The 50,605-nt window shown below is 42.5% G+C and overlaps 4 protein-coding genes and 1 pseudogene across 11 annotated transcripts in view; 2 read left to right on the forward strand and 3 right to left on the reverse strand.

The window, feature by feature from the left end:
* The first annotated feature begins 1,420 nt into the window (after positions 1 to 1,420).
* On the forward strand, positions 1,421 to 2,079 carry LOC135563148 (platelet glycoprotein IX-like; annotated as a pseudogene).
* Positions 2,080 to 4,396: 2,317 nt separating this feature from the next.
* Positions 4,397 to 13,048, reverse strand: LOC115102092 (haloacid dehalogenase-like hydrolase domain-containing 5). The gene is made up of 8 exons (XM_029621666.2): positions 12,482 to 13,048; positions 8,883 to 9,086; positions 8,436 to 8,548; positions 7,414 to 7,507; positions 7,286 to 7,319; positions 6,994 to 7,168; positions 6,574 to 6,762; positions 4,397 to 6,034 (listed from the first exon to the last, which is right to left on the reverse strand). The coding sequence occupies exons 1-8, from the start codon at positions 12,599 to 12,601 to the stop codon at positions 5,635 to 5,637; spliced, it is 1,329 nt and encodes a 442-aa protein (XP_029477526.1). The 5' UTR covers positions 12,602 to 13,048; the 3' UTR covers positions 4,397 to 5,634.
* Positions 13,049 to 13,628: 580 nt separating this feature from the next.
* LOC115102093 (CCHC-type zinc finger nucleic acid binding protein-like) lies at positions 13,629 to 17,736 on the reverse strand. Of its 2 annotated transcripts, none has more exons than XM_029621668.2 (5): positions 17,633 to 17,736; positions 16,011 to 16,133; positions 15,589 to 15,654; positions 14,990 to 15,188; positions 13,629 to 14,641 (listed from the first exon to the last, which is right to left on the reverse strand). In XM_029621668.2, exons 2-5 carry the CDS (start codon positions 16,129 to 16,131, stop codon positions 14,524 to 14,526), a joined length of 504 nt encoding a protein of 167 aa, XP_029477528.1. In that variant the 5' UTR covers positions 16,132 to 16,133; positions 17,633 to 17,736; the 3' UTR covers positions 13,629 to 14,523. The 2 variants fall into 2 exon arrangements, with proteins under 2 accessions (XP_029477528.1, XP_029477527.1); XM_029621667.2 differs by having other exon boundaries at positions 17,628 to 17,735.
* A 1,314-nt stretch (positions 17,737 to 19,050) lies between these two features.
* Positions 19,051 to 45,707, forward strand: LOC115102095 (RAF proto-oncogene serine/threonine-protein kinase-like). 4 transcript variants are annotated; one of them, XM_065005323.1, is made up of 18 exons: positions 19,910 to 20,139; positions 20,359 to 20,392; positions 26,926 to 27,152; positions 27,558 to 27,670; positions 28,030 to 28,132; positions 29,961 to 30,118; positions 33,382 to 33,474; positions 35,327 to 35,480; positions 36,214 to 36,328; positions 36,469 to 36,584; positions 36,953 to 37,070; positions 37,280 to 37,364; positions 37,854 to 38,030; positions 38,227 to 38,273; positions 38,438 to 38,556; positions 40,099 to 40,230; positions 43,102 to 43,236; positions 43,425 to 45,707. In XM_065005323.1, exons 3-18 carry the CDS (start codon positions 26,952 to 26,954, stop codon positions 43,563 to 43,565), a joined length of 2,007 nt encoding a protein of 668 aa, XP_064861395.1. In that variant the 5' UTR covers positions 19,910 to 20,139; positions 20,359 to 20,392; positions 26,926 to 26,951; the 3' UTR covers positions 43,566 to 45,707. The 4 variants fall into 4 exon arrangements, with proteins under 4 accessions (XP_064861398.1, XP_064861395.1, XP_064861396.1 ...); XM_065005326.1 differs by lacking the exons at positions 19,910 to 20,139; positions 20,359 to 20,392 and adding an exon at positions 19,051 to 19,072; XM_065005324.1 differs by lacking the exon at positions 20,359 to 20,392.
* Positions 45,708 to 47,451: 1,744 nt separating this feature from the next.
* The window catches only part of LOC115102096 (GATA zinc finger domain-containing protein 14-like), a 15,855-nt gene continuing 12,701 nt past the window's right edge, over positions 47,452 to 50,605 (reverse strand). For all 4 annotated transcript variants that reach the window (XM_065005329.1, XM_065005328.1, XM_029621669.2 and 1 more), the window contains one exon: positions 47,452 to 49,426. In XM_065005329.1, the coding sequence (XP_064861401.1) occupies positions 49,179 to 49,426 (248 nt within the window). In that variant the 3' untranslated portion in view covers positions 47,452 to 49,178. The remainder of the gene's footprint in view (positions 49,427 to 50,605) is intronic.

The following is a 50,605-nucleotide window of genomic DNA, read 5'->3' on the forward strand; positions in this document are numbered from 1 at the left end:
TTATATTCGGAAAAGAATAACTTTGTAATCTGAAGATTTTCCGTGGTGCCCCGACTTCCTAGTTAATTAAATGTACATGATTAGTTTAATCACGTAATAATTATTACAGAGAATTGATTTGATAAAAAAACAGTATTCACCTTCAATGATACTAAAGACACGACACTGTACATAAGACAACTGTTGGGACCGCCCCAGCTGAGTTTTCTGATAGACCTGTACAGTGTGCAGAGTTTGTTGTTGTAACCTATCCACTTCAGGTGTCCCTGGTGGTGAATTTCCACCACAGTAGGCCTCACTCTAGCCTTGTTGTCAACAACTTCACACTTAAAGGTAAGGCCTCACTTTAACATTTATGGCTATGGCTATGATAAGCCTGTTCAGCCCATAGGATACTGTATATGACATGACAGACATGTTTTCCCACCCAATGTGGGATAGATCCAAAATGTACCCACATCACTATTATATAAATAGATAGATAAATGTTACAGACACCTCTATGCTGTCAAAACATAATATTCCTTTGACAGGTATGCATATTATGAATTATATTTTGGGTACCACATGAGCAAAAGTATGTGGACACCTGCTCATTAAACATCTCATTCCAAAATCATGGGCATTATTATGGAGTTGGTCCCCCCTTTGCTCTATAACAGCCCCCACTCTTCTGGGAATTCTTTCCGCTAGATGTTGGAACATTGCTCCAGGAACTTTCTTCCATTCAGCCACAAGAGCATTAGTGAGGTTGGGCACTGATGCTGGGCGATTAGGCTTGGCTCGCAGTCTGCGTTCCAATTCATCCCAAAGGTGTTCGATGGGGTTGAGGTCAGGGCTCTGTGTTGGCCAGTCAAGTTCTTCCACACCGATCTCGACAAGCCATTTCTGTATGGACCTCGCTTTGTGCACGGAGGCATTGTAATGCTGAAACAGGAAAGGGTCTTCCCCAAACTGTAGCCACAAAGTTGGAAGCACAGAATCGTCTACCATGTCATTGTATGCTGTAGCGTTAAGATGTCCCTTTTACTGGAACTAAGGGGCCTAGCCCGAACCATGGAAAACAGTCCCATACCATTATTTCTCCTCCACCAAACTTTACAGTTGGCATTATGCATTCGGGTAGGTTCGCAAAACCCAAGTTCGTACGTCAGACTGCCAAATGGTAAAACGAGATTCATCACTCCAAAGAACGTGTTTTTACTGCTCCAGAGTCCACTGGCGGCGAGCTTTACACCACTCCAGCCAACACTTGGCATTGTGCATGGTGACCTTAGGCTTGTATGTAGCTGCTCGGCCATGAAAACCCATTTCATGAAGCTCCTGACGAACAGTTCTTGTGCTGACGTTGCTTCCAGAGGCCGTTTTGTTTGTATAGTGTATGTATACATCAGATATGGTATGTTTTTCTTCCTGTAGGATGCTCTTTGGTTCAGGGCTAGCCATCCTCTTCCTCATGGCCACATCCAGTGCACAGACCAGCCCACAGCCCTGTCAGTGTTCAGCCCTACACCCTGCAGGACTACCGATCAACTGCAGCTCCCTGAGCCTCAGAGAAGTCCCACCTCTCTTTCCAGACACCACTAGCTCCACCTCCAGAACAACCAGCTTTCCACAGTACCTCCAGGACACTTCGACAGGCTGCAATGCCTGAGAAGGGTCACCCTGTCTGGGAACCCTTTCCACTGTAACTGTGAAATCCAGTACCTAAGTACCTGGCTGAAGGGGAACGGGGCTGTCGTGTCTGGTGGGGGGCCCACCTGTGCCAGCCCAAGTAGTGTGGCACACACAGCAATCACTGTGCTCAGTGATGCCTACTGGATCAGAGACACGCATGGTTTGAGGCTGACTCTCTGAAGTCGCTGGAGCCCAAACACAGGAGGACACTCCAGAGGCTCTCTGTTGTCTGAGGAATGTGAGAACTCTGCCTCTCTCACCGGGTGATGCGAGCATGGACGAGGGAGTGTGACCAAAGTTAGGGAAAGCTGAACTTTATGCAAATACTCTGTGACATCACGCCATTTTTTTTGTTGTTGAATTTTACCCCCTTTTTCTCCCCAATTTCGGGGTATCCAATTGTTTAGTAGCTACTATCTTGTCTCATCGCTACAACTCCCGTACGGGCACGGGCTCGGGAAAGACGAAGGTTGAAAGTCATGCATCCTCCGATACACAACCCAACCAAGCCGCACTGCTTCTTAACACAGCGCGATCCAACCCGGAAGCCAGCCACACCAATGTGTCAGAGGAAACACTGTGCACCTGGCAACCTTGGTTAACACGCACTGCGCCCGGCCCGCCACAGGAGTCGCTGGTGCGCGATGAGACAAAGATTTCCCTACCGGCCAAACCCTCCCTAACCAGGACGACGCTAGGCCAATTGTGCGCCGCCCCACGGACCTCCCGGTCGCGGCCGGTTACGACAGAGCCTGGGCGCGAAGCCAGAGTCTCTGGTGGCGCAGCTGGCGCTGCAGTACAGAGCCCTTAACTATTGCGCCACCCGGGAGGCCGACATCGCGTAATTTTTTACCAATCGAAGCTCACTATAGCTTCCAGCCCCTACTGGATTGGCTGTTGATACCTAGCACAACCCATCTTGCTTGCTAGCACCCACATGAGGGTGAAGCTTCTTTTTTTTTTACCTTTATTTAACTAGGCAAGTCAGTTAAGAACAGATTCTTATTTACAATGACGGCCTACACCGGCCAAACCCGGACAACACTCAGCTAATTGTGCACCGCCCTATGGAGTTGTGCTCCGCCCTATGGGACTTCCAATTATGGCCGGTTGATTTGATATGATTAGGATCTCTTTTAGTCCCCATTTGGACTAATCTTCCAAGAGTCCTTAACATTAAAATAAAATGTATAATACAAACACACTTTCACATATAACACACTAGTACAAACATACATAATACACTAGCATAATGACCCAATAAATACTCAATCTAAAAAAAGATTGATTCTTCATCTACTATAGTCCCACAACATTTCTATATACTATATTTAAATTGTTTTTAAATAATGTTTAAACTTATATATTGAAAGGTTTCTAGTTTGCTCAGTTAATTTATTCCATGTATTTATTGCTCTAAATCGAAATGTTCTTTTGCCCATTTCTTTTTTCTGTCTGGATAACGCATAGATGGTGGACAATCTATTCCTAGTATTTATGGAATGTCTGTCTCTTACCAACTGAATACCGTTGTGAATAGAACTTGGACGTTTTAAATTATGTATATTATAAAATAAAATAAGCATGTTTTTTTCAATTATCTTGTTGATTGATGACCAACCAAGAACACTGCGCATGACTGCAACAGAAGAACCATATCTCTGCCTTAAAACAATCCTTGCTGCGTTATTCTGTGCATTCTGCAGCCTCCTAACTTCACTAGATGATGCATTTCCACAGACCACCGAACAATAGTTCACTTGACTCTCAACCAATGCCTGTGTTATTTGCTGAATGATTTCCCCTGGTAAATATTTAGCTATCCTTCTGATTATGCATGCTGTTTTAATATTTTTTTTTTTACATAGATTAGTTATTTGAGACGACCATGATAAGCAGTTGTCTAGCTGCACTCCCAGTAGTTTGGTTTCTGCCACTTCTTCAATTTGTACTCCTCCCATACTTAATTGTATCCCATGCTGTTTTGGCCTTTTCCTAGTTGAACAGACCAACATAACTTTGGTTTTCTTAGTGTTTAAAGCAAGTTTGTAGTATCATCTGCAAATATAGTAGCTTGAGTTTCAACCAAGGCATAGGGAAGGTCGTTGGTGTATATTAAGTAGAGAAGTGGCCCAAGGCAGCTGCCCTGCGGTATTCCACAGTTTAACACATTAGGGGAAGAAAATGAACCATTGATATAGGTAGACTGTTTCCTGTCAGTTAGATATGACTGCACCCAATTCAATGCTACCTCCTTAAAACCATAATGCATTAATGTTGTCAAGATTATTTAATGATCCACTAAATCAAATGCTGCACTGAAATCTAAAAATAGTACACCTACAAACCTGCCATTATCCATAGCATTGAGCCACTGGTCAGTGATGTCAACCAATGCAGTGGCAGTGGAATGGTTTTTGCGATAAGCATGCTGATTGGCTGTAATCAGATCATTCTTTTCCATATAATCCCACATTTGTCTACTCACAATACCCTTGTATTACAGCAATACCCTTGATACAGCCTGGATTCGAACCAGGGTGTCTGTAGTGACGCCTCAAGCACTGAGATGCAATGCCTTATACAGCTGTGCAATTCGGGAGACATTTAGGTGTTGTACAATTTGCAAATATTGTTAACACTAGATAAGTGAGAATATTTATTTCTGAAACTGAAGATGTGTGCATGAGGACAGTAAGAAGAAAACCAGTAGGATATATGACAAGAAGATAAGCATGTTTTATTTTCTATGGAGTCGTTTGTTTTCATGTTAACAAACCCATGCTATATCATCAGCACTGAAGAACAGGTAGCCAGCTTTTTTCTTTTTTTAAGGCTACGCTATTTTCATATCTTATAAAATATGTAATGCATCAACAGAAATGCATGGTTAATACACCTATGATAAAATAGCTTCTCTTATATTCCTATATTTTATATAAATATAAGTGGCTAGATACAGTCTTTGCATCTGTGGTCAAAGTTTAAACACATACGACAGATGGTACATTTACAACAAAGGGCAGGTTTACTAGCTCGGCAAGATATGGTAACATTAAATGAGAATGAATCGTTTTGTTCTGTGCAAATACAGGTTACATGGTTTACATTGCTAGAAATAATGTAGACAGCACAGTTGAAGGACGGCATTGCACCCTAAATATCAAATAGGTATTCTTACAGTACAGGGCCCAGTTTCCCAAAAGCATCTTAAGGATAAATTAATATTAGAACCATCTATGGTTCTAACGATAAAATTGCATTAATATGCTTTTGGGAAACCGGGCCAAGTACAGTATAATGCATTAAATCTACCTTAATGAAATGCATGCATAGATGTAACAGACAAAACGTATGGTAGACAGTAATATGGTCAGTTTGAGAAGGAATTGAAAACATATGAATTACATAGAATTCATAAAAATATTTATAACTTATTGTAGTCATTAAGATACATAAGACCACTTAAATCAAATTAACAATTTGAAAGATTGTCATAATCTTTGTACATAATCACAACTAAGAAAATACTTATTCATAATACTATTAAATAAGGCTTTCATTAAAATCAATTGCCATTACTTAAAAGCGGGTACAATACAATACAACAGAATGAATAACAGTTAAATCTCACTACAGTACTTTACACCGTTATGAGTTTGAATATGACCTATTAAGTTCCTTCAATGCACTGCCAAGTTGTAAACACTGTCCAACGTAACTCAGTAAGTGGGGTTTCCCAGTTAAGACTAATCTTATCCATCGTTATCATACAAAACAAATCTGCACAACACTGGATATTGATCAGGTCTGCTCTGTATCAATTTTTAGGAACCCCCTCCTTTTTAACCCAGAACCATATAATTTGAATATAATCAATTCTAATTCTATGGCCGGCACAGGCAAACCTGAGACCTCTACTAAGGAGGTCTCCATGACGACACCAATCTGAAAACATTACTGAGGCACAAACTTCTCCTGCTCAAAGATAAGCTCCACGGCGTCAGCCACGTCCTGCACGATGTGCCCGGGCTCTACCAACGCCGGGTCAAAGCGGAAGTCGCGATGCCCATGAAACACAGTCTCCTTGATGCACTTGTTGGCATAAGTGGGCACCTCCGTGTGGGGGTTGTACACCCCAGTACACACCAGGATGGACTTGCAGGAGGTGGCGGAGGGGGGTGCCAGCTCGCTCTCCCAGGCGTTCTCTACGTGGTCATTGTTCTGGGGAAGGGGTGCATTAGAGCCAGTGCCAGTGGCCATCTTGGCGACAGCTTTGGAGTTCTTCCTCCTGTTCCTCTCCTTCAGGTAACAACTGTAGAGGTTGGCCCCATAGATGTCAGTCATCAGGTTATCCCTGAGGGAGTAGAGAGGCAAAGGAAAGGAAATCAAGGAGAGGAATCAGGTAGTACAGAAATTACATCCCACATCATGGACATCAGCACATCCAGGTGCAGAATCTTAATTTGACCAGTATTGTCGCATCAATATAATCCTGTAACAACAAGATTTGAACATTCAAATTTTTCCACCAATGTAATGTTTAATCTGTGGTTAGGCTATAATTAGGCTATATGAAAATTGCAATACTGTTAATATAACTGTAGTGCGGGTTTCAGTGAATGTATCTAAATCTCAAAGCTCATCTGCATTTCCTGCGGTGCAGGAAAATTCTCAGCCACAACAGCGATCAAATTAAGAGCCCACACTTATAACAACTACTTTAGCTTCAAGATGAAATCTAGCTGTGATTTGAATCCCCAAAAAACAAACATGTAATTATAATGATATGTTATCATTCTGCAATTACCCATTTTTTACCTAGTAGTATATTTGTTCACGTAAAATAAATGGCCACCATTTTTGCTGTCAACAGTGAGATAACAGGGGTCTTACCCAATAGCATAGAGGGAGGTGATGGGCTGTGTCCAGTTTCTCTCCACAGCCTGGCCTCTGATGAGGTACTCAGCAAAGTGGTAGGTCAGTTCACTGGGCTTCCCCATCAGAGCTTTGTACTTCACCTCTTTACCTGTTATCTTCTTGTAGATGTTCTCCAGGCACACCAGGAATGTCCCATGACCAAACCTGGAGTTGAGATCATATAAAGAAGCAAACATGTAATGAAAACATGATCAATTAAACTAATCACACTCATTGAACCATTTTCTTGAAGGCCAGACTTCAATGAGCTTAGTCCCGTTTTGCATCCAGGACATTAATAGATTCTATGGGAAAAAAACAAATGTCTTTCTTCCTATTCATATCTGCCTGTCTTTTCACCACATTTCAATAACAGCTCTGATTCACTGTGGTTACCGTGGAGACTGGGCCTCAGCCATCCACATGAGATCCATGTTGCAGGCCAGCAGGGGGAGATGGGGAAGCTTTTGGGTCTGATGGGCTCCGCTCAGGTTCCCATTGGTCAGAAGGATATCAATTATCAGCTGGAGGTTGGTCTCCCATCGGATGGGCTCCCCAAACAGAATAACAGCTGGACCGGGAAGAGAAAAGATGTGGAATATGATGGATATGATATAGAATTGCGATTACGGTGACAGTTCAACAACAAGATCAATCAGAAGAAGAGAATCCATTTACAAGCCCTCACCTTCTACTGTGGGAAGGTTGGCAATAGGACTGGACTGAAAATAAAATAAGAAATGGAAGGTGCTTAGGAAAGCCTCTGAAATATAGCCTGTCTATGGTTCTTGATGTATACATCGGCTCGAGTCTCACCGGCAGTTTGGGCCGTCTGTTGTGGTCCACCATGTCCAGCAGAGGAAAGGATTCTCTCAACATGTCGATACTGACCACATTCTGGAAGCCCAAGCTTATAATTTTAAGGATTACACCACCACTGATCTGTTTGTGCTTATCTCCACCCCCCTCTAGGTGTCGCCCATCTTCCCCACTTATCCCCTGGCTATTTATACCTATGTTTTCTGTCTGTCTGTGCCAGTTTGTCTTGTTTGTTCAAGTCAACCAGAGTTCTCAGCTCCTGTTTATCCCCAGTCTCTCTTTTTCTCGTCCTCCTGGTTTTGACCCTTGCCTTTCCTGACTCTGAGCCCACCTGACCACTCTGCCTATCCCTGACTCTGAGCCCGCCTGACCACTCTGCCTATCCCTGACTCTGAGCCCGCCTGACCACTCTGCCTATCCCTGAGCCCGCCTGACCACTCTGCCTATCCCTGACTCTGAGCCCGCCTGACCACTCTGGCTATCCCTGACTCTGAGCCCGCCTGACCACTCTGCCTATCCCTGACTCTGAGCCCGCCTGACCACTCTGCCTATCCCTGACTCTGAGCCCGCCTGACCACTCTGCCTATCCCTGACTCTGAGCCCGCCTGCCTGACCACTCTACCTGCCTTGACCTTTTGTTTGTCTGCCCCTGTTGTTGCAATAAACATTGTAACTTCAACACAGTTTGCACTTGGGTCTGATATACCTGATATAATCAGCTTGTTAATTCATTTCTAGGTAATTTTTATTTTTTATTTACCTAGGCAAGTCAGTTAAGAACAAATTCTTATTTACAATGACGGTCTAGGAACAGTGTTAACAGGTTAACAGCCTTGTTCAGGGGCAGAATGACAGAATTTGATCTTGTCAGCTCGGGGATTCGATCTAGCAACCTTTCGGTTACTGGTCCAAAGCTCTAACCACTAGGCTACCTGCCGCCCCGATATTCTCTTATCAAGCTACGTCAAGTAGATTCTTTGATAATGTCTGCCAATACATATTGTATTTCAAAAGGATACTTTTTGGCAATATCCAGGACGGGCCCTTGTCCTGACACCAGAACACACTTGTCATGGTATTTCTTGAACATCCTCAGTGGACTGTGTGACATCATCACCTGGTCCATGGTGATCTGGTAACAAAAACACCAGTCAGATAGGCTGAGCCAGACCTACAGCAAGCAATATCTTCAAGAGGACCTAATTGGTTTGATTTTCTGTGCAACGAGAGACACACATACAGTTGAATTTCATGTCAAAAGGCTGTGTATAATGCAGGTCATTGTCTACCTCTGCTGGTCCTAATATTTAGCCATCATATGGCTGAGAACTCGTTTAAAGTCAAAAGACAATGCACCACATTAACATGTACAGCATGAGTGGCTAACTGCCCACACAGGGACTAGAATTAAAGTATGTCTTAATCATTACAGATTGTGTGGCAGAAGAGAGCAGTGAGACACTTACAGGCACTCCCAGGATGTGCGAGAGCTGGTCTGCTTTCATCTGCCGCATACAATTCCCTGCGTTGGTGACAAAAACAACTGGTACCACAAATTGTCCCTGGGAGTTGACCAGTTTTTGGAAGGCCTTTTTTGCAGCAGGGATGGGTATCTTTCCCCGGACAAGCACGCCATCGATGTCAAACAGCAGGCCAAAGCATGGCTGTGGCTGGGATAGGAAGAGAGAATGATTCATATGTCACATTCTAGATCGCTACATTATGACATAAAACTGTAATGTTGACATCATGCATCATTAGAAATATTCCACTCAACAATATAAGACCCATCCCCAAAGCATGGGTCTGAGTTGACACACAAGACAGGATGCAGGACCATGCGTGTGGTTGTTTTAAATATGAATCTAGACTAGTAATGATTTAGTTTCTGTATGTTACAACACACAACTATTTCCAGGGTATTGCTCAACAGTCTTAACCTCATACGACCATCCTGAAGTCCCGTAAGTTTACAATCTGTTTCGCTATTGGTGTGGATCAGGCTACAACAGTCTAGCCTCTAGGTAGATGTGGAAGGAAATGTGAATTGTGGAGGCAGCTCACATAAAGAGAAAATAAACATAATATGTGATGTGAGGGTAGAAATTCATAGGCCCTGTGCTTATTGGGACTTTCCTCTTATCAAAGCCACTTTACTGACAGGCCCAATATGCCATATGGATACATATGCACCTCTGAGGCCTATTATTTAGAGAGAAAGAACAGAACAGGGCTCCGGGCAGCCGAGCGGAAATGGAGGAAAACTCGCCTCCCTGCGGACCTGGCATCCTTTCACTCCCTCCTCTGTACATTTTCCTCTTCTCTCTCTGCTGCTAAAGCCACTTTCTACCACTCTAAATTCCAAGCATCTGCCTCTAACCCTAGGAAGCTCTTTGCCACCTTCTCCTCCCTCCTGAATCCTCCTCCCCCCCCCCTCCTCCCTCTCTGCAGATGACTTCGTCAACCATTTTGAAAAGAAATCCTCGTTTGCTAAGTCAAACGACACCGCTGGTTCTGCTCACACTGCCCTACCCTGTGCTCTGACCTCTTTCTCCCCTCTCTCCAGATGAAATCTCGCGTCTTGTGACGGCCGGCCGCCCAACAACCTGCCCGCTTGACCCTATCCCCTCCTCTCTTCTCCAGACCATTTCCGGAGACCTTCTCCCTTACCTCACCTCGCTCATCAACTCATCCCTGACCGCTGGCTACGTCCCTTCCGTCTTCAAGAGAGCGAGAGTTGCACCCCTTCTGAAAAAACCTACACTCGATCCCTCCGATGTCAACAACTACAGACCAGTATCCCTTCTTTCTTTTCTCTCCAAAACTCTTGAACGTGCCGTCCTTGGCCAGCTCTCCCGCTATCTCTCTCAGAATGACCTTCTTGATCCATATCAGTCAGGTTTCAAGACTAGTCATTCAACTGAGACTGCTCTTCTCTGTATCACGGAGGCGCTCCGCACTGCTAAAGCTAACTCTCTCTCCTCTGCTCTCATCCTTCTAGACCTATCGGCTGCCTTCGATACTGTGAACCATCAGATCCTCCTCTCCACCCTCTCCGAGTTGGGCATCTCCGGCGCGGCCCACGCTTGGATTGCGTCCTACCTGACAGGTCGCTCCTACCAGGTGGCGTGGCGAGAATCCGTCTCCACACCACGTGCTCTCACCACTGGTGTCCCCCAGGGCTCTGTTCTAGGCCCTCTCCTATTCTCGCTATACACCAAGTCACTTGGCTCTGTCATAACCTCACATGGTCTCTCCTATCATTGCTATGCAGACGACACACAATTAATCTTCTCCTTTCCCCCTTCTGATGACCATGTGGCGAATCGCATCTCTGCATGTCTGGCAGACATATCAGTGTGGATGACGGATCACCACCTCAAGCTGAACCTCGGCAAGACGGAGCTGCTCTTCCTCCCGGGGAAGGACTGCCCGTTCCATGATCTCGCCATCACGGTTGACAACTCCATTGTGTCCTCCTCCCAGAGCGCTAAGAACCTTGGCGTGATCCTGGACAACACCCTGTCGTTCTCAACTAACATCAAGGCGGTGGCCCGTTCCTGTAGGTTCATGCTCTACAACATCCGCAGAGTACGACCCTGCCTCACACAGGAAGCGGCGCAGGTCCTAATCCAGGCACTTGTCATCTCCCGTCTGGATTACTGCAACTCGCTGTTGGCTGGGCTCCCTGCCTGTGCCATTAAACCCCTACAACTCATCCAGAACGCCGCAGCCCGTCTGGTGTTCAACCTTCCCAAGTTCTCTCACGTCACCCCGCTCCTCCGCTCTCTCCACTGGCTTCCAGTTGAAGCTCGCATCCGCTACAAGACCATGGTGCTTGCCTACGGAGCTGTGAGGGGAACGGCACCTCAGTACCTCCAAGCTCTGATCAGGCCCTACACCCAAACAAGGGCACTGCGTTCATCCACCTCTGGCCTGCTCGCCTCCCTACCACTGAGGAAGTACAGTTCCCGCTCAGCCCAGTCAAAACTGTTCGCTGCTCTGGCCCCCCAATGGTGGAACAAACTCCCTCACGACGCCAGGACAGCGGAGTCAATCACCACCTTCCGGAGACACCTGAAACCCCACCTCTTTAAGGAATACCTAGAATGGGATAAAGTAATCCCTCTCACCCCCCTTAAAAGATTTAGATGCACTACTGTTCCACTGGATGTCATAAGGTGAATGCACCAATTTGTAAGTCGCTCTGGATAAGAGCGTCTGCTAAATGACTTAAATGTAAATGTAAATGTAGAAAAAACCCTGATGTAATTCAATTCATTGTAGCCAACATTACAGAAGGAGCTAATGATTTGGGATTGTGATGGAACTGCAATCTCTTCTCCTATTCAAATGGCCCCTACCCACATTTCAACAAAACAACGTGGGGGATGCAGAATTGACTGCTAAGAACAGTGCAACTGTGTGATTAAAGGCAGAAGAGCCCCCCTGTGAATGACACAGCAAAATGCAACATCAGAGTCTAAAGCATCGACATATACTTGCCAGGTCGCAATTGTAAATGAGAACTTGTTCTCAACTTGCCTACCTGGTTAAATAAATAAATAAAATAGGCAAACAAATATCAGCCTAGGCTACTATAGGCCTATCGATTCAAGATCGCGATTTGGCATAAACAAATGAGACGATGTTTTGACATATTATGGAAAATGTTACAACTGGCCATGTTACAACTCAAATGTGCATTTGTCTATATTTTGTCAATCGTAGGTTTAAGTCTCCAGAAAAAAATACGATAGGTTGTGGGTGTCTTTATTCATTTGTTTGTTTCAAGAAAATACCCACTCATCTTGAGCGATAACATTCGGAGACATAAAAATGTGCCCGTTTGGATTTTGAAAACTGATTGGGAAAAAACTAACATTTGGGGACCCAAAGCGCCCATCCCCAAAAATACCAGTGCAATTCTACATTCTTTGGTATTCCTATTACAAGGAAACATTGGCTACAATGTATCAGCTGACAGTGCAGAATTCATTTGGAAGCAACAGCTTTGCAGTGCAGAATTCATTTGGAAGCAACAGCTTTGCAGTTCGAATCGTACCTTGCTAATAGACACGATTCCGCTAAACCCGCACTCAGAACCGGCAAATCCAGCTCTTCGCCTGACTTGTCGGTTACACAGGGCGTTCAGAGCTCGGTAAAACGGCAGGAGTCCCCTCATCTCCGCCTACTTTCACCGGCGACCGAAAAATAATGAAGCACCAAATAAAAAAGCCGGCTTGGACCGAGCTTGTTTTCTTCCGATTTTTTTTCTATGCACGGCGAAATGACCACATATGAGGACTTCCTTTTAGTGCTTTCAATACAACTGGGAACACGGAAAAAAACGAGGTCAAATCATGACGTCAGTAGTGTTCAGGTCGGAGCTCTAGAAAGATGCTCGCGTTTCCGACCTTCCAAATTCCGAGTTGGATTATCGTTCGAAACGATTATTTCGAGTCGGTGCTTGTTTTTTCTCCGCGACGTCACAGTTGTCTTGACCGCACGGAAGTCGGAGATTTCCGAGTTTTTGTGAACGCGGCATTTTATTACGCACTGTTGAAAATCGTAAACAGCGGCAGAACTAGACTGCGGCCCCAGCTGCCATTTTGAACATCAGGTGGAGCAATAGAAATGCAGGGGAAAACAGCAGCAAGGATACTGGCCATTTTAGAAGTATAGATTGGTGCAGTGCAGTAGACAAAATTCCTCAAAGTAATACAAGTATTAATTGACTTAGTCCATGTTTTCAATTGATTTATTTCCATTTTCTGAGACCAAATAAGGGCCAAACTGACTGCAAAATTGACAACCGGGAGAGCTGAAGCACAAGTGGGTCTTTATATATAGGTTGGCTAAATTTACACTGCAAGTGCCATCCAAGGGTAATTTGACATGGAAATCTGAGCTATGGGTTAGATGACAGGAGGATTCCCCATGGAGTTTGCTACAACCTGTTCTATATTCTCTCTGGGAAGAAAAGTCTGCCTAGTCCTGTACTATAACTGTTGACAATGTGAGGCTACCCACAATCAATGAGTGTCAATTTGTAAAGAAAATGTTACATGACACATTTCTAGGGCAGTGTTTAAGTTGTTCTACAAACTCAGAATTGCTGACCAATACAGAATATATACACAACTACATTCAAGAAAGCAATACAAGACCTAGAAGAAATAAGCATTGAAATAAATGCAATCACAAGAATCTTCCTCCCCGTGCTCCTCCTGCTTTATTGATAGTTTAAAATTACATTTCTATGTTCTACGACTTCAGATGCGTTTTCCTTCCGACTTAAAAACTGAGTACAAGCAAATTTGATTTTTACAGTAGTCTAAGTGATATTGTACAAAAATAACATTTGATTTCTGTGAAAACATTCTCCATTCCGAAATAACTGCTTAATTCTGATGATCTGACAACTGTTTTTGTTGCTAATTGTTCCTCCAAGGTAAAAGTTTCCAAAATAATTTTTGGGGGAAACACCTACCATGGTCTATTTACTGATACTCCTTTAAATTGTAAACAGATTTCTTTTTATAAAAGAACAGAAGATTCTTTAAATTCTTCCAAAAATGTAATGGCATTTATCGATATAACATGCAGTTTGTTATCGCCCGGCACTTAGCTGCTTGTTGGGCCCAGATGCAAACAGCTCATATGTTGTGAACTGTTTCCCATGTCATACTCTCTTGGCCAACTCATGTTATCCCACTAAAACAAACCAAAAATAACCATACATGGAAGTTCAGGTTTCTTTTTACTCCCTTCTTACTGAGACTCGCTTTCCACAAGCCCAGAGGTCCTCTCTATCCCATATATTTAGTCCCATTCATTCATCTCTGTTCACCAGTGGCTTGGAAAGGGGGATTCTTTAACAAAGCATTATACATAACACCGCTACCAAACTAAACAAACATTTTTTGTATTGAATGCAGAAAGATTTTTTTCCCCACCCCTTTCTTCATATTACATGTTGAGAGGCTCACTGGCCCGGGACTAGCCTCTGTCAGCCAACCTTTGGCCAGTGAAGAGGATTCAGAGAAAAATAATACAACCAACCATCAATCAGAAAAAAATAGGAGGGGCAACAAAGGGCACTGATTATGCGGTGGCTTCGATGGTGCACTCTTTCGCCAGGTGGCCGGTGTTGCCGCATTTGTAGCAGTTCACCTCACTGGCTTTGCTGCACTGCACAGCAACATGGCCAATCTCGCCACACCTGGAGAGAGGAGAGAAAACATTAGGATTTCAGTTGACCAAGCATAAGAGTTATCATTTACATGGCTTTGGCGGAGACGGGAACTAATCTGCAAACAAAAAGCGGAAGGACACTGCATAACTACTTGAAAGCCTTTAAGACTACAGTAAAGCCATGTATGTCCCCAAAAGAAGGGGGTACCAGAGGCTGCATGTCACCCTCCAGAAGACTTGTCGAAACACGCTGTGTGTTCAGCAGTTGTTAGTCAAGTCTGCGCTGTACATGGAAACATGCAAGTATGAGTCGTTACCATGTGTATTTATTAAACGTTTTTTTACAATAAAATATTTTTACTAAGTGGCCACTCACCTGTAACATTTGACTTTATCGCAGAGTTTCTGGATGTGACCAAAGCCACCGCAGGAATAGCACTTCTGCTCGTTGGCATGGTCACAGTCACGGGCCACGTGGCCAGCCTTGCCACAGCTGTAGCAGCACTGCTCCCTCTCCTTTTTGGGCTCCTTGCAGTCCCGGGAAATATGGCCACTCCTGTGGCAGTTGTAGCAGGCTGACGAGAAAGAAAAAAGTTATATTACAAGATTTGTTCTTTAAATTAAAAAGTGTATTATGGCATTTTGTCAGAACTACTTTAAAGCAATTAACAGCATTGCTATCAATAATGAATACATATCTTTCAAAATACCATTATTCAAACAAGAATGTGTTTTATACAATGTTTCTAACATGTAATAAACATTCTGAAATACCATGTGTCCCCAGATCCTGAATAACAGTAGGACCTAGTACATAGTGACAGTCACAAGAAGGCTGCAACTATTGCTCACTGTAAAGCTGAACAAGTCCATATTGAAACGACAAGTTTAACGTTAAGAAAACTGGGAGTTGGGTTGACATAAAACCATTGGCATGTACTAAGCATTCAATAAAGGAAAGAAAAGTATTCTCACCATCCTCAGTCTGTTCACAGTCCCTGGCAATGTGACCTTGCTCTCCACAGCGATAGCAGAACAGATCTAGAAGAAGAAAGGTGACCGAGGTTTACTATATTCTCATCCGTGAAGAAAACTGGCAACTAACTCTGAGGAACATGTATCGTTCTGCTGCTATGTCAGCTAAATTGACATTGAACTATGCAATTGTGAGCTAAATCAACAGAATCACTTAACATATTGTGACTAAGACAACCATGCGTTGTCATTTTGATATCCCAGTGGTAACAAAGCAACCAACAGTGAGGTTATTCCCCATAGGAGAAGGCTTTTGTGCGCAGCAAACTTAAGGCAGCTGCTGATAATTGTTCATAGATCTCGGCTTGACAAGCCAGTCTCACACACGGTGTAGAATGTGTCCCAAAAACCAAGAAAAGTACCCTTTCCTCTTCCTCTGCCCCTGCCGCGGCCACGCCCCCCACTCCCAGCTTCAGGACAGTTCTTGATCCAATGCCCAGGACGGCCACATCGAAAGCACTCACTGCTGCTGCTCATCTCCATATCTGCAAAGAAAACAGAAAATACTTAACTAAAACCACACTTTTGGCAAGTCATTTCCAAAGCTGCAGGAATTCTAAGGGTATGGTAAATGATGCATTCAACAGTGGAGTCAAAGGTAGGATTGGCCAATAAAAGCTGGGCCAATCCATGGCTTGTTCTGACCCAATCAAGTGACTGACCAACTCAATCAACTATGTGCTGTTAGCTTGATCATCAGCCCTGCCTACAGACGTTTCAACTTCTAGTTTTGTTTTTTACTTTGTTAAGTTGTTAACTAACGTGAATAAAAAATTAAAAAATGTGTCACTGGATGTAGTTTTTATTTTACTAGGCAAGTCAGTTAAGAACAAATTCTTATTTTCAATGACGGCCTAGGAACAGTGGGTTAACTGCCTGTTCAAGGGCAGAACGACAGATGTTGTACCTTGTCAGCTCGGGGATTTGAACTTGCAACCTTTCGGTTACTAGTCCAATGCTCTAACCACTAGGCTACCACTAGGCTACCCTGCCGCCCTGCCGGTTAAACGTTGGGTGGTAAAACATACAATTGTGCACGCCTGTGCATGACTATACAGAAACGTAGTTTAAAGTTGACTTATTGTCATCACAATTGAGGCTGAAATGACGTGGAAACAACGTTGATTCAACCAGTTTATGCCCAGTAGATGGGATCAAGCTAACTCGTGGCTACTATTTTAAAATGTAAAAAATAATGATCCGTATGCCACCTGAAATAAGCTACATTTCGTGGTGGTTTGGTCATGTCTACCCCTGCTTGAGCAAGCTGACATGCGGGCATTATGAAAGGGCCTAACACGTTACCCTACAACGCTAGCGTAGATAGCTAGCCAACTAGCTAGCAACGTCGGTAGCTAATGAAACACATGTCACGTCTGGCCAATTGATTAACGTTAGCAATGCTAGCTACCTAGCAAACACAAACCTGATTAACTGCAAAATATGGCTTATACTCCCTGACAATTTGATCTACCGAGGTACTTTCTATACAGATCCATTAAAAATGTAGTTATCCTCCGTAAAAACATGACCAGTGCATGAGGCTTTCTGGCCTTGTCACGTTGAGATTGCATTTAGCTACAGCTAGAAACTGCTGCAAACACCACCTCTTGAATGTGGCATTGCTAGGCCGCGCAGCAGCCATTCAACGTTCTAAAAATTGCAGTTATCAAGCACATTCACAAATACTTCGTTTCAATAGTATATTGCTAGACACATTAATCGGTCATATTTTAACGAGGAAAAATTCTAATTTAATAGGGCTAATTTCCCGCGCATAACGAAAAAGTCGAAGTAGCAGTTAGGCCACGGACCCAATAACGTTATAACGTGCTACCCGTTAGCTAACATCAGCGAGCCATGAAAACACATGATTTCGGATATTTATTTGATGGCGCCTCTAAGTTTGACACTTTAACTAAGATCGAACATATTACAAATACTCCGATATATTCTAATAAAATGTTTTTATTACTCACCTTACCTAGCTACGAGATTCTCTGCTATTTACGCCTCCTCTCTCCGTTGCGCCACATGCGGTGTGAACACGAGTTTCTAGTGATCATTCACACTATCCAGTCAAAGCTAACGCAGCACTTGGGCATGGTCTTTTTCCAGGACCAATAGCAAACGAGCGCACTTGGACAACCTCCTCCATGGATTGGCAAATCACTGAATAAGACAGCAATTATGTCCCGCCTCCCAAGTTTCTAGTTCCTGCTGTCTGCTGTCAAATCAAAGGTGATCTCATATTTTGATGTTTCATTTGCCATATATTACACGTATAATTGCTAGAATTATAGCCTAATACAATCATGTAGCCTAAGAACTTATTATTCCTCTATGGATATATTCTAATAGCTTTCCACCTCCAAATATCACATTAAAAGAGCTGTATGTAGGCTAAAATGCATATTATGCATCAGTGTTGACTGACACCAATCTTCTCGTGGGCATGCAGATAATCAATCAAATACAATTTTTTGGTATTCAGTATTGAGCATAGCCAATGACCTTGGATCATTTTGATACAAGGTAAAATGGTCTATAAAGTGTAAGAATATTAGTGTATGGGATAAATGGATGCAAACTGACCCATCCCGTTCCACACAGAGGTTGCATCATAGATAGGTTATTTGAACACTGCTGGTCAGTGAGAAAGACATTACACTGAATCTTGGAGGCTAAGCATTTCAGCTCACTGCTCTGAGTGCATGGTCAGATCAATAAGTGGGAAAGATGCAATAATCCATATCTTAAGGTGGCCTCCACAGTCATGAACGTGGAAGGGATAGGCTGATTTCACTAGGGTGATGTGGGATATTGAACCCCTCAATACATTGTTTTTGAAAACTATAGATTCTCTAAATTGAGTTTCATCATTTTGGTTTAGTGAATAACAGTGACTGGACACTTTCCCCCGAAATAATGGTTTTCTGTTTTCCTCCCAACACTGCAGCTGACGTTGCACTGGGATGGATGATTAGACTGCATCCTAATGGGATACCTTAAGATCGTACAGTGATAAAGCCCTGCCCTCTTCCTCTTAGGCTGCTTACAAAGTGCTTGCATTGGTATTTCCTGGTATTTGTTGCTGTCAGGATATGAATTAGGTAGTTGCTGGAATGGAGATTAAATCAAATATATGATCAGAAAATGGTGAGCATTTGACAGGAGAGAGAGGATATGATATGCAACTATAAAATTAGGATGATTATATATATATATTTTTTATAAGGATGTCATCTGCCCGTACATTCAATGTGTGCTCATAGCATTAAGGAGAGCAGGCTGCTGGTCTGTGCTGGTGAGGAGAGCCACATCACCAAAGCTCTGATCTTTCTCCACAATAGAACTCTGGGCTCTTTGATGTCGTAATCTACCTCAGGGGACCATTGGCTGGGGACCTGATCTTGAACACATGGTGAGTAGAAGGTTTGAAGGTAAGATAGGACCCTAAGAGCCTATTGCTCCATTTAAGAGCAAACACTTTTAAGCTTGTTCTTTGCTATGAGAAAGGACTTTATTTCATGATGAGTACAGCATGTCTCAAATAAGATAGATGCAGTACATTTAAGTTCAAAAGATTTGCAGGTTTTATATATTTCAAGTCACCATGCAGGTTTTATCAATTTCAAGTCAACAAGCAGGTTTAATCTATATCAAGTAACCAAGATTTTAAAATCTCTTGTCAAAAATCTAATAGAAAGGCCTGAAAAGATAGCGTAATTGTAGATGCTCACTGAACTAGGCTATGGGTAGTGCCTTCTTTTTACCAGATGATGGGGTGCTTTCTATTCTTTTGATGGATTTCTCCTTCTGCAACTGAATATAAGCATATAGTCTGCAAAAAATATAAAATAATATAATTGGCTGCATTTTATGCTGATTCACCATATATTGCACAGATTCACAGATTTAGCAATTGAGCAATGTTTTGAAGTTTTGATATAATTACATATTTTGGTGTAAAGTCTGCCTATTGCAATCTCAACACATTTTAATAATCTAGTCTAATTTGTGTGCTGTTTGTCAGTGCCCAACCTCCATCACACATTCAAAGTTCATTAATAACATAAGTGTGGTTGTTTTCTATTAACCTACACCTCCACTTTTTGGACATTGTTTACTTTTCACTAGTTATTCACATAAAAAGTAAATATCATAGTGTCAGAGTGGGTTGGCTGACTTAAATTTGTGTCCTCATTTTTGCGCAGTAAATTGTATAGCTGAAATTCTTGTTATGACTGTGGGGTCCTGTTTCAGTCACTGGCGTCAGGCAGGCGCACGACATGAACTCAAACTCTTTCACCTTCTGTTTATCGCCGTAAATATTGATTGGTATGTGAACAACATAACTACAACCACTTTTTAAAGTTTTAATTTAGCATCAGGCAAATAGAAGCTGGCGGTTGCATAGTGTCATTCACATGTGACTTTGGGAAGGTGTCTGTTGGACTCGTAGGCTTGTATTTTTTTCTCTCACCCAGGGTAAGTAATGAAACGAAGGCTAAAGATCTTTTTAGGAGTTGGTTGAGTAACACATCGGGGTTCCTTTCATGTGGGTTATTATTTCATGGTTTGATACTTTGATACATTGTTACTTTCTTTCCGGGCTAAACATTTTGGATTGATCATAACCCGCTACTTTTTTTCTTTCTGAATGCGTTGCAAATATGACGATGTCATCGACTCCACATTTTGCTCAAGTTATGGCGGAGCTGAAGTTTTCTAGCTTGTGTTGGTGAGTTTGCTCTGGCAGTGCCATTAATTCTGCACAAAATTGGATTGCAGCTGTCGTCTTTATCACTAGTCAGATCACTTTCAGTCTTGTTGGAGTCAGTAGAACAAATATGTGTATTTTAATGTGATAGGAAAATGGTGATAGATCTGTCTAAAGTTTCGGTTGATGAAGAAGTTTGGATCGTACGGAAAAGGGCCCTAGATAGGCTACTGTCATATTTTAGACAGCGTGGCATTGTTTATGCTATTTCAATCTATGTTTAGAGGAAAAGTTGAAAATAGACTCTAAAACTTGTAAATTAGAGGACTGTGTTCAGCCATTTCTACCACTATTCTCCTGCACAAATATATGTACTTATTTTGTCAAATGTAAATGCATTGCATATAACACATTCTAATTCTCATTCTATAACACATTGGCATTTGTCATCTCTACTTTTTTTGAAAGATGGAATATGTAGTTATAACCCACTGGGCACAAACTGGTTGAATCAACTTGTTTCGACATAATTTGTCAAGGTATTTTGACGTAGAATCTATGTGGACAATACACTGCATTTGCAAAAAGTGTTTTGAGGGTGACATTTTAACCACAGTATTATGTCATCATGGTAACCAATTTTCAACATAGGCAAGCCTTGTATAACATATGTTGGATTTGTACCTTTGAAACAACGTCAGATCTTCAACGTTATATCCACTATCAGAAGAAAAAAAACAATAGGCTGGGCAGCACCTCCTACTGAGAATTGACCTTTTCTACAGCTACTTTTATCCATTTGATCTCTCATCAAGGTTTGATATTTGACACTGACTACTACCAATGTGCTGTCAGGAGAATGATTATTGAGAGATCTCTTAATAGATTCACTGTTGCCATTGAAGTCATTCCAAAGGTTAGGTTTTTAAAGAGCAAATTAAATGTAACCATACACTATAAATCATATATTACCAATGGTACTACACTGAACAAAACTATAAATACAACATGCAGCAGTTTCAAAGATTTTACTGAGTTACAGTTCATATAAGGAAATCAGTGAATTGAAATACATTCATTAGGCCCTAATCAATGGATTTCGTGACTGGGAATACAAATATGCATCTTTTGGTCACAGACACGCGATACAGTTGAAGTCGGAAGTTTATATACACTTAGGTTGGAGTCATTAAAACTAGTTTTTCAACCACTCCACAAATTTCTTGTTTATAAACTATAGTTTTGGCAAGTCGGTTAGAACATCTACTTTGTGCATGACACAAGTCATTTTTCCAACAATTGTTTACAGACAGATTATTTCACTTATAATTCACTGTATCACAATTCCAGTGAGTCAGAAGTTTACATACAATAAGTTGACTGTGCCTTTAAACAGCTTGGAAAAATACGTCATGGCTTTAGAAGCTTCTGATAGGCTAATTGACATTATTTGAGTCAATTGGAGGTGTACCTGTGGATGTATTTCAAGGCCTACCTTCAAACTCACTGCCTCTTTGCTTGACATCAAGGTAAAATCAACAGAAATCAGCCAAGAACACAGAAATAAAATTGTAGACCTCCACAAGTCTGGTTCATCCTTGGAAGCAATTTCCAAACACCTGAAGGTACCACGCTCATCCTTACAACATCCGCAGAGTACGACCCTGCCTCACACAGGAAGCAGCGCAGGTCCTAATCCAGGCACTTGTCATCTCCCGTCTGGATTACTGCAACTCGCTGTTGGCTGGGCTCCCTGCCTGTGCCATTAAACCCCTACAACTCATCCAGAACGCCGCAGCCCGTCTGGTGTTCAACCTTCCCAAGTTCTCTCACGTCACCCCGCTCCTCCGCTGTCTCCACTGGCTTCCAGTTGAAGCTCGCATCCGCTACAAGACCATGGTGCTTGCCTACGGAGCTGTGAGGGGAACGGCACCTCAGTACCTCCAGGCTCTGATCAGGCCCTACACCCAAACAAGGGCACTGCGTTCATCCACCTCTGGCCTGCTCGCCTCCCTACCACTGAGGAAGTACAGTTCCCGCTCAGCCCAGTCAAAACTGTTCGCTGCTCTGGCCCCCCAATGGTGGAACAAACTCCCTCACGACGCCAGGACAGCGGAGTCAATCACCACCTTCCGGAGACACCTGAAACCCCACCTCTTTCAGGAATACCTAGGATAGGATAAAGTAATCCTTCTCACCCCCTTAAAAGATTTAGATGCACTATTGTAAAGTGGCTGTTCCACTGGATGTCTTAAGGTGAACGCACCAATTTGTAAGTCGCTCTGGATAAGAGCGTCTGCTAAATGACTTAAATGTAAATGTTACAAACAATAGTACGCAAGTATAAACACCATGGGACCACGCAGCCATCATACCGCTCAGGAAGGAGGCACGTTCTGTCTCCTAGAGATGAACGTACTTTGGTGCGAAAAATGCAAATCAATCCCAGATCAACAAAAAAAAGACCTTATGAAGATGCTGGAGGAAAGAGGTACAAAAGTATCTATATCCACAGTAAAATGAGTCCTATATCAACATAACCTGAAAGGCAACTCAGCAAGGAAGAAGCCACTGCTCCAAAACCGCCATAAAAAAGACAGACTATGGTTTGCAACTGCACATGGGGACAAAGATTGTACTTTTTGGAGAAATGTCCTCTGGTCTGATGAAACAAAAATATAACTATTTGGCCATAATGACCATCGTTATGTTCAGAGGGAAAAGGGGGAAGGCTTACAAACCGAAGAACACCATCCCAACCGTAAAGCACAGGGGTGGCAGCATCATGTTGTGGGGGTGCTTTTCTGCAGGAGGGACTGGTGCACTTCACAAAATAGATGGCATCATGAGGATGGACAATTATGTGGATATGTTGAAGCAACATCTCAAGACATCAGTCAGGAAGTTAAAGCTTGGTTGCAAATGGGTCTTCCAAATGGACAATGACCCCAAGCATACTTCCAAAATTGTGGCAAAATGACTTAAGGACAACAAAGTAAAGGTATTCGAGTGGTCATCACAAAGCCCTGACATCAATCTCATAGAACATTTGTGGGCAGAACTGAAAAAGTGTGTGCGAGCAAGGAGGCCTACAAACTTTCACCAGTTTTGTCAGGAGGAATGGGCCAAAATTCACCCAACTTATTATGGGAAGCTTGTGGAAGGCTACCCAGAAACATTTGACCCAACTTAAACAATTTTAAAGCAATGCTGCCAAATACTAATTGAGTGTATGTAAACTTCTAAACCACTGGGAATGTGATGAAAGAAATAAAAGCTGAAATAAATCATTCTCTCTACTATTATTCTGACATTTCACATTCTTAAAATAAAGAGGTGATTTTAACTGACCTAAGACGGAATTTTTATTTAGATTAAATGTCAGGAATTGTGAAAAACTGAGTTTAAATGTATTTGGCTAAGGTGTATGTAAACTTCCGACATCAACTGTATATACAAAGTATGTCAACACCCCTTCAAGCTAGTGGATTCGGCTATTTCAGCCACACCGTTACTGACAGGTGTATAAAATCGAGCACACAGACATGCAATCGGCGTAGACAAACATTGACAGTAGAATGGCCTCACTGAAAAGCTCAGTGACTTTCACCATGGCACTGTCATAGGATGCTACCTTTCCAACAAGTCAGTTCGTCAAATTTCTTCCCTGCTTGAGCTGCCCCGGTCAACTGTAATTTCTGTTATTGTGAAGTGGAAACGTCTAGGAGCAACAACGGCTCGGCCACAAAGTGGTAGGCCACACAATATCACAGAATAGGACCGGCAAGTGCTGAAGCGCGTTACACGTAAAAATCATCTATTCTCGGTTGCAACACTGACTCGTACCAAACTTAGTACCAAACTGCCTATGGAAGCAACGTCAGGGCAATAACTTTTCGTCAGGAGCTTCAAAAAATGAGTTTCCATGGCCGAGCAGCCACACAAGTCTAAGATGACCATGCGCAATGCCAAGAGTTGGCTGGAGTGGTGTAAAGCTCGCCACCGTTGGACTAAGGAGCAGTGGGAACGCGTTCTCTGGAGTGAGGAATCACACTTCACCATCTGGCAGTCCGACAGACAAATCTGGGTTTGGTGTATGCCAGGAGAACGCTACCTGCCCGAATGCATAGTGCCAACTGTAATGTTTGGTGGAGAAGGATTAATGGTCTGGGGCTGTTTTTCATGGTTCGGGCTAGGCCCCTTAGTTCCAGTGAAGGGAATTTGTAATGCTACAGCTTACAATTACATTCTCGATGATTCTGTGCTTCCAACTTTGTGGCAACAGTTTGGGGAAGGCCCTTTACCTTTTTCAGCATGACAATGCCCCAGTGCACAAAGCGAGGTTCATACAGAAATGGTTTGTCGAGATTGGTGTGGAAGAACTTGACTGGCCCGCACAGAGCCCTGACCTCAACCCCATCAAAAATTTTGGAATAAATTGGAATGCCGGCTGTGAGCCAGGCCTAATCGCCCAATATCAGTGCCCAACCTCACTAATGCTCTTGTGACTGAATGGAAGCAAGTCCCTGCAGCAATGTTCCAACATCTCGTGGAAGGGCCTACCCAGAGGAGGGGAGGCTGTGATAGCAGCAAAGGGGGGAACAACTCCATATTAATGCCCATGATGTTGAAATGAGATGGAGTGTATATTATCACTTGTGAATGATGCCCAGCTTGTATGCAGTATGGGCAGAAACAGCACATGGCTTTTTTTGTGAATTTTTCAAATCATAGTCGCACACCTCATGTAGACTAGCTCATAGACCTATATGTTTTGGTAAGGTTTGTATCACAACTAAACTGGCCCAATAACGTCTTAAAATTAAGCACATTAATCCACTTTACAACCGATGTAGAGCCTAACTGGCATACAATACATAGGCAATGATTGAGTTTCAAGTTTGAGGAAGATAATTCCCTTTATAATAAAGCATTACATGCATCATCACATTTGCTGTCACTTTTGAGAATTGTGTTTTCCCACTAGTTCATTGCATTTTGTAACATTTGCGGCTTAAAGCCTACTGCCGTGTGCTCATTGCTGTGCTTATGATGTGATGAAATAGCCTAATAGGTTATCAACATTTTAACCTAAATGTTCTGATCTGTTGCATCAGCCTTGTTGCTTTTAAACTTTTTTTGATGAGAGTGGTTGCATTATTTTGGGATCCCACAGCTGTCCCAGACTATGTTTGGAATATTTATTTCTCGCACAGAAGGACAAGTTGACCAATAAAATAGGTCAACTTTTGTACTATGGGGGATAGTAGATGGACATAGGCTAGTGCTTTTGCTGTTTGTTAGGCCTACTCATCTTGTTGGCTGACGAAAAAGTAAATGTGGACAGTGCTATCTTCAATATGCACTTCAGAATTCGATAAAAAGAACGTGCGTAGTTGCATCCCCGATGTGTCTGTCTTCACTTGTAGCCTACTTCGGAGCTGAGATGCCTGTGAGAAGGACCTGCTCACGTGACGGGCATTGGCTAATAAGAATTTAGATATCCGAGAGAGCCATGTGAGTGAGAAGTGCTTTGGAGCACACAGCCGGGAGAAGGGAATTATAATAATTATATTCAACCCAGGGCACAACGACCACTGGCCGCAAAGGGCCGGGATATTCAAGGCATTATCAAGTGCTTGTGAAATTGTGAATGAGAGACTGATGAAGAGTGTACAGCCTTGCACAATAAAACAAAGCAGAGTTCATGCCTCATGCAACTTTTGTGAAATCATCATTAGAGTCGCATCATGCAGCCTTAGATTGTATGAAAAATCAAAACACATTGCCCAATGTTTGAATCACCGTTGCATAAATAACTCTAAATTAGGCATATAGGAGCACCAGTTTCTTTGTTAACCTCTCGACACAGAATAGCCTCAAGTGCGCGCTCCCTCAGAAATAGTTTGGAGAAAATATCCTTTCTATTTTATTCAGCTATGTTCAATTGTATTCTTAATACTATAAAATAATATAAAAGAATGCCACGGAATTCAAAGCAAATTTTGTCTGCTAAATTAACTAGTGTAGCCCACAGCCATATGGCATAGCCATATCAGGGCCTAAGGACATCTGAAATAGACAACATTTTCTTTGTATCATTTTAGACCTGTCTAAAATAAGTCATGGATTTATTGTGATGGTGTAGGCTACATTAAATTGATTTATTAGACTTTTTAAAATGTTCCAAAGGCCTGCATCATTGGCTTGTAGGCTATGTGTGGAAGCCAGGAGATGCCAAATGTGTTTATGTTAATTAACGGTCAATTACCGTGAGACCGGCAGTCATTTGCTTGACAGTCACCGGCTGACAAAATGGCATGACCGCCACAGCCCTAATAAGACCAATAAAATCACAGAATGTTTTGGAGGACTGTCAAATCCTACTAGCTACTACCACTACTACTACCAGGTAGACTCCTTTCTAGTTTTCTCAGCTACTTTTCAGAATATGCAATGTATTGGGAGTTGTGAGGGAATGAAGACAGACACTGCGTAAACATTGTTATATGATGAATATCAACCCAACACTTTGACTCCCACTATGTCCCCAGAGCGCTGAGAGCACCAGTGTTTGCTGATGGAGCACCTCCAGGGAGCATGGAAGACCCTGAGCAACGGCTTTGGGATGAAGGACTCTGTGTTCGAGGGCCCTTGCCTTTCCCCGACCATGGTGCAGGGCTTTCCCTCCCAGCGCCGCTCCTCCGACGACAGTAAGATCCCCGACTCCAAGACCAGCAGCACCATCCGCGTCTACCTCCCCAACCAGCAGCGCACAGTGGTGAGTCCATTAGAACAATAATAATAATAGTACATTACTAATCATACATTTCATTTGAAGAGCCTTTCAAAACACCCAAGGACACTAAAAAAATGGAAGCAATGAAATACAGTAGTTTAGGGGACGGTGAGTGGGATTATGGAAACAACAACACACTGCTGCACTAATGTTGTTTGAGTGGGGGCTTAATTAACTGAGTCACCTAAGTGCAGTGTGGCAGTCTGTTAGTGGAAAATTGCTACCTAAATTGATTGTCATCATCATACACAGACCAAAGGGCATAGCATTATTCCAAATCATCCCATTATCCCAAAAGATAATATATTATGCACATGCTTGTGTTTTCACTGGTCCCAGTAAGTGTTGTTGTTGTAGTTGTTGAGTGTTTTAGTTGTGGTCCCTCAGGTGAATGTGAGGCCAGGTATGACCCTGCACAGCTGCCTGATCAAAGCGCTGAAGGTGCGGGGCCTGCAACCGGAGTGCTGTGCTGTCTTCAGACTGCACCCAGGACAGAGGAGGTATGCTCTGGGCACTGGGGAACAGAGGGGTGTCACTGGATCTCTGCAGTGTAGGTGAAATGATCCCTAACCACTGATACAGGGTGAGGTATTATTTCACTTACTAAGGTTAAAAGCTAGGATTGGGGGTGGGACAAGCTGATCCTAGATCTGTGGTTAGGGGCAACTTCTACCTTGAGGTAGGTCCATATGATGCTGTAAGAAAGTGTTTTATTTTTTGCAAAAAAAATAATTCTGCAGCTATACAACCTTTCAGGCTAAGAGATGTTGAATGACCTTTTCTTGTAAAGGTTGGTTGTGTCAGTCTGCTCTCTAGTATTTGTTACTTTACTTAATGTGTCATGTTCCTTTTCTAACAGTAAAAAGTCACGTATGGATTGGAATACCGACTCTACCTCACTAATTGGGGAAGAACTGCTGGTGAAAGTCTTAGATCATGTCCCCTTGACGACGCACAACTTTGTAAGTAGCCCATAAAGCAGGGGTTTCAAATTCATTTTACCCCGCGGGCTGCATTCGGTCTTAACCGAGGTCCGAAGGGCCGCTTTTAAAATTTATTATATTTCCTTGTTGTACACATTTGCACAAAATAGTCCTCTATCCATCGCTTTTGTATTTTTGATGCTCCCTGACTGTCTAGCTTTCATTTTGACAGAGTGAAAAGACTACATTTGAAGTCGGAAATGTACATACACCTTAGCCAACTACATTTAAACTCAGTTTTTCCACAATTCCTGACATTTAATCCTAGTTAAAAGAGAGAATGATTTCAGCTTTTATTTCTTTCATCACATTCTCAGTGGGTCAGAAGTTTACATACACTCAATTAGTATTTGGTAGCATTGCCTTTGAATTGTTTAACTTGGCTCAAATGTTTTGGGTAGCCTTCCACAAGCTTCCCACAATAAGTTGGGTGAATTTTGGCTCATTCCTCCTGACAGAGCTGGTGTAACTGAGTCAGGTTTGTAGGCCTCCTTGCTCGCACACGCTTTTTCAGTTCTGCCCACAAACTTTCTATAGGATTGAGGTCAGGGCTTTGTGATGGCCTCTCGAATACCTTGACTTTGTTGTCCTTAAGCCATTTTGCCACAACTTTGGAAGTATGCTTGGGGTCATTGTCCATTTGGAAGACCCATTTGTGAACAAGCTTTAACTTCCTGGCTGATGTCTTGAGATGTTGATTCAATATATCCACATAATTTTCCATCCTAATGATGCCATCTATTTTGTGAAGAGCAGCAGTCCCTCCTGCAGCAAAGCACCCCCACAACATGATGCTGCCACACCCGTGCTTCACGGTTGGGGTGGTGTTCTTCGGCTTGCAAGCCTCCCCCTTTTCCTCAAAACATAACCATGGTCATTATGGCCAAACAGTTCTATTTTTGTTTCATCAGACCAGAGGACATTTCTCAAAAGTACGATTTTTCTCCCTACGTGCAGTTGCAAACCGTAGTCTGGCTTTTTTATGGCAGTTTCAGGTTATGTCGATATAGGTCATTTTACTGTGGATATAGATACTTTTGTACCTGTTTCCTCCAGCATCTTCACATGGTCTTTTGCTGTTGTTCTGGGATTGATTTGCACTTTTCGCACCAAAGTACTTTCATCTCTAGGAGTGTTTTTACTTGCGTACTATTGTTTGTACAGATGAACGTTGTACCTTGAGGCGTTTGGAAATTGCTCCCAAGGATGAACCAGACTTGTGGAGGTCTACAATTTTTTTCCTGAGGTCTTGGCTGATTTATTTTGATTTTCCCATGATGTCAAGCAAAGAGGCACTGAGTTTGAAGGTAGGCCTTGAAATACATCCAGAGATACACCTGCAATTGACTCAAATGATGTCAATTAGCCTATCAGAAGCTTCTAAAGCAAGTAAATTGTAAGTGAAATAATCTGTTTAATCAATTGTTGGAAAAATGACATGTGTCATGCACACAGTAGATGTCCTAACCGACTTGCCAAAACTATAGTTTGTTAACAAGAAATTTGTGGAGTGGTTGAAAAACGATTTTTAATGACTCCAACCTAAGTGTATGTAAACTTCCGACTTCAACTATAAATGTAGGGACTATACATTTCTATACAGTTTCGATTTGGTTTTAGTCATTTAAATGTCAATTTAATATCTTGCCCCCAAAAAAACAACATTGAAAAAACAAAAATCCGCGGGCTTGATTGAATGGCCCATATATTTGACACCCCTGCCATAAAGGATTTTACACTGTTTACCCAGGCCGTTAGCATCGTCTGGAAAATAATGAAATACTTCATTTTCCTCTTTAACTTTCAGGTTCGGAAAACATTTCTGAAGTTGGCCTTCTGCGATATATGCCAGAAGTTCCTTTTGAATGGTTTCCGTTGCCAAACATGCGGCTACAAATTCCATGAGCATTGCAGCACCAAAGTGCCCACGATGTGTGTGGATTGGAGCAACATCAGACAGCTCCTGTAAGACTCCTCTCCTCTTCTGTGCAGAGCAAATCAAAATGGCTGCTAACACCTAACTGTTTGTATTGAATAGCAAGAACACTTACAAACAATATAAATATTAACAGTACAAGTATACAGCAATGGGTGAATAAACAAAATAAGGAACATACTAACAAAAGAGCTAAGTAAGAAAAATGATAGTGGTGCTCTCACAGTCTGCATTGAAGATAGATATTTACATAGAGAATTGTTTTGCATGCAGGCTTTAGTTCTCCATATTTCAACAATAAGCATTTGTAGATGGCTATCACTGGCCATGAAGAGATACATTTGTAGATGGCTATCACTGGCCATGAAGAGATACATTTGTAGATGGCTATCACTGGCCATGAAGAGATACATTTGTAGATGGCTATCACTGGCCATGAAGAGATACATTTGTAGATCGCTATCACTAGCCACGAAGAGATACATTTGTAGATGGCTATCACTGGCCATGAAGAGATACATTTGTAGATCGCTATCACTAGCCATGAAGAGATACATTTGTAGATCGCTATCACTAGCCATGAAGAGATACATTTGTAGATCGCTATCACTAGCCATGAAGAGATACATTTGTAGATGGCTATCACTGGCCATGAAGAGACATTTGTAGATGGCTATCACTGGCCATGAAGAGATACATTTGTAGATGGCTATCACTGGCAATGAAGAGATACATTTGTAGATCGCTATCACTGGCCATGAAGAGATACATTTGTAGATGGCTATCACTGGCCATGAGGAGATACATTTGTAGATGCTATCTCTGGCCATGAAGAGATACATTTGTAGATTGCTATCACTGGCCATGAAGAGATACATTTGTAGATCGCTATCACTGGCCATGAAGAGACACATTTGTAGATGGCTATCACTGGCCATGAAGAGAGCCATCTACAAATGTATATCACTGGCCACGAAGAGATACATTTGTAGATGGCTATCACTGGCCACGAAGAGATACATTTGTAGATGGCTATCACTGGCCATGAGGAGATACATTTGTAGATGGCTATCACTGGCCATGAAGAGATATATTTGTAGATGGCTATCACTGGCCATGAAGAGATACATTTGTAGATGGCTATCACTGGCCATGAAGAGATACATTTGTAGATGGCTATCACTGGCCATGAAGAGATACATTTGTAGATGGCTATCACTGGCCATGAAGAGATACATTTGTAGATGGCTATCACTGGCCATGAAGAGATACATTTGTAGATGGCTATCACTGGCCATGAAGAGATACATTTGTAGATGGCTATCACTGGCCACGAAGAGATACATTTGTAGATGGCTATCACTGGCCATGAAGAGATACATTTGTAGATGGCTATCACTGGCCATGAAGAGATACATTTGTAGATGGCTATCACTGGCCATGAAGAGATACATTTGTAGATGGCTATCACTGGCCATGAAGAGATACATTTGTAGATGGCTATCACTGGCCATGAAGAGATACATTTGTAGATGGCTATCACTGGCCATGAAGAGATACATTTGTAGATGGCTATCACTGGCCATGAAGAGATACATTTGTAGATGGCTATCACTGGCCATGAAGAGATACATTTGTAGATGGCTATCACTGGCCATGAAGAGATACATTTGTAGATGGCTATCACTGGCCACGAAGAGATACATTTGTAGATGGCTATCACTGGCCATGAGGAGATACATTTGTAGATGGCTATCACTGGCCATGAAGTAATACATTTGTAGATCGCTATCACTGGCCATGAAGAGATACATTTGTAGATGGCTATCACTGGCCATGAGGAGATACATTTGTAGATGGCTATCACTGGCCATGAAGACATACATTTGTAGATCGCTATCACTGGCCATGAAGAGATACATTTGTAGATGGCTATCACTGGCCATGAAGAGATACATTTGTAGATGGCTATCACTGGCCATGAAGAGATACATTTGTAGATGGCTATCACTGGCCATGAAGAGATACATTTGTAGATGGCTATCACTGGCCATGAAGAGATACATTTGTAGATGGCTATCACTGGCCATGAAGAGATACATTTGTAGATGGCTATCACTGGCCATGAAGAGATACATTTGTAGATGGCTATCACTGGCCATGAAGAGATACATTTGTAGATGGCTATCACTGGCCATGAAGAGATACATTTGTAGATGGCTATCACTGGCCATGAAGAGATACATTTGTAGATGGCTATCACTGGCCATGAAGAGATACATTTGTAGATGGCTATCACTGGCCATGAAGAGATACATTTGTAGATGGCTATCACTGGCCATGAAGAGATACATTTGTAGATGGCTATCACTGGCCATGAAGAGATACATTTGTAGATGGCTATCACTGGCCATGAAGAGATACATTTGTAGATGGCTATCACTGGCCATGAAGAGATACATTTGTAGATGGCTATCACTGGCCATGAAGAGATACATTTGTAGATGGCTATCACTGGCCATGAAGAGATACATTTGTAGATGGCTATCACTGGCCATGAAGAGATACATTTGTAGATGGCTATCACTGGCCATGAAGAGATACATTTGTAGATGGCTATCACTGGCCATGAAGAGATACGAATGGCTATCAGATACATTTGTAGATGGCTATCACTGGCCATGAGGATACATTTGATACATTTGTAGATGGCTATCACTGGCCATGAAGAGATACATTTGTAGATGGCTATCACTGGCCATGAAGAGATACATTTGTAGATGGCTATCACTGGCCATGAAGAGATACATTTGTAGATGGCTATCACTGGCCATGAAGAGATACATTTGTAGATGGCTATCACTGGCCATGAAGAGATACATTTGTAGATGGCTATCACTGGCCATGAGGAGATACATTTGTAGATGGCTATCACTGGCCATGAAGAGATACATTTGTAGATGGCTATCACTGGCCATGAAGAGATACATTTGTAGATGGCTATCACTGGCCACGAGGAGATACATTTGTAGATGGCTATCACTGGCCATGAAGAGATACATTTGTAGATGGCTATCACTGGCCATGAAGAGATACATTTGTAGATGGCTATCACTGGCCGTGAAGAGATACATTTGTAGATGGCTATCACTGGCCATGAAGAGTTTTTGTTTCTTATTTATGTTGGATTGTTGAGAAGGATCCTGCAAGTAAGCATTTCGTTGGACAGTGTATACCATGTGTATCCTGTACATATGACTAATAAAGCTTGAAACTCTCTCTCTCTCTCTAGGTTGTTCCCGACACCAGGTGAAAGTGGGGGTCCATCTCTTCCTCCTCTTACTTCTCGGCGAATGAGAGAATCGCTGTCCCGACTCCCCAGCAGGTAAAGCCACCCCTCCTGCTCTTGAACTCTGACCTATCTCTTCCGACCCATGGGTGATACTGGTCCCATGGACCTCTTTCATCCTGGTACTGTGAGCAAGGCTATCTCCAGGCAGTAACAGAACATCAGCAATCAAATAACTACAGAAGTACAGCCAAAATCTTCCTCTTGACTTACCATTTAATGACGGCTAAGGGTTGTGTGTGGTTGTAATTGATTTAACTACAGTACAGTAAGGTTTACTAAGTCTTTGGCTCTCAGAGGTAATGGTGGCCAAATGTTAAGGGTTCTTTGGTTGCCATGTTTGACTGGCCCTCAGCTGATGCAGCTGTAAGTTGTAAAGCACCTTAACCCAGGCCTCAAACCGAATCAATGCCTGTTTTTTGTCTCTAGCTTTATGATGTAACCAGAGGTGTGAAAAGAGGCTGTTGTTTCAGAAGCATTTATTACAGTTTAAAAGCACTCAGATAATTGCCAAATTAGCTCGCACACAGTATCAAGTTGTTTGGTGCAGAACAATCTCAAATGCTCCTCAAAACAAAGTCCTGTTTTGGCCAAAAGGGGGATTTGTTCTCATAGAGTGCATACAGAGTTAGAAGTGTGGTCTAATACATTATGAGTGTTGTTATGGTATGTCACTAGCATGGAGTGCCACTTTCACCAGCAACTGACAGTACAGTACAATATACTTTCCAGTCAGCAGTGAACCAAGACCAGAATCACACTAAGCATCACTGAATCAACAAGAACTTTAATGGGAGTGCAAGGAGAATTGTCACCTACCACCATTCTGAAAGGCTAACTAGCAACCATGAGTTGGATAGGCTCCTAGAAAAGCATGGCACATGCAAGAAATTAAAAACCATATCCTTTCCCTCCAAGTTATTGTGAAATATGTACTACTCTGAGATTGGATCTTAATTTGATTACTCTGTTGTTGCTGAGAATTTTCTTGCACTGCAGGAAATGCAGATGAGTGTCGAGATGTACATAAATTCACAGAAATATATGTAAATCTCCCGCACTAACAAACTGTTATATTAGCAGAATTGCACTTTTCATGTAGCCCAATTTTGGCAGGATAATAGCCTAATTACAGATTAAACATTACATCGTCGGAAAAGTGTGAAAGTTAAAATGTTGCTGTAGGATTCTTTTACTGCGACAATACTGTTCAAATTTAGATCCTACATCTGTACCATGTGAATTGTTTTGGTAAGATTTGTGCTAACTTTGACTGGTGAGCTTTGTAGCGTAACATCATAGCAAATTCTTGGCAAAAACTGAGGTTGAAATACTTCCCCTAGTGAATGGGGTAGTATTTGTAGAATGGAAATCCTAATACCTAGAACATTTTCCTGTTATTGAATTTAGTAGAATCTCAATGTGTGCAGGACTGTGTTTTTTCAACTATCAAGAAAGTAGAGGAAAGATTTTGAGATGTAGTGTCAAACGGTCACTGCCTGAAACAGAAACGGCCTTCTAACCATGTCACATAGTGAGGGTGTTCTAAGGTGTGCCTGAGAAAAAATGTCACATAATGGCAGAGATGAAACTGACAAGCTGCCATCCACTACACCCCTGTGAGATTGATTGTAAGTTGTAGAATTATCTTGTGTGTGAATTATTATTATTTTTTGCATTAGAAGAGCCACTCAATGGTATCTCAGACTAAGATAAACAAAAATAGTAATTATTCAATCATGGTAATAATATTTGATGCTTTTTTTATCCAAACAATTGTCATGACAAAACCATGACCATGATTATCTCTTACTGATGCACTTAATGTGTTGTGTTCAGTGTCCCTACTTTTCCTAAGCCTGATGTTGCCCCTGTATTCACCCCTCAGCTCTCTTCACCGTTGCTCTACCCCTCACGCCTTCAACTACACGGCCCCCTACCCACCCACGGGGGGCGCTCTGTCCCAGAGGCAGCGATCCACCTCCACGCCCAACGTCCACATGGTCAGCACCACCATGCCCGTCGACAGCAGCATGATGGAGGTAACAACACACCACGCGGGTCCCCAGGGGACTCCTGGAGGTCCAGGCAGCCCATCCTAAAATAACCTCCCTGCCTGATCTGGCCCTTCTTACACACTCGGAATCTCAACCATCTTCTCCGTAACTTCTGTCATCCCTCCCTCCCCCTTACTGTTTCTACTAAGTAATTCATCTAGCATGATTACAATTTACTTTGCATGATTTCCTTGATTGTGTTCTATTCTCTTTGTTTCATTTCACTTTTTATACGCTGCACTTTACAGTATTCCTTTCTGAGTCATTAGTTTCCATACCCGTGGAATTGGAAAAATGATAACTTGATAGCTGTATCTAATATGCCCACAAAATGTAACACCTGGGTAGCACTCTATCTCTCCTCATCTCCCTTTCCTTCCCTGTCCCACTGTGTTGTGCCCTGATGGGGACTAGCTAGATGGTCTGAATACCTCCCCTAGCTCATGGTGCAGGTGTTTCTGGCTGAAGAGGAGAGTAGGTATTATTCGCTTCTCCGACTCTTTTGTTGAGGCGACGTCAGAGAGCCCAGACAAGGTTAGGAGGCAGAGTGTCAGAGTGTTGTGTGATAAATAACATGCCTTTCAACAGACTAGTATCCACATGCTTTTATAGTTTCTTTATCTGAATGATCTAACTGAATGAGGAAACTGTTGAATGACTTGTGTTCATTTGATATGTGTAAAAATCTGAAAGAATATTTTGTTTTGTGTTTTCCTAGGAAGCAATGCGTAATCATGAAGCAATGCGTAATCATGAAGCAATGCGTAATCATGAAGCAATGCGTAATCATGAAGCAATGCGTAATCATGAAGCAATGCGTAATCATGACTCAGGTAAGATTTTAAAAGGTGGTTACCCCACATGAGTGGCACAGTTTCTGCTAAGCTAATGGAAACATGCACAACATCCCACAACAACACTTTCTGTCATAACCTGCCATTCTAAATACCATTGGTCCATCTTCCCTTCCTAGGCGGGAGTTCCCCCAGCCAGAGTCCCACAGGCTGGTCCCAGTCCCAGTCTAACACCCCAGCTCCAGACAGACGAGAGAGGGCTCCTTCATTCAACACTCAGGAGAAACACAAAATAGTAAGTTAGACAGCCCCTGTAGTTTGTACACTGAGTGTGAATGAATAGCATCTCAATAGTACTTTTAATTCCTACATTCTTTAAAAAAAGTGTTTCAAAAGGGTTATTCAGCTGTCCCAATAGAATAACACGTTTTGGTTCCAGGTTGAACCATTCTGTGTTCCATGTCTACATGGAACCCAGAATGGTTGTATCTGGAGCCAAAAAGCATTCTTCAAAGGGTTCTCTTATGGGCCAGCCGAAGAACCCTTTTAGGTTCTAGATAGCACCTTTTTTTGTAAGAGTGTAGGAATAACTGTATAAGTGAATTGTACGTAAGATCTAATTTAGATGGAGAATGTGGCCTTATATTGACTATCCCACTGCAGCGTCCGAGGGACAAGCGGGACTCCAGTTATTACTGGGAGATTGAGGCCAGTGAAGTGGTTCTTCACTCCTGTATCGGCTCAGGCTCCTTCGGAACGGTATACAAAGGGAAATGGCACGGTGAGCACGCTTCTGGATTGCACCTGTTGGATAAACACAATGCTTGTAATGCTTGGTTATGCTGTTGCGAAGGTCTACAAAGGTTTGTGAGGAGTTCTGGATCTTCCAATCATGCCTATGAGTTGACTTGAACACTTGTACTGAGCCTAGTCTACATGGTCACACAGCAGCGTAGACAGTTTCTGTACCACGTTGTTTGTCTGTTGTAGGTGACGTAGCGGTGAAGATCCTAAAGGTGATTGACCCCACGCCAGAGCAGTTCCAGGCCTTCAGAAACGAGGTGGCTGTCCTTAGGTAAGAGAGGGTGAGGGCAGTGAGAGAACTATAATAATACTAATTTGGTGGGTGCTTATATTTGTCCTATTGCACAAATGTACAAGTGTGTATTTATTAGAAATGTGTTTTTTGCATATCCCAAATCCCACTGAAACACTCTCAGAGAGTGGGGTCATGACCTGGGTCTGCCATTATTAACAACGACCCCTATAGAGTTAAGTGTCTTGCTCAAGAATTTTCACCTTGTTTGACTAGCAACCCTTCGGTTACTGGCCCAACGCTCTAACCACTAGGCTTTCTGTTGCCCTATAGTGATATTCTTATTGTATTCATCACTTTAGAGAGAGCAATATATTGACCTTATGTGTTTATTGTTGGTAGATTATCTTCATACAGCATTATCTCATCTTTGTTTTGGTGATTTCCTCTTCCTGTATCGCCCTCTCACTCTTGCTCTGCCTCTCTCTCTCGCTGTCTGTATGTCTCTCTCCTTCTTTTTGACCACAGGAAAACGCGGCACGTCAACATCCTGTTGTTCATGGGCTACATGACGAAGGACAACCTGGCCATCGTGACCCAGTGGTGTGAGGGCAGCAGCCTCTACAAACACCTTCACGTCCAGGAGACCAACTTCCAGATGTTCCAGCTTATAGACATTGCCAGGCAGACAGCTCAGGGCATGGAGTGAGTCCACACAGCAGGGACAAGCTTAGCTGTAGATTGGTGCTACTTATAGCTCTATAGGAATACTAGGTTTACAAGGGTGTTAGCTTTAGATTGACGCTATAAAAAGGTGATAGCTTTAGAAGGATATTATGTTTATTATTAACATGCAACTGAAATGTCGTAAATTCCCATTTTCACTGTATTTTTCTTTCAGCTATTTACACGCCAAAAACATCATCCACCGGGACATGAAGTCAAACAGTATCCTTTTCTTCACTGTTTTAAGCTCTGTCACTTTGTTGTGACAACTGAATAGAAAATAGTGTTGGCTTGAAATTAGACAAATGATGTATGAGTTCAAAGTCGTAGTATTTTTCACAGATTCAGCAGTCTGCCACAGCTCTGCTTCCTTGACAGTGGTACAGATATCTTCCTACATGAGGGCCTGACGGTGAAGATAGGAGACTTTGGTCTGGCCACGGTCAAGGCCAGGTGGAGTGGTTCTCACCAGGTGGAGCAACCCTCAGGGTCCATACTGTGGATGGTCAGTAAGAGGAAAATGTCAATGTCACGCTAGAAGAAAAGTACCTTACTTTCGTTGCTGTTGAGATCGGGCCTGAGAGATGGGGTTCAGGCAGGGGTGGGCAACTCCAGTCCTCGGGGGCCTGATTGGTGTCACACTTTTTCCCCATCCCTAGCAAACACAGCTGATTAATCAAATTGCATTCTAAACTAAAGATCATGATTAGGTGATTATTGGAGTCAGGTGTGTTAGCTGAGGCTGGGGCAAAACTGTGACACCAATCAGGCCCCCGAGGACTGGAATTGCCCACCCCTGGGTTAAGGGGAGCAGTTTCTTAATCTGGGAAAATGTGTTGGTTTTGGTCGTCGTGCACTCCAGCAATCGTTTGACTTGTCTCTTTTGAAAATTGAAACTTAGAAACCACACCTTTGAGATGTACTCATTATGGTTCCAGGAATTAAAAATGAAATCAATTTAACCTCTTACCTCTACCTGGGACGCTTGCGTCCCAACTAGAGCTCTGGAAATGCAAATGCGCTACGCTAAATGCTAATAGTATTAGTTAAAACTCAAAAGTTCATTAAAATACACATGCAGGGTATCAAATTAAAGCTACACTCGTTGTGAATCCAGGCAACAAGTCAGATTTTTAAAATGCTTTTCGGCGACAGCATGAGAAGCTATTATCTGATAGCATGCACCAATACACTACAACAGAAAAGCACAGCAGGGGACGTAAACAAAATAATTAGCATTTCGGCGTTACACAAACCGCACAATAAAATAGAAAACAGTCATTACCTTTCACCATCTTCTTTGTTGGCACTCCTAGATGTCCCATAAACACTATTGGGTCTTTATTTCGATTAAATCGGGCCATATAAAGCCAAGATATCGTTATATGTAGACTGTGTGATAAACGAAAAAACAGCGATTTCACAACGTAACGTCATTTTTAAAATTCAAAAAGTAGACGATAAACTTTCACAAAACACTTCGAAATACGTTTGTAATGCTACTTTAGGTATTAGTAAACGTTAATAAGCGATAAAAATCATCCGTAGGCGATGTACATATCATTAGCTGTCGTCTTGGAAAAAATTTCAGGAGAGAGCTCTTCCGGAATGATCTGGGCGGAGACCGGAGGTACGTCGTGCCCCTCTTTCGGTTCAACCAAGAATCAAAGAGGATTAAATTCACAAGATACTCGACTGCATGGGGATGCTGTGGGAGTTGAATGCTCGGTCTTATCTAATTCGGCTCACTGTTAACAATTGCTGGAAGTGGCGCAAGGATATTTATTTCCATTTTCTGTGATCAGGTTTTCCTGCGCTTTCCGATGTAACGCATGTTATGTAATAGCCACAGTCGTGATTTAACCAGTTTTAAAAACGTCCGAGGGTTTCCTATACACACATTCTAACCATATGAACGTACTATATTCCTGGCATGAGTAGCAGGGCGCTGAAATGTTGCGCGATTTTTAACAAAATGTTCAAAAAAGTAGAGGGTAGGAGCAACTAGTTAAACAAGTTTGTCTGTTATTCTATCCTCTGTTCTCAGGCTCCTGAGGTTATCCGTATGCAGGACAACATGCCCTATAGTTTCCAGTCTGACGTGTACTCCTACGGTGTTGTCCTCCATGAGCTGATGACGGGAGAGCTGCCATACTCACAGATAGCCAACAGAGACCAGGTAAACCCAGCCTGCCACACAGCCATCTCTAAAACCATGGTAGTCAGTTGTGCACAACAATTTCAGTTGTGCTAAATTTAGGGACAGATACTGTCCTGCCTTGTTTGATTTTAACAAATCAAATATAACTAAGATTGTGTGACCCAGTTTCAGCCACGGGCATAAATGTACTTATTTTGATCTAGTATCTCTCTCTCTCTCTCTGTCTCTCTCAAATCAAATCAGTTTATTTGTAACGTGCACCGAATACAACAGGTGAAATGCTTACTTACAGGCTCTAACTAATAGTGCAAAAAAGGTATTAGGTGAACAATAGGTAAGTAAAGAAATAAAACAACAGTAAAAAGACGGGCTATATACATTAGCGAGGCTATAAAAGTAGTGAGGCTACATACAGACTCCGGTTAGTCAGGCTGATTGAGGTAGTATGTACATTTAGAATGGGTAAAGTGGCTATGCATATATGATGAACAGAGAGTAGCAGTAGCGTAAAAGAGGAGTTGGCGGGTGGTGGGTGGCGGGATACAATGCAGATAGCCGGTTAGCCAATGTGCGGGAGCACTGGTTGGTCGGCCCAATTGAGATAGTATGTACATGAATGTATAGTTAAAGTGACTATGCCAATATGATAAACAGAGAGTAGCAGCAGCGTAAAAGAGGGGTTGGGGGGCACACAATGCAAATAGTCCAGGTAGACATTGGATTCTGGTTCAGCAGTCTTATGTCTTAGGGGTAAAAACTGTTGAGAAGCCTTTTTGTCCTAGACTTGGCTCTCCGGTACCGCTTGCCATGTGGTAGTAGAGAGAACAGTCTATGGCTGGGGTCTTTGACTATTTTTAGGGACTTCATCTGACACCGCCTGGTGTAGAGGTCCTGGATGGCAGGCAGCTTAGCCCCAGTGATGTACTGGGCCGTACACACTAACCTAGTAGTGCCTTGTGGTCAGAGGCTGAGCAATTGCCGTACCATGCAGTGATGCAACCAGTCAGAATGCTCTCGATGTTGCAGCTGTAGAACCTTTTGAGTATCTCAGGACCCATGCCAAATCTTTTCAATCTCCTGAGGGGGAATAGGCTGTGTCGTGCCCTCTTCACGACTGTCTTGGTGTGCTTGGACCATGTTAGTTTGTTGGTGATGTGGACACCAAGGAACTTGAAGCTCTCAACCTGCTCCACTACAGCCCCGTCGATGAGAATGGGGGCGTGCTCGGTCCTCCTTTTCCTGTAGTCCACAATCATCTCCTTAGTCTTGGTTATGTTGAGGGATAGGTTGTTATTCTGGCACCACCCGGCCAGGTCTCTGACCTCCTCCCTATAGGCTGTCTCGTCGTTGTCGGTGATCAGGCCTACCACTGATGTGTCGTCTGCAAACTTAATGATTGTGTTGGAGTCGTGCCTGGCCATGCAGTCGTGGGTGAACAGGGAGTACAGGAGGGGACTGAGCACACACCCCTGGGAGCTCCAGTGTTGAGGATCAGCGTGGCAGATCTGTTGCTACCTACCTTCACCACCTGGGAGCGGCCCGTCAGGAAGTCCAGGATCCAGTTGCAGAGGGAGGTGTTTAGTCCCAGGATCCTTAGCTTAGTGATGAGCTTTGAGAGTACTATGGTGTTGAACGCTGAGCTAGTCGCTAGTCAATGAATAGCATTCTCACATAAGTGCTCCTTTTGTCCAGGTGGAAAGGGCAGTGTGGAGTGCAATAGAGATTGCATCATCTGTGGATCTGTTTGGGTGGTATGCAAATTGGAGTGGGTCTAGGGTTTCTGGGATAATGGTGTTGATGTGAGCCATTACCAACCTTTCAAAGCACTTCATGGCTACGGACGTGAGTGCTATGGGTCTGTAGTCATTTAAGCAGGTTGCCTTTGTGTTCTTGTGCACAGGGACTATGGTGCGTCTGCTTGAAACATGTTTTATTACAGACTCAATCAGGGACATGTTGAAATTGAAAATGTCAGTGAAGACACCTGCCAGTTGGTCAGCACATGCTCAGAGCACACGTCCTGGTAATCCGTCTGGCCCCGCAGCCTCGTGTATGTTGACCTGTTTAAAGTTCTTACTCACGTCAGCTACGGAGAGCGTGATCACACAGTCGTCCGGAACAGCTGATGCTCTCATGCATGTCTCAGTGTTGCTTGCCTCGAAGCGAGCATAGAACTGATTTAGCTCATCTGGTAGGCTTGTGTCACTGGGCAGCTCGCGGCTGTGCTTCCCTTTGTAGTCTGTAGAAGTTTGCAAGCCCTGCCATATAAGACGAGCGTCGGAGCCGGTGTAGTATGATTCGATCTTAGCCCTGTATTGACGCTTTGCCTGTTTGATGGTTCGTCACAGGGCATGACATGATTTCTTGTAAGCTTCCGGGTTAGAGTCCCGATCCTTGAAAACGGCAGCTTTAGCTCAGTGCGAATTTTGCCTGTAATCCATGGCTTCTGGTTGGGGTATGTACATACAGTCACTGTGGGGATGACGTCCTCGATGCACTTATTGATAAATCCAGTGACTGATGTGGTGTACTCCTCAATGCCATCGGAAGAATCCTTCAACATGTTCCAGTCTGTGATAGCAAAACAGTCCTGTAGTTTAGCATCTGCTTCATCTGACCACTTTTTTATAGACCGAGTCACTGGTGCTTCCTGCTTTAATTTTAGCTTGTAAGCGGGAATTAGGAGGATAGGGCCATAGTCAAGTTCTGTCATAAGGACTGTCTCATAGGTATTATTAGTGACTGGTTGTGACCTCCACAGAAAAGAATAACACTGTAATCCCTTATCTCTGTCTCCATTGTCAGATCATCTTCATGGTGGGCCGGGGGTACCTGTCTCAGACCTCTATTCCTTACCCCTGACCTCTAACCCTTTTTCTCCCTCTATAGATCATCTTCATGGTGGGCCGGGGGTACCTGTCTCCAGATCTCAGTAAGCTTTATAAGAGCTGTCCTAAGGCCATGAAGAGGCTGGTGGCCGACTGCATCAAGAAAATCAAGGACGAGAGGCCACTGTTCCCCCAGGTACTAGCTAATGAGTTTTCTCTGTACATTATCTTGACACCTTTATTGGCTGAAGTGGGTTGAAAGGTCTCTGGAGTTGAATGTAAATTACACTGTAGCAAAGGCCTCCAAATTTGATGGGAGCGCTTCCCGGTACTCATCCAATCTACTCCTCTTTCTCTCTCTCTTTTCCTCTCCCTCTCTTCCAGATCCTGTCGTCAATTGAGCTGCTCCAGCACTCCCTGCCTAAGATCAACCGCAGTGCCTCAGAACCCTCCATGCACAGAGCCTCCCACACCGAGGATATTAACGCCTTCACTTCCACCTATAGCAGACTGCCTGTGTTCTGAACTACAATACCCAACCTGTCCCTCCTACCTGCTCCTGTTCCAAAACATACACGTGTGTGCATGAGCACACACACACACACACACACACACACACACACACACACACACACACACACACACACACACACACACACACACACACCAAATATCTACAGTGCCTTATGAAAGTATTCACCCCCTTGGCATTTTTCCTATTTTGTTGCCTTACAACCAGGAATTAAATAGATTTTTGGGGGGTTTGTATCATTTGATTTACACATGTCTACCACTTTGAAGATGCAAAATATTTTTTGTTGTGAAACAAACAAGAAATAAGACAAAAACGTGAAGACTTGAGCGTGCATAACTATTCATCCCCCCCCCAAGTCAATACGTTGTAGAGCCACCTTTTCAGTAATTACAGCTGCAAGTCTCCTGGGGTATGTCTCTATAAGCTTGGCACATCTAGCCACTGGGATTTTTGCCTATTCTTCAAGGCAAAACTGCTCTTGCTTGGATGGTTTCCACTGGTGTACAGCAATCTTTAAGTCATACCACAGATTCTCAACTGAATTGAGGTCTGGGCTTTGACCAGTCCAAGACATTAAAATGTTTCCCCTTATACCACTCAGGTGTTGCTTTAGCAGTATGCTTAGGGTCATTGTCCTGCTGGAAGGTGAACCTCTGTCCCAGTCTCAAATCTCTGGAAGACTGAAACAGGTTTCCCTCAAGAATTGTCCTGTATTTAGAGCCATCCATCATTCCTTCAATTCTGACCCAGTCCCTGCCGATGAAAAACATCCCCACAGCATGATGCTGCCATCACCATGCTTCACTGTGAGGATGGTGTTCTCGGGGTGATGAGAGGTGTTAGGTTTGCGCCAGACATAGCGTTTTTCTTGATGGCCAAAAAGCTAAAAAAAAAAAAAAATTAAATAAAAAAACAGGTGGACTTTATTTAACAAATTATGTGACTTCTGCAGGTAATTGGTTGCACCAGTTTATTTTAATTTTTAAAGTTTTTTTTAACAAGTAATTTTTTTCATTTCACTTAACCAAAATGTGGACTATTTTGTTTATTTCCATTATATGAAATCCCCCAAAAATCTATTTAAATTACAGGTTATAATGCAACAAAATAGGAAAAATGCCAAGGGGATGAATACTTTTGCAAGGCATTGTATGGCGTAGAAAAAGACGCGTGACTGCGGTTTAAAGGAATCCTCTGACAGTGACGGTGGATGGGATCAATATGGGATTTCAGTCACTGACTGAGTTTTTCCAGTGACTGTTTTGGTATGGAGAGAAGAGAAAAATATTGACTACCCATTGGGTTGGAGAAGATGATTGATGGTGAATGAAATTCATGCAAATTATAGGGTTAATCAGAGGCCTACTGTAATTTTCTCCATTGCTAAAATTGGTGCAATGGACAGAGTGGCAATGCAGGTAGTGGAACATGTAAATATGTGAAAGAAAGCACATCTACCTGGGGACAGAGAGGCAGAGACAGTGAAGGAAATGCCTGAGAGAGAGTGAAATAAGAGGTTCTCTATCTCTGAGCTGTGAAGCACACCTTTCTGTCTGACAGGACTGACTGCCCTAGTTTCTTATGAAGAAGATATTCTCTAAGCTGACCTGCCTGAAGAGGAGATGAAGCCTAGACCAACCACCTTCTAGGATGATTCTTATCAAAAACAGTGTGATCCATCTATTGGTTTTGCAGGGGTATTTGATTGTACATAGTCTTAAATCAGATAGAGATTTGAAATTATTATCAATGTCTTCATCTTCATGCTTTTATAATTGTTTTCCTTAATTCTGGAAAAAAATTATAACTTGTCAGACAGTCAAGCATGACTGATTTTTATTTGGACGTTTTAACAAACGCAATTGCTATGTTTCTACGGTCCATGTGATTGGTTCATGGCTTTGCAGAGTGTTCTGATCAGTAGTTACCCACACATTTTAATCAGCCTTCTCTTTGGGTAAACCATTATGAGCTGGATATTGGGCAATTGTCTTTAATATTTAAAAAATTATTTGAAATCTAATTTGCAATTAGTCTGCCATGTTTCTTTCAAGGAGGTACATTTCTTTTTTATTGTAAACGTGAGAATGTTGTTTATTTCATGTTATTTTAATAAAATGAAGTGAAACTAATTTGCGTAAGTGTTCAACACCTTCCATTCTTTGTTGCTACTGACTGGTAAAATGACTGTGTTCACTCAAAACAATAACTGTCAATCAAAGTGTATGTGGCCTGTGCACGAACAAAGGCTTTGGCCATCTACATTCAAATAAATATTAAAAAGATAGACATTCATATAACACAAAAATGATAACCCTGACACTGATTTTGTATGCTGTAAAGAGCTTGTTTTAATGTAAATTGTCCCAGGCAGGTACAAAAGACGTTGAGACACTGATCTCCACCATTAGACTCTGTGCACCTCAGTAGGATACATGTGCAATACTTTGTAGCTGGGTACAATGTTTGCTGTTGCAGTAGCAGTGTGGTGCAATCTCACTGTGGATCCCGTCTAGACAGGCCACTAGGGGATTCCACCATTGGGAAATGGCACTAGGTGCACCACAGCTATTGGCAGAGAGGATGGGACTAAAGGATAACACAATCTCAACAAAGCTATTGGGTAACACTTACGTTGAAGCTCCTTATGTTAAATTCACAACACCTTTTACAGTCATAGACCATTATGTTTTTATGTTCTATAATGTCTGATGGCCCTGATGTTTTCCTTTCATTTGGTCATCAGACCTAATTCGGAGACTGATGACAGGGCGTAAGTTTTAGCAATGTGTTTTCCTGTATCTTATGAATCATGTGTGTCTCAGAAAACTTCAGTGAAGGGAAAAATAGCCCTGGGGTCATCAAAAGTGGTGAAACACAAGACCAAAACCACCTCTGTCTTCTGACCTCTTGGCTTCTATTTCTGTGGAGTTTTGCTGCGTGTGTGTTTAACTGTTCTATTTCTGCTTTCTGACAGGCCATAGAGAGCGACTCCTTAAAATAAGACAAGCAATAGAATACAAAGATCTAATTCTGATCTGACCCTATGGTGACAAGAGCTCCACCTGGTGGGAATGCTGCGATCATGTTGCCGTCTACGTAGCTGTGACACATGCTTCCGATTCACCCTCCTTAACACAGTGGTGGCTGTAGCAGATCCAGCGGACTATAAGTGGGCTACACTATCCACGATCTACAAGCACACGCATGTACACAGCATCCTCTTGCACATACAACGAATCCATCTCTGCAACCCCCCCCCCCCCCTCAAAACAATAACTGTCAATCAAAGTGTATGTTCCCTGTGCAGACAAGGCATGTTTGTCTATAAGAAATCACGATGACTGACTTTGGGCACCAACATTAAAATAAATATTCAAAAGATAGACACTTATACAACAAAGAAGATTATAACCCTGTAGATACGTGTACTGCAAGTCTACTACCTGTGATGCACATTAATTCACTTTGGCAGAATAACTATTGTACCATTTCCCCAATTATGTTTTGAATAAACTAAAGAATTTGAACCATACCATATCTCATTGTATAGCAATAATCACAGCAACGAATCCCTTTGAGAACTGCCTATGTAGCATCAATATGTGTCAGAAACAGTTATTCTAGTGTCAAAATGTACTAAAGTGTAAATATGATAATTTTGGTCATAAAGTCAGTTTTCGTCTCAAATGGATTTTGTAACATCCGTGCACAACGGTTAAATTAAGGTTGGGTTTTGATTTGACGATGTCCATTTGCCCACTAACATAGGGTGAACAGCTGCGGCGATTGTTCTCTATCCAATAGCATAGACAGTGAGATTGACCTGCCCAGCAGCTCCCACTGTTTATATAAGACAACACGACTTTGTTTACGTTAAGACAACACACCGCACATTTATTAACTTGAGAAATACTGCACCAAACATGTTAGTTAGATGTAAAATTGAGCAACTAAAATATAATCAGCAAAAACGTTAACATTTATTACTGATTTCTTGAGTTATCATAGATTCATTCTGAGGATTTTGAGGAAGTGAAATAGGCTCTGCGTCTACAGTGGCTCATGGGGGACAAACATCATTAACCAAACGCGGAATCGGCCAGGAAACACCTCTGAGACTGAAATCTCGTTTTTCTAGTGAGCAACAGAAAAACACTTCCCAATCGTTACCTTAACACGAGCACTGACACGTTTTGCCTCAGCTACAGTGGAATATCAAGACATTGCATAACATCATGAAGCCGATAGCATCTCTGACATATTCACCACGCGATGGCAACATTAAAATGTACTTTAAATATTTATCAGGAAGGATATTAGTATTGTTTATACAGGTGATTTATACATAACACAGGATAGCATATTTCCATGGTAGTACATGTTACATTATACACTGAAATGTTTAGAGGGGGTGAAGTTGAGGAAATGGAAACTAACAGACGTTTTCACACTCATCTAACCTCTCAAAAATGCTTCAAAGACATGGAAACTTACATAAAAAAGACATGAACAATGTATTACGATAACACACATTGTGTTTCACAGTATATAACACCTGTAGGTATCTGCTTATTTTATTTTAGGATGCCCCAATAAATGTCCTGTAATTAAAAGCAATTCTCCTTTCATCCCTTTAATTAAAAAGCATGGTAAAAGACAGAATAGCTGCAGTTACAGCAAGATGTTAGGAAGCTCAGTAATGAATCATTCATAATGTATTATAAACTGGGTGGTTGGGCCCTGAATGCTGATTGACTGAAAGCCGTGATATATCAGACCGTATACCACTGGTATGACAAAACATTTATTTTTACTGTTCAAATTACGTTGGTAACCAGTTTATAATAGCAATAAGGGATCTCGGGGGTTTGTGGTATGTGGCCAATATACCACGACTAATGGCTGTATCCAGGCAATCAGCGTTGCGTCGTGCATAAGAACAGCCTTTAGCCATGGTATATTGGCCATAAACCACACCCCCATTCATTATTGTTTAAATAGAGTTCACAGATCCTTCTATTAAACAACAAGTCCCAAGAAAACAGACTTAACCCTCACTTGTCATGGAGGTCACCTGTGAAGCCAGACATTTGCTTTAACTGAGAGCCTGATGAAAACTAGCCTGGTCTCAGTGACTATTGCTGCTATTATATACATGACACAGAAGAGTTGACCAAAGCACCAACAGATCTGGCTAGATAAAGACCTATGAGGTTCTGCATATTGTTATAATAAACACACTAGTTGGATAAAACTCTACTGTATAGCACAGGATGTTGGTGGTACCACCAATATGGGCAGCAGGTAGCCTGGTGGGTAGGAGCATTGGGCCAGTAACCAAAAGGTTGCTGGATTGAATCCCAGAGCAGACAAGGTCAAATCTGTCGCTCTGCCATTGAGCAAGGCAGTTAACCCACTGTTCCATCAGCACAGATGACGTGGATGTTGATTAATCTCTGATTTAGAGGGTTGGGTTAAATGCAGTTTCCATGTGTTTGATTCCATTTGCGCCATTATTATGAGCCGTCCTCCCCTCAGCAGCCTCCACTGCTGTATAGTCTTCTTTTCTTCATAGCCTTTAACCTGAGTCTCCCACTACTCTAGTACAGGTCCCTCATGATTTCCTGTAGTAGGGGGTGCAGACACGTCTCCAGCTCCTGCTTCTTGAGCAGGTGGATGAGCCGGACGTGGTCAGCCACCAGCGGCCGCAGGTCGGTCATCTTCTGCAGCAGCCTGGCAAACAGCTGGGGGCAGTCTGGGTGGATGGTCTTCAACTGCAGCTCCAAGGCCTGCAGTACTGCCTCCTGGAGGTCCTCGATGGGCTTCACATTCACCAGGCCTGGACGGTCTAGAGTAGAGCACAACAAGGTCAAGGTTAGAGGTCACCAGAGAGTGGAAAGTGCAAGAGGAGAGAGGGAAATAGAGGAAGATTGGACATACAGTATACATCAAATGATCTGAAGTTGCAAAGTCCAAGGTCAATTGAAATGATACAGCATAAAATAGGTCACCATTGTTTTATATCTGGTCTCAAGCCCAATCAAGCCATCTCAGAGCAATAAAACACCTAATCCTGCAGTTGAGGTCAATGGAAGGCAGACCGTTGGGGATAGAAGAAGGATGCCATATTGGCGCACAATCAACAAATCTGATCAAACAAAGTGGATTTTCGTCAAATCCGTCATGTTTGATGTATTGTAACAGGCCCACAATGTGTTTTCTAAAGTCTGATTTTGATATATATGGCTGTTTTTGCTGCATAACACTGAGAAGTTCCTTTTCATGTTTAGAAAAAGTGACTGCTAAATGCTAAATCCGGTTTGTATAAACTGGTAGAATAGCTAGCATACAAAAATCGGTGGTGGTAGCCAAAGTAATTTTGAACTGCAATGCAGTTGATTGGTGACGATGACATGAACATGTATTGGGGTTGACATGCATACAAGCAATATACTTCGATGTTTACCTCAACATAGTGTGAAATACACATACTGTATAAACAATCGCCTTAAGGTAGGCTAATTTTGCTAGGGGGCAATGAGAAGAATCTGGACATTTTCCCCAAGGTATCTTTCCCCCACACGTTTGGGATGAGTTCCATTGATCTCTTTACCGCATCTATCTAACATACGGTTGAAGTCGAAAGTTTACATACACCTTAGCCAAATACATTTAAACTCAGTTTTTCACAATTACTGACATTTAAATCCTAGTAAAAATTACCTGTCTTAGGTCAGTTAGTATTACCACTTTATTTTAAGAATATGAAATGTCATAATAGTAAAGAGAATGATTTATTTCAGCTTTTATTTCTTTCATCACATTCCCAGTGGGTCAGAAGTTTACATACACTCAATTAGTATTTGGTAGCATTGTCATTATATAGTTTAACTTGGGTCAAACGTTTCGGGTAGCCTTCCACAAGCTTCCCACAATAAGTTGGGTGAAATTTGGCCCATTCCTCCTGACAGAGCTGGTGTAACTGAGTCAGGTCTGTAGGTCTCCTTGATTGCACACACTTTTTCAG

The sequence above is a fragment of the Oncorhynchus nerka genome, linkage group LG20 (assembly GCF_034236695.1).
Source record: "Oncorhynchus nerka isolate Pitt River linkage group LG20, Oner_Uvic_2.0, whole genome shotgun sequence".
Classification (NCBI taxonomy): domain Eukaryota; kingdom Metazoa; phylum Chordata; class Actinopteri; order Salmoniformes; family Salmonidae; genus Oncorhynchus; species Oncorhynchus nerka.

Bases quoted from the DNA above. Each gene is read 5' to 3' on its own strand.
- LOC115102092 (XM_029621666.2), bottom strand. From the start codon at position 12,601: ATGAGGGGACTCCTGCCGTTTTACCGAGCTCTGAACGCCCTGTGTAAC. The intron at 7,320-7,413 runs GTGAGACTCGAG...TTTTATTTTCAG, and splicing joins ACAGACGGCCCAAACTGCCG to TCCAGTCCTATTGCCAACCT. The intron at 7,169-7,285 runs GTGAGGGCTTGT...TTCCCGGTCCAG, and splicing joins CAACCTTCCCACAGTAGAAG to CTGTTATTCTGTTTGGGGAG.
- LOC115102093 (XM_029621668.2), bottom strand. From the start codon at position 16,131: ATGGAGATGAGCAGCAGCAGTGAGTGCTTTCGATGTGGCCGTCCTGGG. The intron at 15,655-16,010 runs GTACTTTTCTTG...TTCTTCTTCTAG, and splicing joins GGGCAGAGGAAGAGGAAAGG to ATCTGTTCTGCTATCGCTGT. The intron at 15,189-15,588 runs GTGAGAATACTT...CTTTCTCGTCAG, and splicing joins CTGTGAACAGACTGAGGATG to CCTGCTACAACTGCCACAGG.
- LOC115102095 (XM_065005326.1), top strand. From the start codon at position 26,952: ATGGAGCACCTCCAGGGAGCATGGAAGACCCTGAGCAACGGCTTTGGG. The intron at 27,153-27,557 runs GTGAGTCCATTA...GTGGTCCCTCAG, and splicing joins CCAACCAGCAGCGCACAGTG to GTGAATGTGAGGCCAGGTAT. The intron at 37,365-37,853 runs GTAAGAGAGGGT...TTTTGACCACAG, and splicing joins AACGAGGTGGCTGTCCTTAG to GAAAACGCGGCACGTCAACA.